This window comes from Sarcophilus harrisii, chromosome 1, assembly GCF_902635505.1.
Source record: "Sarcophilus harrisii chromosome 1, mSarHar1.11, whole genome shotgun sequence".
Taxonomy (NCBI): Eukaryota; Metazoa; Chordata; class Mammalia; order Dasyuromorphia; family Dasyuridae; genus Sarcophilus; species Sarcophilus harrisii.
The window spans coordinates 429838974-429911062 of NC_045426.1; the positions used below are offsets into that span (position 1 = coordinate 429838974).

The window sequence follows — 72089 nt, forward strand, 5'->3', positions numbered from 1 at the left end:
AAACTAGTAAACTAGATTGTAAACTTGAAGGTAAAAACACTATTAGCAAGAAGGTGTGGTTGCTTGCATCTAAGAAGGTAACAGTTTATAGTTATAGTCAAGTAGAAAGTGAGAATGTAGAGATAACATTTTGAGATATTGGAGGTGATAATTACCCTCTTTGAAGGTTTGTAGAAGGCATTTGGACCATTCACTTTTCTGTCTTTTAAAAAGGCTGGAAGAGACCATATAAATCTATCACAACTTACTCATTTTATCTAAGCAGAAATTGAAGTCCATGGAATAAAGTCATTGGTCCAAAGTTTAAGAGAGCACTTCTGTCAGAGCCAATGTTAGGTCTTAGGTACCTTTATGCTTGATCCTCTAGTCCTTCTACCAGTTGCTTTATGGACTTATACAATGATAATTAGAGTTGAGAAAATATAATGCAATGAATAAGTTGAGTGGGAAGATGTAGTGACAAATCAATCAACCAACCAACCAACAAGCATTTAAGTAATATCTGATATATATATATATATATATATATATATATATGTAACACATATATACTTTACATAGTGACATATATATGTATATATATCCATGGCTATATCCATCTATCCATCCATATATTTAAATATCTTTCTGTTCATTTCATCTATCTGTTTACCTGTCCATCTGTATATTTATCTACAGAGATTGATTTACCCTCATTGGATATTCTTATTTAGTGCCAATTTAATGGATGAGGGATGGTGGACTCTGAGCCCTTGCAACTGTGAGATTCTGTGGTTAAGATATGATGATGATAAGTATGTAACTATATGATCAAATTTATTAATAGACTACCCTGAAAGGAGGGTAAAAAGACAGAGGCAATAAAATGAGAAGATTCAAAAGATTCAAAAAACCCTTCTTTATTTTAGGAAGACTCTTAGACTTGAATAGCTCAGTTTTCATATGAAGAGACCAGTAAAGAAGATTGCCTCTAGAGTACAGGATATATTCTGACCTTCGATTTTACCTATTCATCTGTGTAAGACTCCAAAGGAACTCTGGGAAGTGTAACCTATTAGATTGAGACCAATTACCATAAGCCAAGGTGGAGTGTTTACTAAGGGAACTGGCTTTGAACCAGAAAGAATTATTCAACAGGAGAGACTAGATGGTTTCCCTCTTCTGCCTGGAGGTACTAAATCTCAAAACTCAGGCTCTGAGATAGTTAAAAAAAAAAAAAAAAAGATGGTTGCTAATGCTAGCCTAAGGGTCACTGACATAGTGAAAGAGGTCAGAAAGTTCCAGTTGAGAGATATTGTGAGGTGAATATAGTACCCCCACAGTTGACCCAGAGATGGATGTCAGTGAAGGACTACATCTTCCAATGGAAGAATGAGTCTAAAGAATAGAGCAGATCACCTTGTACAATTGAGATTCACTACCCTGAGAATACAATGGCAAATTTCCAAATGGCATATGTCCAGGAACAGGGTGTTTTGCCTCTCAGTCTGCTATTGCCTGCTCAATAATGGAGAGATCCATTGTATCTATATTTGTATAGACTATAATTGTATCAGTCCAATCACCTAGTGACTGGTCTCTTCCATCCCAGCAGGGGACTGACCCATCTGACTAAGACACTGTTTCCTGTCAAGAGTTATCTGAGTTATCCATCCTGTAGAGATATAGTCCTACCTTTCAAGGAGCCAACTCAGATAGGTAGAAGAGTGACACATCCATCATCACACCAAGTCCCTTAATGAATTTTGAGGAATTCCTCTATAGAAAGAAATACCACTGAGACTCTGAATTTCTGGAATTGTCAGTTGCTTTGGCCATGAGCATTTGCTATGTGAATACTTCTCTGTACCTATACTTCAAGTCTATGCTTGTGCTGTGCCTTCTCACTGACTCTGAAGGAATGTGTCTGTTTTTTTTTTTTTTTTTGAGGGAAATGCTTTACAACTATTGTTCTTGCTATACTATTTGGGTAAGTGCCATTGCCAAAGAAATAAGTGAGTCTGATGACTGACTCTTAAGGGGAAGCATATCAGTGGGGACTTTGGAGATTGATTTGGGGGGTAATCACCTAAAGGGTTAACCATTTTTCTGGAGACTACTAATCCCCAGTGCATTAGTTCTTTAGCAATAAGTCAAGAGAAAAGATGCTACACTAACTTTCATTCCAATTCAAACTGTTTAATAATTTTCAAATATGTTAAAAAAATTCAATCAAAATGACCATCTATTTTTATGGAAATTTATCTGGATACCAAAGTGTGTACATTTAATTCATCTGCATGTTCTATCTTATTTTTCCAGAGTTTGGAGTTGGTGGGTGTCTACTGTTATCAATTCAAAACCCTTCTATCTCAACTAGTATTGATGCAATATAACTCCTAGGGGAGACAGTATGATTTAGTCTTCTGATCTTAGGAGGCTTCTATTCTAACAATGTCAGTCATTCTAAATCTTTTGGATTTGGATTCTGATCCTAAAGCCCTTTGATCTAAGAATGCTATTGTTCTGTAAATAATTATAAAAGTCCTCTGGCCTAGGAATATAATAATATTTCTTCCCTTAGACTTTAGGGAAGATATATTAGTGATCCTGAGACTATTGTTCTAACAATCTGTCTGTCAATGATTTCATATCTTCTGGCCTTAGAATAACCCTATAAACAATACTGTCTGCTAGTCAGTGATAAGAAAATTCTTGAGACCACTCCTTGATTCTACCCCTAGACCACAAAATTAGGACATCTATAACATGAACAACTGGATAAAGGTGTCTCCTTTCACTAGGTTCCTTGCTAAATTCTCTTGGAATTTAGACCTCTTCAAATGCATCACAATTACAAAGGGTTAAAATTTATTGTAATTGTGGATAATTTGGACATGGATTCAATGTAAATTCTTTTGAGACTCTTGTGACACCCGTCTGTGACCCCCAACCTTTTGGGTTCCCTTCCCAACAGTATGGGTCTTAAAGGTTATCCACAAGGGTCACTTATGACTCCTGAGGCATCAATGCTGGACTGACTTCCAAAGCTCCTTTGGGACCCTGGGATGGTAGGAGTACTCTGAAGTACTCTCCTTACCTTTTTAAAAGTCACAAAGCTGGAGTCTCTTTACCTAAAACAGAAAAGAATCAACAATGAGACAAGGCCTCTTTTCATAGGGTCACATGTCAGCCTCTGGGGATAAGGCCCAAGTCCTTTCTCCACACATCTTGTATCTCAAAGTGCACCAATAGGGTCAAATCAGACTCTAGATGCTAAATTAAAAAATGATCAAGTTCATCTAAGGCACCTCTAGTTTTGATAATACATCTAGTCAAATGAATATTCTCCTTTGGTTAGCTGACCAGAATCATTTACAGAATATTTATTTATATTCTAAAAATCACCCTCTCCAAGACACTTCCATTCACTTTATCATGATTTTTCAGGAAATAGCCTCCATGTGAAGGAATAGCATTGGATATTTTGGGCATGGGTCAGACCCCATTCCAAGGACACTGATAATTGTGGCAGTTCCAGTTTCCACAGCAACTGACATTTACAAAAATTCATTTTCTTGTTTTTCTCGGATTTGTGTACAACAGCTGTGGCCTGCAAAATGTACTCTTAGAAGGCCAAAAATTCAATACGAGTCAGTACTATTATCTGGCATCCATGAAAGTTTAGGACTAGGGAGGTGTTTCCCTTTGCATTTTGCTTAGTTTGCTACTCCTGAAGTTTTATATTCAATTGTGGAAATCACATTTTATAAATGAGCTTGTTAGGGAGTATCAAAGGATGGGGATCATCATGGTATTACAAGGAAGAAAGGGGAAGGAAACAAACATTTATATAGTGTATATTATGTCTTAGGCACAGTGCTAAATTCTTTTTGAATTATTATTTCATTTAAAGCATCCAGCAGTCCTATGAGGTAGATGCTTTTATAGTTGATGAAACTGAAATGTGATTTGTCCAGAGGGTCACACAGATAGTAAGTGTCTAAGGATGAAATTGAACTTGTCTTTTTGATTATAGACCCAGCACCTTCTATCTACTATGTCACCTAAGTACCAATGATTTTCAGATCATTACATTGTATCTTCATACCTTTAGAATGTATGTGTGTATATGAGTGTATGTAGTATGAAAGAGAAAAGAGAGAGAAACATAGGCACACAGAGACAGAGAGAGAGAATGACAGAAAGACAGAGACACCCATACACAGAAACACAGAGAGAAAATGACCCAGAGAGAGACAAAGAAACACAGAAACACACAGAATGACAGAGAGAGAGACAGAGACATGGAGAGAGAATGACAGAGAGACAGACAGACAGAGACAGAGAAAGAGAGAGACACAGAGAGAAAAAAAAGACACAGGGAGAGAGAGAGACAGCCAAGGAGAAAGGGAGGAGGAGAGAGACAGAGGCATATAGACAGTTAGGCAGAGAGAGACAGAGACAGACAGACAGACACAGAGACACAAAGACAGAGAGGGAGAGAGGGGCCATAAGTGTAGAAACCAGCTTGTTTGTTAGGAGTACTCTTGTTGAATTGACTACAATCTTAAAGAATCTCTTATTGTGTTCCCCTGGTATGCAGATACTGTGACAAGTGATAGGGACAGATATAGAAACTTTCCTTTCTTTGGTGTCTTTCCTCTTCTCTACCACAACAACTTTTAAAAATTTTTTCCCTTTCACTTCCTCAATAAAAAATTCTATCAGAAGACTTTATATCTGCTGTTTATATTTGATTATGATTTTTCTGTCTCACTTTTTCTGGGATCATTCAAATTGTAAGCCCTCCTTTGCACTTTGGAATGAGCATCACTGTCTTCCTTTGGGATATTTTCCAACTCTTAGAAGGTGGGGGTAGGGTTGGACACTACTTGAAAGTGTCTGAAGACTGCCAACAAGGAACAGTGTGTCTGTTTGGATGAGAGAGAACATGTGGAAAGGGGAAACAGTTGTTTTGGAGTTAGGAAACCTGGGTTTGGAACAGTTCCGGTGTTTGCTGTCTGGATGATCTTTGACAAGCCACTACTTAATTTCCTCAACTGTAAAATGAGAGACTTGGATTAAATAGCTTCTGATAGTTCTAGCTTTAAATCTTATGATCTGCATTCTTTTCACCTGGGTTGTATTTGGAGATAGAAAAGGGTGGTGTCCTAAGTCTATATAAGGCTTTCTTCTGTCAGCTTTTTCTCCAAACCAGACAACTGCTGAACCAAGCGCTGTACCAAGCTCTGTTTCTTCCTTTGGGCTTATGGGAGATGAAACTAGGAGTCAACAAAGAAGCAGCTGAGCTGTCTTAATAAATGGGTATCAGGTTTCTAGGTGACTGGAGCCTACAGGTGTGGTTGTTTCAGCATTAGAAAATTCACCTAGTCTGGCTAGAGAAAGACTTGACAGATGTCTGGCTCCTTTTCATTCTGTGGGTGGGTGTGAATGACTGTCACTTGTTTTTTCAAGGAACAACTGGATAGTGGCAATTGTAATTTTAAGCTAATCTTTGCCACTGCCTGGTACATAGCAGGTTCTTAACATGTTTTTTCCTGATTCTGTAACCTAGGTGATGAGGAGAACCTACTTCTTAATGAGATTATTTTATCCAATGGATTTGTCAGCTCTAAAGATCTTTCTTTGAAGTGTATCAAAAGGTTCTCTGTGAAGACCTGGGCTCTTGGGCTCCAGTAAAAACTGAATGTCCTTCCATTCTCTGTTTCTAGCTTCTGTTGGTATAGGTTTTCCCTTCCTTCCTTTCTTTCTTCTTTACCCCAACACAGCCACATGCCTCCCTCCACCCACCTGAATCAGCTCTCAACTCAGAGATTTGCCGGGGGTGAGGGCGGTCTACAGCTTTTAAACCAAGCTTTTAAACTGCAACCACAAATTATGTTCTTTCCTTGAACTCACTCTCCTGTCTTTTAAAGAGATGTGCTCAGGATTACCCAAGCACCACATAAAACAGATGGCTCAGCTCAGATGAACAAGAAAACCTGAGGGGAGAAATGTTCAGCTAAATACCCTTCTCTCCCCTTGGATCAGAGACCACTTAGAAGAACCCAGTGAAACATACTAGGATTTGGAAGGAAAAACTACTTCCCCCCCCCCCCCCACCTAAAAGTAGAATTACTTTTTTTTTTTTTAAAAGGAGATCATTCTTTAAAATCTTAAAGGGCAAACTTGAGTCTGAGAAATTTTCCATTGAGACATTTGCCACTGAAAAGGGAAATGAATATTAGGTGCATCTCTGGAAATCAATCTTTGTCCTGCAAGTGTTTCTACAGGATGGGAAGCAATCCAGAGTTGCCTATCAAAAAGATTTCCTTATAAGTGCTGTACCTCTTCTCCAGGTGACTGAAGAGGCTGAATCACCAAGACACAAACAGAAAGCCTCCAAGGAGGAGGGGCAAAAAGACAAAGGATTTATATTTCCTCATGATGGATGCAATCCTAATCTCACTGGCCATACTCTAAACTTCACCTGGAAAAGCAAAAAGGTAAAAATGAAAAGAAAAAGAAAAAAAAAGATAACAGGAAAGAAAACCCACTATAATCCAGTATTTTGATATTATAGTTTTGTTATGCTGGCAAGAGCTGTTGTAAATGAAGGCAGTGAAAGGTTGTATTTTTATAGTATAGGAGTGCATGCTTTTTAATTAGTGGGAAATTGCTTTTAAGGTAGACTTTGGTGATTATTTTCGTGTATCTGAATCTTGTTGATTTCATGTGAATTTGAAGCCATGTAAAAAAAAAATTAGCCCTTACTTCTTGAGTAACTAGTGTAAAGTTCTGGATTTGGAGTCAGAAGACCAAAGTTTGGATCCTAGCTCTCCAACATACTTACCACCTGTGCTCCTTCAGGTAAGTCACTTCCTCTCTCTGGCTCATCTTCCCCAGCTGTAAAATGAGGGGATTGAACTAGATGGACTCTATATTCCTCTACATTGAAGAAAATATTATTTTTGGGGAAAAGTACAAACTGATAAGAATCAAAATCATTTAGTTGTAGAGATGAAAACCTTTCAATTTTACTCTGAGGTTTTTCCCAATGAGTGTGATATCATGAGATAAGGAGACATAGCTGATGGGGTGACATTATCTCCATCAATCTAGTTTTATAAGTGACTTGGTTTATGTCTTAGAGCAATTTCTTTAATTTCCCTGTGTGTCAGCTCCCCACTCTTTTGAAACAGGGAGAAATGTACTTGTCACTTCAGGAGGAAATTATAAAGATCTGCCTCTGATATGAAGAACATGTGGGGTTACAAACTGAAGCATCAAACAAATGCACATTTCAAAAGCTCTTATGATTGTGAGGAAATGAACCATTTTCAAAATTCCTAGTTTTTAAGGCAGGTAGAGTAAGGTTGAGTCTGACAGAAGGGTTGAGTTCAGAGAGAGAGAAAGGCATATTGTGTACTGAAAGGAAAAGGAGGTGGGAAATGGGCCAGTGACTGACTAGGGAGGAGTATCCCATGGTAGAAATTTATCTGAGAGGTACAGGGTCAAACAACCTGGGGGTTGTAAGGGATGTTAGTTGTCATCTAGAGAGTCAGCAGGGTTAGCGGAGAAGAGAGCTGAATTTGCAACTCGAAGCCCTAGTTTCAAACCCCACGGTGAAGGCTTACTAGCTGTGTGAGTGGGCCAATGATTCAACCTCTGTGGGCCTCGGCTTCCTCAGCTATAAAATAAGGAAAATAATACCTAGGATAGTATGTATAGTGTTGTTGGGAGGATCAAATAAGGTGATGCATTTAAATTATTGAATAAAAAGTCAGTAATTATTGTCTAGTAAATTCAGGGGTCCTCAAACTAGGGCCAGATGTGGCAGCTGAGGACGATTATCCCCCTCACCCAGGGCTATGAAGTTTCTTTATTTAAAGGCCCACCAAACAAAGTTTTTGTTTTTACTATAGTCCGGCCCTCCAACAGTCTGAGGGACAGTGAACTGGCCCCCTATTTAAAAGGTTTGAGGACCCCTGGCTCTAGTTCCTCATTTTATGGATGAAGAAACCAAGACCCTTTGAGAATGTCTTGTCCGTCATTACACAGTGATTGGCATATTTAATAATAATAACAATATCAATATGTTTTAAAGTTTGCAAAGCATTTTGCATCTATTACTTGTTATAAGGATTCAAACAAATAATGTGTGATAAGGATTATAGTTATTCCTGTTTAGAGGAAGAGAAACTGAGGCTAAGAAAAGTTGCTCAGAGCTATGCAGGAAGTGTTTGAGGTAGGATTCTCTTCAAGAACAGAGATGTTCCTGGTCCTGAGGATCTATTTCCCTTTTCAAGGAAAACTTCTTCCTTTGCATGCCATTTTATTTTTTGTGTCATATGAAGAACTTTTTTTTTTTTTTTAAATCTCAGAACTGCCTCTTTCTTCCTTGGTGCAACCCTTTCTCCCCTTCCTTTGTCTCCCAAATTCTGAATTGGACAGTTCTCATTTCCTAAGCCAGAACAACTCCCACTTTGGCATTTCTTTTCTTATTCACTTCAATTCCTTCCAGATTTATCTCTCTCTTTACGACACCCCCAGAAAAATAATCCTACCTCTAGAGTAGGCACATACCTTCCTCACACAAAGGAAACTTTCTTGGACTACTTTCTCTTTGGATCTACCTTTTTAGGGTTTTTGTTTGTTTTTGTTTTTTTAATTCCCAATTGTATAGTTTTATTGGAATCTTTCCTCTGACTGAATGTCTGTTCCTGAGATTGTTCCTTAATATTTTTTCATGTTTGTTATTTTTTTTCCTTTCTTAAATTGAGATATAATTGGAAGAAAATAAAAGATTTAAAACTCACCCCAAATAATAGCTGTAAAATTATGAGGTTTTGTTATTGCTGGTTGACAGAGAGAGTTTTTAGTGAAAGTCATTGAATTCATTGATATATGGAATTACGAAAGGAACTGTGGTCAATTTCTAGAAATATTGACAGAACTCTGGGTCATAAATAAAGGAGTAAAGATATGTAATCCAATTCTGATAAGCAAAAATCCAAATTGAAAAGTCACACCAGAAGTCTGGCTACAAATACAGGTTTTTTCCTACAGTGTATTTGTGTGTATATGTGTGTATGTCTGTGTGTGTGTGTGTGTGTGTGTAAGTAATATGAATTTATTGTGACTTATGCTAGATTAAATCTTCCTTGTCATTGAAATTTAAGTGAATAAAAGATCTATGACTTAGAACCTACAATTCAATTAAAATAATATAATATTCAAAAGCATCAAGATATTTGAAATGAAATAAAATTAAAATATTGCAAATTAAAGCTTTAGATTTTTTAAAAAAGTAGAGCATATTCTCTACTGTTTCCCTCTCTCTGCTATGTAATGGGCTGAGGCTTGAGTTGATGCACTGAGGTCCCAAGCACGTGAGGCTAAATAGTAATTGGACTATATTAATATACATGCTTGGATAAAGAATGGCCGCGCCCACTCTCTGTGCAAGTCCTGATGTGTTGTATAGGAAATGATGATTTTTGTGGGTGGAGGCAGAGAGACAGGAAGAAAGGCTGGGAGAGATTGGGCCTGGGTTCTATTCTGGTAGCTGCTGGTCGTGTGGCTGCTGGTCTAGCTAGCTTCTTGACTCAGCTGCACACATTGCTATGGCCCATTCTCTTCCACCTCTGATCTTTCTTCACTGAGAATAAAGATTGATGATTTTTCCTTAACCTGAATTCCTGACTCCAGCTGATTTTAAAATACACGGTCATCACACTGCTATGTATATGACTAAAATTAATTTTGTAATCTAATGATTAACTAATAATATATACTCTAGGGAAAAATAAATAGAATCATGGGGCCTATGCTTAATTTGTCATAGAGAGTAGAATTTAATTTGTCATGTCTCATTTGGGACATGATGAAATGGATTCAAATTTCTTATGTATCAGAAGCTCTCCCCAACAAATGGATCACAGAATATTGATAGAGAAAGGTTCCAATAAACAATTTTGTTGTAGTTGAGGTGTTTCTTCTCTAATTCTTCATAACCTCATTTTGATTTTTTTTTTTTTTTTTTTTTGGCAAAGATACTAGATGGATTTTATAACTTTACAAATGAGAAACTGAGGCAAACAGAGTTCAGGGATTTGCCCATGATCTCACAGAAAGTATCTAAGGCTAGATTTGAACTCAAAAAAAGGAATCTTCCTAACTTTAGGCCTAGCATTCTACCCACTTTGTCACCTAGCTGCCCCCAAGTTTGTGTTAAATTATATCAAAGTCTTAGTTATTCTCATAATTAGGATGAAGAGTTACTCTATTCCCTAAATAATTTGACACTGTTTGTTAGAAGATTATGGGCATCAACATCTCCAAAATTGCAGATTTTCCATTTAATTTTATTTACTTTTCAGATTGAGTTCTGAGGATATGGGATCCACACTTGGTCTACCTTTCAGATTCTCTGTTTTTGGTTTTTCATTGTTGGGCTTTCAGTTTACTGGAACTCTTAAGTTTTAGTGAGGAATAATGTGAGTGTCCTCATCAGTAAACAAACAAGTTATACCCCAGAGAATACTGCTTCTTGAGAACTGCTCATCTATGACACTGAAAAAGGGAAGTTTAACAATACTCGGGAGAATGGGTTACTAGGAGAATTCAAGAATGAGTCCGGACTGTATACCTGACAAATCTAAGACACTGGCAGACACAAAGAAACCCTATTTCTCTCTCCATACCTTCCTCTCCAAGGCCATACATATTGATGGATTGGTGGACCAACCCATTAGGACCAAATGGTGAATCAGTGTCTGTCTTCAATTATCTTGAGAAAAGGCAAATGATTAAATAAATTAAAATTATGTTTGAGTAATTATCCTTATAGATATTATACATTATCCTTAAATTTGCTACATTTCTAATATTATTTAATAGGACATGGGGTGATAGGATCTAGAGGAGACCTTAGAGATTCTCTTTTTCAGTGGAAGTGCTGAAGTCCTAAGATACATAGGTTAAATGAGAGTCAGGACTTGAACTTGGATCCTATTGATTTATTGCATGAAATTAGGGTTTGTTAACACTTTTATGAATTTAAAGTTAGGGCGGGCAAGTGGAGCTTTACAAAACAGGCCCTTCCTCTCTTGAGCTGTAGTTTTTTTTGGCTCTCTGCAATTCTCTGTGGAAGCCTCTTAACTTCCCTTGCATCTCCAGGGTGATTTGCTCTAGAGTGTTCACAGAAATGGTTCCTCTAAGACAAAAAAAAAAAAAAAATACACACACATATGTACATATACATATATACTTATATGTATACACCATGCATGTGTATATGTATTGTGCATGCATACATGCACATATGTACATAGCCCTGCATTGCATGTGTTGTTTATAGGCTCATGCACATGTGTGTATGCATGTGTATATGTATAAAATGTGCACATACAAACACAATGCATACATGTACACATGCATGTGGATATAGGTATATACATGTGAATGTATATGCACATGTAAATACACATTACAGTGCATATGTGTATATATACACACATACACATATATACATGTGCTCACATATTACATTGTGGATATGTACGTGCATGCATGTGTCTACTTTTGCATGCATGTGTGCATATATACCCAGGTTCTGTGTATTGCATGTATGTATAAATGTTTAGGCACATGTTTATTGCATGCATGTATGCATATATACATGCATACACAACATTATGGATTAATGTATACATATACATGTGCATGTAATATGTATACATGTACACCCATGTGTATGCATGTGTACACACATATGCATATATTCATGTGTGTGTGTTTACATACACATATAAACATCCAAAACATACTTCTATGAACTTGGTTAAATGACAACTTCCTGGGTCATAATTTTCTCACTTGTAAAATGAGGGAATTGGACTAGATGGTCTCCTAGGTTGCTTCCATTTCTAAATCTATGATTCTAGAATGTACATTGAAAGCATGAAACTATGAAGACAGAATATCCAGCATATTTACAGTCCTTATCAGTTTCTATCATTCTGTGAATGGCTTTTAATTAGTAGTTTTGAGGAGGGATTAAGTATGATGACAGGCTGTTTCCTCTCTTCTCCCACTCCAAATCCTTAAAGATAAGCCCAGGGTCAGATGGAGCATCCTTAGTAAATGACTGATAAAAGATGTGCCTTTGCCAAGGTTAGGTCCCAAGGGAGAGCACAACTTGTATAGTAGACAAGGGAGGCAGAGAGGGGAACTAAGGTCCCACAGTGAGATTGTAGCTCAATCCCTAAGAGAACAAAGAAATGATATGATTCAACTCTGGAGGGGGAAAATGGATTCAGAATAGGAAAATTATACTCCTTTAATTGGCTGGGAAGGAGAATTAGATTGAGTCCAAAAATTAAGCTACTCTGAGACCCCTTGGAAGACTTCCAAATCTATATGCCCTAAGGAATATTAGGAACTGGTCAGATTTCTAATCCCTTTGCAGTGCTCGGTGGAATGTTCTTGAGCTTGGGAAAAGTTGCTTTACTGCCTGAACTCTAACTTACCAGATGGCAGTTTTGGGATAACAAGTGTCCAGTTTTCACGGAACTGCAGAATCTCTGATTTGAACAATACTTAGATCTGTCAAAAATCAGATGAAGGCACAGTCATAGATGTTAAAACAGTGAAACAGAATCAGATTATTCTCAGAGCTGTTCTGATTCTTCATGGAACAGCTTTTTATTTTTATAGGTTTAAAGAGAGAATGGATTAAACAATTACTTGAAGCTGAAATTCACTTCTCTATAAAGGATTGCTCCCAGTTCCTCTCTCTTCTGGCCAAACAGAACATGACAAAATACTCTTTCACATTGCTTCTTAAGTAAGACAAGACTTTATCAAATCACTCCTAAATCTTCTCTGCCTCATTTTTCTTCAAATGAATCCATATGCTATGAGCACCCCATGATGTGTGATCACCCACATCTGGGCACACTATCGTTCCTAAAATGTGGTGCTTAGTCCTGAACAGGGTGATAGTATGAGGTTTGAGAAAGAGTTTAGGAACAGGAGAAGTCAGGGTCAAATCTCATCTCTTTTCTAACTGTGGTTCTGGCCAAATCACTTTAATTTTATGAGCTTTGTTCTTCTTATTTATTAATACTGTTAGTGTCTATCTTACAAGGTAGATGCAATGAAAAAAATGTATGTAAAATGCTTTGCAGACATTAATGTGCCATATAAATATCTATGAAAGATGAAACGAATACAGCAGGATTATCATTGCACTCACTTGGATTATCATCGTGTTACATTTGTGGTAGTCTAGACTCATATTAATATTCAGTATTTCTGTATCATTTTGTTGACTCATGGTACCCCTGCAGTCCACTAAAACTAACCAGATATTTTTCATAGAAACTATTATCTTGTCATACCTCACCCATTTCATATTTATGAAAAACTTTTAACCTAGTCGCTTTAGACTTAAAACTATTTAGTTTCATCTTATTGGGTTAAATCTCTCAGTTTAGCTTGCCAAAATCTCCTTGGCTCTTGTCTACTTCTATATTTCTTAACTCCCCCTTTTAGTATTTTATGTGTTTGTCATCATCCTTCATCCATGTTATTGAACATAGTCAAGGACTGATCTCTTAGAGGTTAGTTCTTTAGAAACTTGTTTCACCTGTATGTCAAGATATTAAAAGCTATTTTTTGGAGGAATCCTCTAGAATTTCCTCATTTCTCTTCAATTTAAGCTGGAGATCCCAAAATCAAAGGGACACAAGAAAGGTAAGCAGCAAGATAAAAACGCAAATAACCCCCCCCCCCCAATACGTTGCTAAAAAATTGAAGAGAATCCATTTGCTTTACAAATTATATTTAATTCTGAAGCTTACTACTTGTGTACACTTGGATGTCACTTAACTTCTTGGACCTCGATTTCCTTATCTGTAAGATGGAGGTGGACTTGAAGCCCTTGTAGATTCCTTCCATTCCAAAATATATGATCCTAGACCATATTGTGAAAGCATTACACTATAAAAAGTCTTAGGACCAATGACTGTATTCTGATATGTCCATGCAAAGAGTGAAATAAAAACTATCTCTCTGTGCTGCTTATGTTTACTTCAAACAGCTAACCTTGGATCTATCCTTATTATTGTAAACCTGACTTTCTAAGTAGGAAGGAGATTTATACCCAAGCATAGAGAAGCCAGATCATAGGGAAGCCCACATCTTATTGTTCTTCCAGGTTTTTAACAACAAGAAGGTGGAGTAGGCAAGAAGTATGCTAAGGAAAAGAACTGATTTTTTTAAAACGGATATAGGAATTTTGTAAGTTAATAAGATATGCATATGAAGATATCAAAGAAGGGTAGGAGAGAATATTCCCTTTCGTTTTATTATAGAGGATTGGAAGGAATGTTCTAAACTTGAGGGACAAAAAAAAAAGACAAGATCTAGGGAGAAAGGCTGAATGTGTTAAAAACTGCTGAGAGATCATTGGGGATGAGGACAGAAGTCTAGGTAGTCAAGAGATGATCAGTATCCTTGAATATACAGTTTTAGTTGAGGGACTGAATCAGAAGCCAAAATTACAAGAAAGTGAAAAGTGAGTGGCAAGAAAGTGGATGCAGGGCAATGGTTTCCTATGATAACAAGGTAAGGTGAAGGTTTAAAAAAAAACAAAAAACCCTGAGGCATATTTGTAAATAACAGGGAAAGAAATAGTAACAAAAAAAAAAATGTGTTTGAAGAGAAAGAAGTCAATGAAGTGGGGTAAAGATCTCCAGAAAGGAGAGAAAGATGAAAAGATTAAGGGAACAAGTAGATGAATTGCCCATTGAAAAGGGGAAGGGCCATCTTTTTTTCTGATATTTGCAGAAAGAAGGAGAAAATGCTCAAAGTAGAAGGGTTTTCAGGAAAAAAAAATGGGGGGAAAAAGAAGCTCATACAGTTGGCTTCCATTGTCTCATTAAAATAGAAGGTAAAGTCTACTGAGAAGAAATGAGTAAAGAATAAAATTGGAGGCTTGGAGAGATAAGAAATGGCTTGGAAAAGCCGCTGAATGATAGTCATTCAGATTTGTCAATAAGACTACCAAGTTCAGTTAATTCCATCTTTACAACTTTTTTTTTTTTCCCTATTCCTCTTTCCATTCATGTGACTAACACTTTTCTCAGGCTCTCATCACCTCTCCTCTGAACTATTCTATAGTTCATATGTTCTATAGCTAGTCTTCCTGATTCTAGTCTTCTCCCATAAACAATCTATTCTTTTCATAGGTGACTATTTTTAAAGAAAGTACATGTTAGTAACTCCATATCCTTCCAAAATTTTCTTTGGTTCCTTATTTCCTTGAGCCTAGCTTATCACTTATGGGTTCCACAATGTGATTTCAATCTATTTTTCTTGCTTTATGTTAATAATTCTTTTTATATATTCTAGGTTACAGCTAAATTGTATCATCTGGTGCTCCTCAAATTCAATCCATTATTCTCCTTTTCTCTGCATGCTGAAGTCTGCTTCCCAAGTATCCCATTGCCGTGGACTAAATGTTCTCTTTTTGGAGCTAGAGAGGCAGAACTTTTCCTGATCCCAAAGCAAGTCATGTATTAGCTATATTATGCTGTGTCTCTTAGAATTAATAGGGTAAGCCATAGTATTTTCCAATCTGACATATATCAAAGACTTAAAAAGAAAGGAAAAAATGATCATGATTTTTAAAAGAAATAGACAAGACCTTTTTAATGACTAGAATAATATATATGTTTGTATATTTGCATCTATTCATAATATTATATTGATTTATATATATATATATATTATACGTATATATAGAGGGACACAAAGGAAGAGAGAAGAAGGGAGAGAGAAAAAGATATGGGGAGAGACAAAAAGAGAGAGGGGGGAGACACACAAAGACAGAGACACATTGAGACATACACAGAGAAGACACACACACACAGAGGGACACAGATACACAGATACACAGAATGAGAATATGAATATGAACTGGAAAGATCCTTTAGCTCAATTAAAGATAGTGTGTCTGGGGTCAGTGACCCTTAGGTACAAAAGCAAACTGCCACTTAACTCTCTGTTTGAGTTTGGGCAAGTCACTTCCTTTATCTGGGCTTCAGTTTATTTATAAATAAGGGGATTGGCCAGATGGTCTCCAAGTCCCAGCTCTAAATCTCTGGTTCTAATCCTACACATAAAGAATACCAATCCAACTGGTTCAGTCAGCTAGTGAGACATACTTTAAAGGAAATCAACAAAAAAAGACATGCAAGATGATTTGATATGCCCATGAACTTGAGAAAGAAAGCATGCTGATGATCATAGCTTAGGATAACAAAGTTTTATCTATGTCCATTAAATTAGTTGATGATAAGATTAGTTGACTTTAGACTTCTGTGAAAGACTTGTCTTGCAAAAGTCAGCTGACAGTAAATATAAGATATCATGTGCAGAAAGAAGAAAGAGAAGCATTTCTTCCCCAAAGGGTTTTTATCAAGAAGAGAGTGGTATTCTCTTTACATTTCTAGTATCTTTTAGATACAGAGGGTTTTACAATTTAGAGAAGCTTGCATAAATTTTGTAATGATTAATATTTATTTAGTACTTTTGTAATTCATTTTTTTTCAATGAAAAATTCTTTATTTTCTCTCTACTTTCCCCATCCCACACACAAAAGAAAAAGAAAACCTTTGCAACAAATATGAATAATCAAGCAACATGGGTAAAATTATATGTCTCATTTTGTATATTTATTTATTTATGTTTCACAATTATCATGGATTTTCATTAAGCTTCTAATCTGAACATAAAATCTGATAACTTGATTACAAAGACATGGACCCCTGCTCGGTAAAAATACATGATGTGCTTATTTTACATAGTATAAATTGGACAAATATAGCACAGGATACACAAAACATTCAAATTCTTTTAAATTGTGTTACTTTGTTAGAGTTTCCTCCTTAAATTTTTTGTTATTTCACATTTAACTTGAGAGAACTGGCTTGAAAGTAGGAAAAAAGATGATAAAAGGCTAGGGCCTGATAGAATAAGGATGTTGATTCTTTCAGAATTTCTTAAGGGGGATAGTCTCTTAATGTAGATATTGGTGTCATTTTGTATATTTTGTCCATCAACCCTCTCTCAAGAGGTGGAAGCAGCATTCTTCATTTTGGACTCACTGAAATGATAGTTGATATTTGTGTTGATCAATTTTTAAGTGTTTCAAAACTGTTTGCTTTTATAGTTGTTACTGTATGAATTGTCCTCTTGATTCTAGTACTCTGAGATTTGAAAAGCATTTCTTCAAGTGAAATAATCTTTTTATCTTTACACTATTTCTATGAGATAAGAACTATTATTACCCTCAATTTATAGATATGGAAGCTGAGCCTAATAGAAATTAAACAGTCAGTTCTTCCCAGCTCCCAATCTAGCATTCTCTCTACTATGCCATCTAGTGAAAAAGAACCATTAGACAAGGGAATTAGGTTTTAGCCCTAATGCAATATTGATTAACTAGCCAATAAACATTTTATTTATGTTATGGAGTCATAGCAAAATCTCAGAATTCATTCTAGATCTTGAGAATAACCTATTATTAAAGTCCTTTCTGATGGCCCATTTTGGCATGGTGGCGACTAATTTCTCACAGACATTGACAATGAAGGTTGTGACAAATCCTACAGAATTAAAAAAAAAAGTCTTATGTGTAAGATGGATGGTCAGAAATATGATTTTGTCATTGGAGGATCAGTTTAGTTAATAAGTCCAGATGATCATAGGCTGATGACTTTAGAGGTGAAAAGGACCTTGGGGGTCATTTAGTTCAATCTCATCATTTTACAGAAAAGGACAGTGAGACTTAGGGAGGTGAAACAAGTTACTCAATGTCACATGGGTGGCAATAAGTAATAATCAATCAATCAACAAGCATTTCTCAAGTACCTACATTGTTCAAATGGCAAATACCATATTGGATACTGGGAATACAAACATAAAAAGATGATAATTCCTGTCCTTAAAGACTTTACATCTTTTGGGGAAGACGATATGTGTTTATATAAATATATATTGAGTCAATGCAAAACAAGTGCATAAAGTAGTTGGTGAGGGTTCCAGCAGTTGGAAAAAATCACAAAAGATCATGTGAAAAGTAGTTCCTGAATTATATTTTGAAGCAAGAGAGGTAATCTATGGTATAGAAGTGAGGAGAATAGAGAAGGGTCAGATTGAAATATGTTGCTGAACTAGAACTAGCATGATTTGACAACTGATTGTTGGCTATTTAGGATTCAAGAAAGTAAGTAGTCAAGGATAACACTAAGATTAAAAATCATGGAGACCAGAAAATGGTAACGCTTTCAAAGATAAGGGGAAAATTTGGTAGAGGGATAAATTTTTCTTAGGTGGGTAGGTAGATGAGTTAGAGTTCTGTTTTTAACATTGAATTGTGGTGTTTCCCAAACACTAATTTTGAAATGTCTACTAGAAGTTATGTGGAGCAGAAGCTCAGGAAACAGACTGGGGCTAGATATATTGATCTAGCAGTCATCTGTAAGGATGATTTAAACCAGGGAGTAGATAAGCTTACCAAGAAAGAGAGAAGAGAGCTTGGAAATTCATCCAAGTATGAATCTTGGATCATACTCTCAGTTATGGGGCATGATATTAAATGATGGTTCAGCAAAGGCGATTGAAAAGGAATGTTCGGACAGGTAGAAGGACAACTAGGAGAAGCTAATGTCCCCCAAAACCCAGAGGAAAGAATATCCAGAAGGAGAGGGTGGCCAATAATATTAGTTTAAAATATTCCAGAGAGATTACAAAGGATGTGAGTTACAAATACTGTCTCATTTCATTCTCACAACTAAGTAGATGTTATTATTATCTCTATTTTACAAATGAGGAAACTGAGGAAAGCAGAGTCAACTAGTTAAGAGTGTGAGGCTGGAATTAAACTTTGATTTTTCTGATTTCAGGTTCAGTGAGTTCTCCCTTGACCATGTATCTGTGAAAACAGTCTTTCACTCCAAAAATTTAGTCTTAGAAGAGGCAGACATGTACATATAAAAATTAATGCAAAATATAAGAATCATTAAACACACTGTCTTCTATGTCAAGAACAGGGATATGAATACAAAAATTAGATATGACTATTGGGGTAAGGAATTTTTGAAAACAAACATTTCTACTGGCATCATAGACTGTCATCTTCTCTGCAGTTTAGAACTTTAAACTTTGCCTGACTCACTTAGAGAGTGACTGGCTTCAGTCATAAAGCAGTTAGATTTGAATTCACATGTTCTTCAAGGTCATCTTACATTCACCTATTCCACATGGTGTCTCATCATAGACAAAATCAGTGCAATATCATTTTGTGGGTGAAGGCTTTGGTTGTAGGTAATAAAAGACTTCATGGAGAGAGTGATTCTTGCATTGGAAAATAGCCAAATTGTAAATATAACTAAACAAGATATCTGAAAAAGATAATTAACCATTCCTATCAGTACAATATTGTTCCACCAAATGATACCAAGAAAACTGTTAAAACAGTTTTTAAATTTAAAACAATTCAATTCTCAGAAAAGCCTAATGACTTACAATATATTAGCTTGTATTTATATATGTTTTAAGGTTCACAAAACACTTTTTTTCATGGCAGTCTTGTGATGTAGATAGTACAAATATTATTCTTCTTTCCACTTCATAAATGAAGAAACTGAAATAACTTGACAAGATCACACAGAAAGGTCACAAAGAAAAAAGGGAACACAAAATAGCAAGATGTCTCTAAAAAATTACTTCTATCCATGTACTTAGCTCATAGGTTAGCCTAAATGTTGATGTTAAGATTCAGTCAAGTATATTGACTCTTGGAGTCTAGCATTCTTTCTATTATATCACATGACCAAACAGTTGAATTTACTTTGCTGTCACATGCTTAGATTTAAAAAAATACTCTCACTTGATCTATTTTCTATTGTTCTTCTGCCAGTATTTACTCTTCCACTTCCTTTTAAATTTAATTATGTGAACTTTGATGCTATAAATAATTTGGGGATGATGAAAAAGCTTTCGTTCATATTTACCTAAAGTTCTTATGGGGAAAACATTGTCATCACCGGATACATTGAACCAGCCTTAGGAATGGTTAGGGAATTAGACATCACCTTTTTATGACTAATTGCCCTCTTCATCTAAATTCTCCACAGAAGTCTGATTTCTCTTCCATATAATAGCTTTTCAAATGTTTGAAAGCTGAATCATAAAATTATCAGGGATCATAGGCTATAATATCTAGAGCTGGAAGAGATCTAGTAGATAATTTAGTACCTAGTTTCTTAAACTGTAGACCCCATGTGGGGTCTCATAACTGAATGTGGAGATCATGAAAAGATGATTTATCAGTAAAATTTAATTTGTACACCTATCAAATATTGTATATTTGTATATAAAATATTTTATGCCAGGGTCAGATAAAAATTTCTTAGGTGTAAAGGAGTTATGAATGGAAAAAGTTTAAGAATCCCTGATCAAGAATAGAGGCTCTCAAACTTTTTGGTCTCAGGATTCCTGTAGACTCTTAAAAGTGATTAAGGATTAAAAAATCATTAAGGATGCAGCAAAGAGCTTGTGTTTATGGGGATTAGTGCTATCAATATTTATCATATCAGAAATTAAAACTGATAAAATTCTAAAATATTTGTTAATTTATTTAAAAATAACCACAAACACATTACATGTTACATAATATTTCAGTGAAAAAGTAGCTATATTTTCCAAAACAAAAAAGTTAGTAAGAAGAATGATATTATTATACATATTTTTGTAAATCTAATGTCTGGCTTAATTTAAGACAGGTGAATTTTCATATCTGCTACTGCATTTAACCTGTTGGGACAAATGCAAATAGTGGCCAGAATTGTGCTCTGTGGCAGCTTAGTAATAGCTCAATAATTAATAGTGAGCTTATTGATAGAGAATACCTATAAGTTAAAAAGGAAGAGTAGAAAATAGCATTTCCCTCTCTGAACTTTCTTTCTAAGATGATTATGTAAGAATTTTGAATGAACATTTCCTAAAGGCTTACTCTAGTGCTGGATCCTTCCAGTGGGGTTGAGGAGTTCCTAGATTATTCCTGGTCCTGAAAATTATGTCAGTAGAATGCATTTGCTGGCAGATTCTATCAAAGGAGGATTCAAGGATGGATTCCATGGCATATTGTCTATCTATTGTAAACCAGATTAAGTAATTTTAGAAAGACTCATCAGAAATATGGCTAACAAATAATTTTTGGGGAGGGGGCACATGAATTAAATATGTATTCAGTAATGGTGGGACCATATTTGTGGAGACCATACTAGTATAATGCAAGGGCTTGAAATTAAAACAAAGGAAAAAAAAAGAAACACACAAAAAAACAAGATGTCTCTTCGATTACCCCAAGCAGGTATCTATCCCACACACTAACCAATTTGGGTTTTTTTCTGTTCTTCCTATATGACACTCCCTCTTCTGGGCCAAATGACAGAGGTTGATATCTGGTCAATGTAATGGTTAATGACCATAAGAGTAATATCTCTCACTGAAGGAAGCTAATCCTCAACTATGATGATTGGACAGAGAAAAAAACATCAAACTTGTTAGGGAAAGAGAAATTAAACTTCCCTGCTGCTTGGGAGGTATAAAGCTCTTAGAACCAGGCTAAAAAAATTAGAGAAGTTTCTTCAATTTTCAAGCTAAGAGTCCTAGCCTTTGTACTTTGAAAGAATGTAGCTCTGCACTGTAAGAATAACTTCAGTTTAAGAGAGGAGAGGAGTAGAGGAATGACACATCCTAATAGTGGGATGGCACAGCTTTGCAGTGGAACCATTTAAATAACATAGATTTTAGGTTCATCACTGAACTATATAAGGACAGACCCCCAAGAAAGAAAAAAGACAATGAGATTTGTTTTTCAGGGTTCTAAGTTTTCATGGTCACATGTATTCTGTAAACATGTGCTTCATTAACATGATATTTTAAATTTATACCTACTATTTTTACAGATGTTGAGTATAGTAGGGAAAGAGTAACCTCCAAGTTTATGGATGGATATATTGTAAATATTATTCCTGTTTTGCCTTTTGAAAAATTTTTTTTACAAGTTAGTTGAGTCATTCATTTTGCTGATTAGTTGGTGGAAAGTTTATTGGTAGGGTCTCAGTAGCTAGAGTAGTTTAAGTTACCACTGATAGAGTGAACTCTAGAACTATGAGATTAATAGCAGCTCCCCTTTTGGTTCCAATATGTTAATGTAGTGAAAACTGAGAAAATGAATCATTGGTATGCTGGCAAATGTTTAACCATTTTCCTAGGGAAAAACATATGCATGACATAACTTTCAAATTTATTGTGCCTTATTAACATTTTCTTCATCATTTTATTAAGTCTAAGCAATCAACAAAAAATTTGTAGAGTCTATCAATTTCTGAGGTGTAAATGCTTACATTGAAAATTTGACATTTGATTCTGATGAGTTGGAAGGGGAAAAGGGAAAGAGGGAGAGAGGAAGAGAAGGGTGAGGGAGAAAGGAAAAGAGGGGGAGAAGGAAAGAGGCAGAGGGGGAAGGAGGGAAAAGAGAAAAGGAGAGGGAGACAGGGGGAAAGAAGGGGAAGGAGGAAAAAGAGAAGAAGAGGAGAAGGAAAGAGGGGGAGGGGAAAGGGAGAGAGGGAAAGAGAAGGAGAAAAGGGGGGAAGAAGGGAGCGAAGGGTGGGGAGTGAGGGAGAGAATGAGGAAGAGGGTACTCAATTACATAAGTTTTACTTTTGCCTTAAAATCTCCAGAACTTAGTACCAGACTTGCTATATAGTAGATGCTTAATAATTCCTTTTTTGTTTGGTTGATTGATAATAAAAAACGATATGGAATCATTTAGTCTCAGGACCCAAAGAAGCTAGGTCAATGGTGGGCTATTTCCCATTTTTAAAGAAAGGTTCAACACAAGACCCATAAACCTGGAATACTAAGCTTTTGATGAATGTTTAGATTACCAAATGATATCCTGAAGTTTGTTTTTTTTTTTTTTTTCCTTTTTCTTTTCTCAGACAACGGGGTTTAAAATGAACTCTCTCAGTACAGCTAATGTTGAATTTTGCTTGGATGTTTTTAAAGAACTAAGTAGCAACCATGTAGCAGATAATGTCTTCTTTTCCCCTTTGAGTTTGCTCTATGCCCTAAGTATGCTTTTCCTGGGTGCCCGAGGCAACAGTGCAGCACAAATGGGAAAGGTATGTATAATTTGTGGATGAATGTTTACTATAGGCCTTCAGAGAATCTTTCCTTGAATTAAGCTCTTCAAACCCAATATATTTCATGGACTGTTATACAATGAGTACTAAAAATACCCCAAACCCTAAAATTCTCCTAAAATAAGAGGAGGTAACTGTAAGGGGAATATAGCTTAATAAAAATGTACTGTAGGAAGGCTTTAGAGTGTCCCATTCTTTGATCTACTATCAAAATGGGCTGGGTTAGCTTTTGAATTGTAGATGTTTGCCTAACTTCAGTTTAAAGGCAATATCACATAATTGCAGAGTTCTTGAGATTCTCTGTTGGGATTTTTTAGTCATTTCTTATCACTGGAACTAACACTTCTTTATGTGACACTCAATCTGCATGTCTAGTATGGGATAGAGATGAGATTGGGATATAGGGAATAGTAAATTCCTGCTCATCAGTCAATGAATAATAATAATAAGGGGGGGGGAGTTACAATAAGATGGGGATTATTCCTGACTGGGCCACCTGTATTATGATAATGAATACAAAATATATCTATATCTATGTGTAAAAATATATTTTAACAGAAACATCACATTTTCTTCACTAAATTATTGCATTAATCAGCAGCACCAATAGAGAGAATCAATAAGTAAACACTGATTGGCTAATGTTATATGCTAGACATTGTGCTGAACTTTAGGAATATGAGACAAAAATAAAACAGTTAAATGAATATAGCTTTTGTAAAAATGGTCTCCCATCTATCTCCAATAACAGATGAGTAGCAGTTGGTTTCAATTTCACTATGATTACCCTTTTCTGTGATCTTTACTTATCCTAATGAACTAGATGCTGGACAGAAAATACATCTGATAGACTTCTAATACACTTTAAGGCTCTTAACCACTTTATGTATATTCTTTGTTCTTTATCCTTCCCCTCTCTTTAACTCTGTATGTTTTGATTATTTCTTACTTGAAAACCAGGTGCTATGATTAAAAAACACCATATAGCACCACATATAACTGTAGATAGGCTAGTATAATAGCTATTGCTGTCTAAAACATTAGCATAAGAACATGACAGAATTGCTTATAATGAATAACCTCTATGTATTCTTCCTTTATTTCCTCTGATCTCTCTCTTCTTAGGTGCTACACTTTAGTTATGGGGAAATATCATCAAATCCAGAGCTTGAGAAATCTTCTAAGGTATGAAATTATTGTTGTTTAGCTATTTCAGCCATGTCTGACTCTTTGTGACCCAGATTTTCTTGGCAAAAACACTAAAATGGTTTGCCATTTCCTTCTCCAGCTCATTTGACAGATAATCAAACAAGTTTAAGTGCTTTGCCTAGGATCACCCAGCTAGTAAATGTCTAAGGTTAGATTTGTACTCATGAAAATGAGTCTTCCTGATAAGCCCAGTGTTCCATCCACTGTGTCATCTAGCTGCTCTAAGATATGAAAACTATTTTCCAAAAGACAAGTCTATCCTACTATAACAGTATAAAGCAATATTAATCAAGCTAAATTAGGTTCAGCAATTTTATTTATTCTTTTTCTCAATTAGCTTAATGAAGACTATTGCAATAGTCTAGGTAGAGATGATAAAGGTCTGAACTAGAGCAGTGACCTTGTGAATAGAAAGAGGAGGACAGATGAGTAAGATATGGAGGTAAAGTCAACTTGGCAACTTATATATGGAGAAGGATGTGGAGAGAAGAATCAAAGGTCACCTTAAATCTACATTTATGGATGACTAGGAGCGTGGCAGTACTCTCAATAGAAATGGAAGTTTGAAAATTAGGTATTAATTAATTCTGTCTTGGGTGTGTTGAGTTTGGAATGTCAGTTGGACATCCAAATGAAAACATCTAACAGGGTTTGGAATTTAGTAATAATGCTAGGATTGAATATCCAGATTTGGGAGTCACTGACACAGAATGGAAACTGATGAAATAAATTATTAAAGGAGAGACACTATAGAGAGAGAAGAAAAGTTCTGGGACAGAACCTTGGTTTTATAGAACCCATACTAAAGGGAGGAAGATAGATGGTAATCCAGTAAATGAATGTGAGGAGAAGAACAGGAAAAAGCAGATTCATAAATGAGGAGAGGATATCCTGGAGAAGTTGTTACCAGTATCAAAAACTGTTTAGAGATCAAAAAAGGATGAAAACAGAAAAAAATGCAATTGTATTAAGTAGTTGAGAGCTTCTAATAACTAGTATTTACATGGTGTTTTAAGGTATATGAAGAACTCTTAATAAATTCTCATTTTGTGCTCACCTAAGTCTTTCAAGAAGGTACAATGATTTTTTTTCCCCTCCATTTTAGCTACAAAGAAACCAAGTATCACAGACTTAGTCATAATCACTTGGCTAATAAATGTTTGAGGCAGGATTCCACTTCAATCTACCTCTACAGATCCAACCAAGTTCTATGCTGCCTCCCTAGCTGCCGCTACTAATACCATGGGGAGAGCTATTTCTGTGATTAGAGGGTCAGAGACCAAATAGCAAAGGACTGGAAAAGACATTTAGTACAAATGGAGATTAGCTGCACAAAAAAGGAAGAATAGGTAATGAGAAAATAGCTTGAAGGAATGACAAGTTTGACTGGAAATTTTTTAAATATGGGAAAAGATTGAATATTCATTCTTATTCACTTATTAAAGCTTATGTGCTATATGTGAATGTTACAAATAGGAAAAAATCCTTGCTCTCAAAGAACTTATACTCATAAGCTGGGAAGACAACATGTATAGGAAGAGCCAGATGCAGGTTAGATGTGCCTGTGGTCCTAAGGATTCATCCTTGGGGCAGATGGCAAGGACCAGGAGTCCTTAGAATACTTGCTTGTGGGGATCTTCTTGGGACCCACCAACATCAGAAAAGGAAGATTGGATCTAAGAATCGGTATTCATATAAGAGGAGAAAAGGGAAAAGGGGGATTTTCAGTAAGCTATGATGTGACCTTCAGTTGGGAGGGAATTTACTTGGCATTAGCTCTGGCTGGAGACTTCCAGGTGTTCCTGATGGTGTCTGAGGCAAGATTCAGCCAAGGAGAAACTTAGACATATTTGTAGGCTGTCGACAGACAAAATATTGAAGATTAACTAGAAAATATGAATGATCAGTGAAGTAACTTTTTAGAGGCAATGAGAAGGGATGGGATCAAGGTTATAAAAGGGTATAAAGTATCACAGTTAGCTGTAAGAGTCTCATAAAGACTATAATATGGATATTTATCAAGAGTAACTTAGAAGGTAGGTATATTCTTAAAAACAAAAGTTTAGTTCAACTTGGAATTCATAATGTTTGACTAAACTGACACAAACCTAGTACTGGTTATCAAGGGAGCTGAGGAAAATGAGGAAATTATGTCAGGAAAGTAAAGTGTGAAATGCTTGACCAGGAGCAAAGACATAAAAATCTGAATTATAATTCTTGAATTCTCCAAGGTCCTCAGCTTGGACATGACTTTTGTTTTTAAATCTAGAATATCTTTTTAAAAAATATCTTTCAATATCTTGCGTATTTGAAATAAACTCTTGCGTGGTTATACCTTTGTTTCCATCTTGCTAAACACTTTCCAGTGACTAAAGGTCAAACAACTTAACATACTATTCTTTGTTTAATGATACTTCAGTGTGGCCTAACTGGAGGGATACATTCAGAGTTTCCAGTACTATTATCCAAGATCAGCCAGTCGAATAGTAATTACACACTCAGCATTGCCAACAAGCTCTATGGTACAAAGAACATTAAATTTCATCCGGTAAGTACATCAAGAATGGCTATATTCATGGCAAATGAATTGGAATCCTCTACCAAAATATCTGGAACCATTTGGCCATTTTTATCATCCTTGTTTTTCACTGGCTAAATTACAGAACAATGATGATTTCTCACAATTTAAAGTTGGTTCTGCATTTAAAAATTACCTGCAAAATTCACTTCTTGGAAGGACTATATTTGTTATTCCCATTAGATTGATCAATTGCAAAGTAGATTTGTATTGTGTGTACTAAGCTGACTATGGAGTCAGGAAGAACTGGATTCAGTTTCTGCATATGATATATATTGGCTATGTCACCCTAGGTGAGTCATTTATGCCCTTCCATGCCACAGGTGATTAAGACTATAAATTGTAAAACAGTTGCCTATCTGCATTTGCAAATGGGATTTTCTCACTGAGAGCCCCTAAATTGATGAAATCCAGACTCCTCCCAAAAAAACTGACTTATGAGTGAAGGAAGAACTAGAAAGCATAAAATTTGTCTGGCTCCCACAAATAAAATAGAAACCTTATGTGTTTTTCCCTGTTTCTACCTTCAAATATAGTTTCAATTAGAGCAGAGAACATTATAGGAAAGGGAAAGAGCACTGGACCAGGGACCAGGAGATCTCACTCTTGAATGAGTGACAATGCATGTGCTTGGGCATGTTTCTCCACTGGTTTACAACAAATGCCTTGTAGGAAGTAAGGGTCAAAGACAGAATTCAGAGTTGGAAGGGACCTCATCCAGAACAACTTTCTTCTTGTAGATAAAATAATAGTAACAACAATAGTAATAATAACAATAACTAGTATTTATGTTGCACTTCAAAACTTGCAAAGAATCTTACATATATGATATCCTTTGAGCCTGATAGTAACTTTGTGAAATGGGTGCTATTATTTACCCCATTTTATGATGAGTAAATTGAGGTTGAGAAATGTTAGGTAAGTGCTGTCAAATTTGAATTCAGCTCTTCCTGACTCCAGGACGTTGTTATTTAGTTTATCTGCTAAGCTTGTTTACCTAGTGGATTTTACTCTATATGAATTTAGAAATCATCGGCTTTAACCCTTTGCAAATTGTGGCCACAAGTAAACCATGCATATTCAGATAATTGACTCAGCCCCCTTTTCACCAATCCCCCTGAGCCAAAGTCCTCTATCTGCAAAATGTGGTTTATTATACTCATGGTACCTACTCCACAGGGACTCCTTATATAGGGGGGTCTCTGTACTGGTATACTGTTTTGTCTTTTGCCCAGGTGGGCTGTTTGTCCACATGGGTCTGTCTAAATGTGGCTCACAAAGAGATAAGGTTAGATTTGTATAGAGTCCCTTTTTTCCTAATCCCCTTATTTTTCTTCAAGGGAGACATACATATTATACTTAAAATGCTGGTTTAGTATGAGCTGTGCTAATTTTTAAGAGGCTTACTGTGCAGGTGACTATTCTCATTCTGTCTTTAATGATTTTTTCTAAATTTGTCTTTTAAATTACAGCAATATTTAAGTTGTTCAGAAGAACTATACCAATCTGAGCTACAGACTGTAGATTTTAAGCATGCTCCAGAGGAAGTCAGGCAAACAATTAATGCTTGGGTTGAAAGTAAGACAAACGGTAAGCTCAAGTCATGTTCCAACTGCTGTACCTGCCAAGTTTCTGTATATGTTCTATATATGTCAAGAATGTGGGCAAGTTTCCTTCCCTGAGGAGTTGCTGAAGATGCCTGCAGAGAGAGGTCAAGTCCCTTGTAATTCCTGACACTGAAAATGAAGGCCAAAGACAACTGTGTTGGATACTGAAGGGAAATTTTCAAATGACTACTACAAAGGACTGATTTATAGAACAAAGAGTTTCAGGATGTAGATCTCTCTATTTGACTTCTGTGATTTATCTAAAATGACAGCTTTTCTGAAGTTTTTAGAATGGCATAGTATAAAGACCACTGGATTAGGAGTCAAAAGATAGAATTCTTGTATTTCAAATTTTTGTAGGTCAATTAATCCTACCTAGAGTTGAACAAGAATCCATTTCACAAAATCCCTGAATTTGACAGGGATTCTAATCCTAACTCTGTGTAATCTTGAGCAACTCACTTACCCTGTATGGACCTCAGTTTCTCTACCTGTAAAATGAAGGGGTTAGGTAAAGTCATGTTAGTTCTAATGCACTATGTTCTTACATATATTGAAACTTTTTCTTTTTGACTGAGCACATATAGTTCTAAGACCTGAGTGTTATACAGGAGATACAATCAACTCATTCCAGGGGTTGATATATGATTATAAAAATATTTTTTTTGGAATTTGAAAGGTCCTGTAATATGCTCTGAAGGGCTTCAGTCTCTTCATTTGTAAATTGAAAGAGTTGTATTGAATGTTCTCAAAGTTCCATCTTAACTCTAAATCAACAAACCAATAATTTCACAAACTATCATTGTAGAGCTATATATAAAATTGCCTAAAATCATTGTAGTATGTAGTAGTCCCTCACTGTAGTATGATGAGTTAGATTATAACATTTAACTATGAGTATAGTAATTGTAACTGTTTACACAGAAAACTTACTGTTGATATCTGTTACAACAGATACAAGCAGGTCCTAAAGGAAAATGAGGTTTGTCCCCAAAGACCTTGGGAGTGGGAATAGTACCACCACCATCACCAAGATACTGCTCAGTGTTTTGCAATTTTATATATTACTCTGTATAAACTTAGGAAGCATCAGTGATTTTGTACATGTACTTACAGACTCTGGGGATGGGAACTCACTTCATTAATACAAAGCGGGGTTTCTTTATGACCTGATAGATAAAACCTAGGAAGCAGTTTAAAGGAACTGGATGGTTAAATGATTTGCCCAAATTTACAAATTGAGTAAGATGTCAGAGGCATGATTTGAATCCAGGTCGTCCTAATTCTATAATTAATATTCTGACCATTAGATCATATTACCTGTTAATTATTACCATAATACTTGTGTATATAAGTACATATATACCCTCAATATTTATTTAAATTATCTATATTTATTAACTCTTGCTTAGCATATATGATAAATTATACAAATAGAGACACACATATACACGTCTGTAAAGTCTTAAATTCTATAATGTTTTGATATGATACAAATGACCAAAATTACAATATAGATTTGTTTTTTGATAATAACAATATGCTTGGTAATTAACCAAAGAATACTGTGATTAAAACCTTACTGTACCTTACTCCTTCTTCCCCAGTCTCAAGGAGGTATTTTCTATATACTCTTACTAGATGCAAAAGAGGGGTCCCTCTTTATATTCTTCACCTCCTGTTGTTTCTCCTTTAATAAATACTAGGTTGTTTTTTCCTGACCTTATAATTTCTTTACCATTGCCCTTCCTCCTTTTGGAGGATTGGACTGAATATTTGATTTTTAACTAGATATGACATTGCACATGAATTTATATAATTTTATAAAATTTAAAGACAAATGGGCTAAACTTTTATTCTGCTCTAAACCTTAAAGGACAAAATGTTGCCCATTTTTTTACTTTGTATGGGTCAGCATGGGAGGCCATGAACTCTAATTATCAATTGACTAGACTCATTCTCTGTAAATCAATGTGATGGTGTTGGGATAGGTGGAAAGCCTTACTTGGAATCAGATTATTTTGGTTTGAGTAGAGATCTTGCAAATTTTTGTCTATTATTTCCTCATCTTTAGGATATATCTTTAAAGTCCCTTCTAACTCTAAATGTATGAGGCTAGGAACTTGTGCCTGGTTGTCTTGGGTTTGTTCTTGTACCTCAGAACATACCTACTTATTGTTTTCTAAAGCAAACTTTAGAAAACAAAGATCTTTGTCTGAAGACTTACATGAATATTTTCTGTGCCCACAGTGAGGCCTCTCTTCCTGAGTATTGCATGTAATCCAATGGTAGCTCTCCATAACAGAATTAAATTTCCCTTTCATGTGTCTGGAATTCTAGGTAATATGAATGGGAAAAAGCGGGTGTGTTTGTGAATACATCAAATGGCCTCCAATACCCCTTCCAGTTGTAATATTTATGACATTGTGATTAAAGGAAATAAGAGAAAGTGCATATAATAGCTCCTGAGATTTAATTTTTGATCTTGTATTTCATATTTGCTTTCACCCTATGATTTTATTTCATAACCATTTTCTATATTCTGTGTAACATAAGACTCTTTGTCTCTGATTGAAGAAGCTCATGAACCCAAAAGTTTAGCTTTTTGCTAAATTTTGCATTCTAAAACCTTATGGGCAGGTGGCACAGTAGACTGAGTGCTGATCTGGAATAAGGAAGACTCCCGAGTTCAAATGTAGCCTTAGACATTTACTAGCTTTGTAACCCAGGACAAATCAGTTGACCTCTACTTAAGTTACCTCAACTGTAAATAAAGATCATAACAGCATCTATATCTCAAGGTTATTATGAAGATGAAATGAAATGATATTTGTAAAGTATTTAGCACAGTATATAATCTACTAGTATATAATAGGCTTTTAATAAACAACTGTTTCCTTTCTCCCCATGTCCTGCTATGGTGAGAATCAAGCTAATTAAATCTAAAAGCTAAAAACAGTGTGGTTGAACATAAAAATATAAATTAAAAAAAACTTAAATGTTTACTATGCGCTTAGCAAAACAGTTATTGTTCCTTGGGATTCATATTCTAATAGGGTAAGAGAATATATATGGGATGGTTCAGCAGCAGGGCAGATTGAAAAGTCTCATGATCTTTAAGATTTAGTGACAAAGTAAATGCTAATACACCTTCATTAATGTCATTTCTATCAACAAAAACATCTTGATTTATGATGTTGAACCATTTTGACAATGCCAAAGCAAATTTCTGTGTTTGAGTTTTCAAGAACTGTGGCTACTATGGAAGTAGGAACTGTATTATATATAGAGGCAGGTTGCTAGATCACATATCTACAAGGGTCATTTCTCTGGATGTTGGGATGTTTCCCATAAAACTTTCTTCCCTATGTAAATAAAGTCAAATATACATTTAGATAGAAATGCTGTAACACATACCTATAGCGTAAAGTAATTTCATAGAGGTGCATACTATGTTCTGTCCTTGTTTGTGTCTTCAAATAACACCTAGAATATTGATAGGTATATATCAGATACAAAATAAGTTTGTATTGATTTTTTGATTGATTTAAAAAATGTTCACTTAGTGGGGGGAAAGAGATTATTATTATTATTAAACAGCTGACAAATAAAACTTTTCAAAGCATTATATATATATATATATATATATATATATATATGTATATATAAAATCTCATTTGGCCTTCACAACATATACATGCTTTTATTATTCTTATTTTGTAGATGAAGAAAGTAAGTTTGAGAGGCAAGATGACTTGCCTATCATCACATAATGAGTGATTCTCTGAGATATGATTTGAACTAGAGTCTTTTTGATTCTAGATCCAGTGCTTTCTCTATTATACCTAATTATGAGATCATTGATTTCATTAAATCAAATTCTTCCTATTTACCCCTTATTATGGATTTAGGATCTTAGGAAGCTTCTCACTGGAACTTAGGTTACCATTTAGTACAAAAATTGCTTTGCTAAATATAGTTGTCTTATTTTACATAGCAATTGTTTTCTAAGCAGAATTTTTGTAAATTGACCCATTTTAAATGTGTAAAAAAGTACTTCCTATTCTAGTGAATCTTCTTATGAAAGTTGTTTGCCATGTATAAAACTACTTTTTGGTTAATGTTTTTCTTTTAATTTTGATTTTCCATATTGTCTGCTTAAATGTGGACACAATCCATATTTGTGATGCTAGTATTAACCAAGCTGTGAAAAATAGAATTTCAAACTAATAATATGAAAATGATACACAAAGAGCAAATTAAAACATTTTCAAACAAGTACTATTATTATATGAGAAGTCTTTGCCATTAAATAATCATAACAATTATTTTACTGGAGCAGAGAGATATCAGCACCTCCCAGAAGCTCTTATGTTCTGACTAGATAGAATGAGTCTCTTTTTAGTTTTGGAATGGATTCTGATTTGATGGAAAAACCAAGATGAAGTAAAAGATCAATGTATTATATAAGGAAAAAAGGAAAAAAAAACCTTTGGCAGTTCAAACTGATTATCAATGTGAGGAAAAAAAAATCAAGTCAACCAACAGATCCAATTCTTTTGTGAATGGTCCACTATCCCAAGCCTCTTTGTATAATCATCAAAAGCAAACAATATCCTTTTCTTCATTTTGTTTTTTATTTTACAAGGAAAAATCAAGAACCTGTTTAGTAAAGGAACGATTGACACTTCTTCTGTCATGGTCTTGGTGAATGCCATCTACTTTAAAGGACAGTGGCAGAATAAATTTCAGGAAGAAGAGACAATTAAAATGCCCTTTAAGCTAAGAGAGGTATGTAATTCATTTTCATATTCATCAACGTTTGTTTGGCAAATACAATTATCCTGTGGGTACAATCTAGCAAAAAGTCCATGCAAAAGTTGGTCTATGTTCATATAGATTCCTTAACATGCTTTAAGTTATTTCAGAGCATTGTGAAAGTTTCCCTCTCCCCCAAGTGTATTGATTTTTTCCCTACTGCCTATAAATGTACCAATGTCTCCACCATAAAAAAAAAAATCCTCATTTCCATCCATCCATCTCTACTAGTTGTCATAATATATCTCTCTTCTCTCTTGATGATGAGATATAAATGATGAGGTTAGAGGTAATGAAGAGGTGCGAGAATTGGAGTGAGGAATCCCCTCTAGTCGGTGCAGGTCCAATGCGAAAGAATTTGCAAAGAGAGAGGGACTCTCCTTCTCCCCCTCCTTTCCCTTCCCCTCCTCCTCCCCCTTTCTTTCTCCCTCTCTCCCTCCCCCTTCCTTTCTCTCTCCCTCCCCATCCCCCTCCCCCTTCCCTCCCCTTCTCCTTTCTTCTCCTTCCTTCTCCTTCCTTTCCTTTTTCTCTCCCTCCTTCCCTTTCTCCCCCCTCTTTCTCTTAACCTATCCAACTGTTCCTTCTGTTATTTTTGCTGACTCTATCCAGGTTATGCTCATTAACCATAAGTGTTCCCTAAGACTTCCTTATGTGGCCTCTTTTCTTCTCCCACTGTACTATTTCAGTTAGTTATCTCATTAGTTATAATGTATTCAGTAATCATTTTTATGATGAATATTCTCTAATTATCCAGTCCTAACTTCTCTGCTAACTTCTAGTTTTGCATCTCCAAAAGTCTACTGGATATCTTAAATTGGATGGCCCATCTTAAACTCAATATGCCTTGAACTGAATTCATTATTTAAACCTTCCTACATTTCAAACTTCCTTATTTAGACTTTTTAGTTTTGACTCCTTCCTCTTCTCATTTTTATTACCTCCATAAAAATGGAGAGAAATAAGAATACTTGTTCTATTTTCCCAATATTTTAAACGGAGATAAGGGGTGATTTTAAAACAATGAGACCCACTTTATGAGACACTTTAATCATCTTTTTGTCTTCCCTTTTCTATTTTCTTCCTTTCCTCTCTGTCTCTGTTTCCCTCTCTCTTTGGGTAAACACACACATATACACACATTCAGAGTCTCAAAGTCTTAGTTAAGATTTAAACTTTAATAGCTTTTAATCTATTGACATATAAAAGGAAATTCATGTACACATATATATCCACATACATATTATGTATTTTATATATACACATATTTATAATGGTATCTCAAAACCCAAAGTAACTTTAAGCTTTGATAGCTAAAATAGCTTAAAACTACTCTAAGACTTTTAGGACATGGGATGTGTGTGTGTGTATATGCATGCATGTGTACAGCACATCTATTTGCTGTACTTATATTTCAATGAATCCATGATTTTATTGATGCAGGAGTTCCCAGGAGAAGTTCAGATTGTAACACATTTTCAGCCTTTTAATCCTGTATGATTTTTTTGTTTATGTCTTCTTTCTCCCCAATACCTTCTGGAGAAAATCTGTCCAAAGCACTAAATATTTTCCTTTAGATCTTTCAACATTAAATGGGTACAATATAGCACTTGTGCCACCAATATGTTATCCCTTATTATATGTTTTATGTGTATGTTATATATTATATATTACCTCCTATAAGTGGCCAGACTAACTTTTTTATGATCAAACACTTTCTGGATGATGTCTTTGAAAGTACATCATTTTTTTTGCATGTCATCACTGAAAATATACTGCCAATTAAGTCAACCCAACAAGCATTTACTTATTACCTACTATGTGCCAGGCCCTGTGCCAAGCAGTTGACTACAATCTCTTTGTGCTTGCTGTGCAATCTTCCATTTTTCTTTAGATCACCTACAATTTTCATTCATAGTTATGTAGCATCACTAAAAGAATATAGATGTTTTTGTGTCATGAAACAGCTTGAAACTGTTACAAGCACTGAATAATTTCCTAAGTGTATTTTGATTCTCTAGTTGTCATGTTCAATTTTGAACCCAGCTCTCGGTTCAGCTGCAATATTTTCCATCTAAGATATGGGATGTGAATTGATGGACTAACTAGCTACATGCTGTACAAACATGAAGATATACATACATATGCAAATGTGTATGTATATTATTCACACATATACATATCATATATACATTTGTGTTTTGCACACCACAGAATGTTCAATGTTTTTCTTTTTCCTGCTCCCAACAGGGTAAGAGTGTACCTGTGCAGATGATGCAACAAAGTGGAACATTTAAAGTGGCTCTCATAAAGGAACCTCACATGCAAGTCCTAGAGCTTCCATATGCTAGTGGAAATCTAAGCATGTTTGTACTTCTTCCAAAAGACACAGAGCAGATAGAAAAGGTAAAAAACAGCTATTGCAAAATTATTCATAAACATGTACTGTGTGTATGCCACATATGGTTCATTCATGTATTATTCATTTATCAATAATTTGTTGGGCATTTTTACATATATAGCCCTGGGTTCTGTGGAGAAGTCAAAGGTATTAGAAGCTATAATCTGTCCTTGAAGAGAGTCTACTTGGGAATCTACTTAAGTACAAAGAATACTTAAATGAAACAGCTGAAGAATAATCAAAAGGTACCATGTAGGCAAGTAAAGGTCCATGTTGCAGTATAGTGAACAAAAAACTGAGAGATCAGGATCAAGCTCTGCTCCTAAGTAGTTCTGTGATACTGGGCAAATTATTGAACCTCTGGACCTTAGTTTCCTTCTTCAATTCAGTACATTTACATTCCTAGTATTTAGAAGAGAAGTTTAGGAGATATATAACTGGACAAAATGCAAGCTTTTCTTTTAAAACGTTTACAATCAATGGAAGTGAGAAGACATGTGACAAAGACATAGATAATCATGACACAAAATAAGTGAGTTAAGTACCATAGAGAGGTCCTGGGAAAATGCTTGAAAAATTCCTGTCCTCTGGTGGAGGGTGGATTGTGTCAGGAGAGGCTTTGTGAAAGAACTTAAAACTGAGTTGATCCCTGAGAGTACAAAAACAATGCAACTGTGGGAAGGAGGGAAAGAAAGGGAATGTGGAAAAAATACAGTTGGACTAAATGATCTTTAGTGTAACCGCTCATGGGCCTGATTCAACCACGAATCAGCACAGAAACTTTGACTTGTTTTGTTTTCCTGATGTCTGCCAGATTACCCTACCTTTGTCAGCAAAGCAGTAAGAAAGGGATGGAGGAGGGGTAAGGAACTGAAGGTGATAAGTTATAAACTATGAAGTTGAAAAGATGAATTATAAAATGCAAGCAAGAAGCATCATTTTAATAGCAATGGAGGGGGGCATGTTCAATTGAAGACTTTTTAAAATGCAGTGAAACTTGACCACTATGTGAAGGCAAAAAAAAAAAAAAAAAAAAAAAGGCGGGAGGGGAAGGCAGTGTATATAGCCAGTCTCAGACAGAGAAACATAAAAATAAATCTAATTTTTAATGTAGAATCCTACATTAGTTTTTATTTTGTGTTCTATCTTTTAGATTGAGAAGCAACTCAACTTGAAGACATTCAAACAATGGACCAGTTCTTTGATGATAGAGAAAGAAGTTGATGTTTACCTTCCCCGATTCAAACTTGGAATTAAATATGAGTTAAATTCTTTATTAAAAACATTAGGAATAAGAGATATTTTTAACCCTTTAAAAGCTGACCTTTCTGGACTATCTCCAAGTAGAGACTTGTATTTATCAAAAGTTATCCATAAATCCTTTATAGATGTTAATGAAGAGGGTACAGAGGCATCTGCAGCAACTGGGGATGTTGTTGTTGTAAAGAGACTTCCCATTCGGGTCAGGTTCTTGGCTGATCACCCCTTTCTTTTCTTTTTAAAGCACATTAAAACCAATACAATTATTTTCTGTGGAAGATTCTCCTCTCCATAAACAAGGAGGTGATGGTAGTATCAGTCAGGGTTAGATGTATCTGCAAAGGTATAAGGATAATTTTCATGCTTCTATCACATGGGAAGAGAATCACAAGATTACAAAACATTTGTATATCACCTTTTTTTTCCCCATTCTTCCCTTCTCGTAGTTCTTACTTGACTATCTTCAGTAGTGACATTGTCAAAGAAATAAGGTCAATTTAAAACATGTATTTTTTTTTCAGCTGGACATCTTGATGAGATTTGAATAAATCTAAATAACTAAAAACCACAAGCCTAGAGAGAATCACAAAAACTTAACTCTGTTCCAGAAAAAAAAAATTCATTAAGTATCTACTATGTTATGGTTATTGGGACCACAAATGTGAAATAGCTTACGTTTTTCTTTCAAAGCAAGCTAGCAGGAAGATTGAGGTCTGAAAATCTCCTTTTGAAATTGACATTCATGTGTAAAGATGATATTGTTTTGGCTCAAAAATGTCATGCTGATAATTAATAAAAGAATGAACTAAATATTAATTCCTGTGATAACTTTTAATTCCTGGAAGAATTAAATATAAAAGGAACTTTGAAAATGTTACTTTGTGTATTATTTTTTTTTTTTATTTAATAGCCTTTTATTTACAGGATATATGCATGGGTAACTTTACAGCATTAACAATTGCCAAACCTCTTGTTCCAATTTTTCACCTCTTACCCCCCACCCTTCCCTAGATGGCAGGATGACCAGTAGATGTTAAATATATTAAAATATAAATTAGATACACAATAAGTATACATGAGCCAAAACGTTATTTTGCTGTACAAAAGAATCAGACTCTGAAATATTGTACAATTAGCTTGTGAAGGAAATCAAAAATGCAGGTGTGCATAAATATAGGGATTGGGAATTCAATGTAATGGCTTTTAGTCATCTCCCAGAGTTCTTTTTCTGGGCATAGCTGGTTCAGTTCATTACTGCTCCATTGGAAATGATTTGGTTGATCTCGTTGCTGAGGATGGCCTGGTCCATCAGAACTGGTCATCATATAGTATTGTTGTTGAAGTATATAATGATCTCCTGGTCCTGCTCATTTCACTCAGCATCAGTTCATGTAAGTCTCTCCAGGCCTTTCTGAAATCATCCTGTTGGTCATTTCTTACAGAACAATAATATTCCATAATATTCATATACCACAATTTATTCAGCCATTCTCCAACTGATGGACATCCATTCAGTTTCCAGTTTTTAGCCACTACAAAAAGGGCTGCCACAAACATTCGTGCACATACAGGTCCCTTTTCCTTCTTTATAATCTTTGGGATATAATCCCAGTAGTAACACTGCTGGATCAAAGGGTATGCACAGTTTGATAACTTTTGAGCATAGTTCCAAACTACTCTCCAAAATGGTTTGGATTCTGCTCACAACTCCACCAATAATGCATCAATGTCCCAGTTTTCCCGCATCCCCTCCAACAATCATCATTATTTTTTCCTGTCATCTTAGCCAATCTGACAGGTGTGTAGTGGTATCTTAGAGTTGTCTTAATTTGCATTTCTCTGATTAATAATGACTTGGAGCATCTTTTCATATGACTAGAAATAGTTTCAATTTCTTCATCTGAGAATTGTCTGTTCATATCCTTTTGACCATTTTTCAATTGGGAATGGCTTGATTTTTTATAAATTAGAGTTAATTCTCTATATATTTTGGAAATGAGGCCTTTATCAGAACCTTTGACTGTAAAAATATTTTCCCAGTTTATTGCTTCCCTTCTAATCTTGTCTGCATTAGTTTTGTTTGTACAAAAACTTTTCAGTTTGGTATAATCGAAATTTTCTATTTTGTGATCAGTAATGATCTCTAGTTCTGCTTTGGTCATAAAGACCTTCCCCTTCCACTTTGTGTATTTTCTTGTGATAAGTTTAAAAAATAGCAATAGTTGAGGGAAAATCATTGCTTAGAGAAGAAGCTAAGTAGTTTCATTATATTTCTCCCATCTGGAAAAAGTAAAGAAAACAGAGCAAGTTTTGATTTCTCAGTACCTAAAGGAATAACAATTGTTACTTTAGAAATAATAGAGATGCAATAGCTCTCCAGAAGCTTCTAAAAGATGCCAGAGACAGTTTATTTTTCTATTTTCTTTGCTTTGCCAATATGGAAACATGAAAAAGAGAGAAATCCCAAGAACAGAAAAAAATGTCAAAAAGAATCACAAACAAGGTACATTTGAAAGTTACATGTAGGATTTATTTTATATGTAGGATTATATTATATATAAAAATATATATTTTTTATAATTTAAAATTAAAGTAAGCATTACTTGAGATCACATAATTGTTTTTCTATTCTACTGCATTCATGGAAATGTCTTCTCTGCTTTTATTTCTAAGCTTAGAATTAAAAATAAAAGGAAATGGGGAGGGAGGAAGAAAACAAAAGCTATCAGAGCCCAGTCGAATTAAGAGAAACTGTCTCCTTCCCTCAACTTAGTCTAAGCAGAGAGAATGTAGGAACAATTCACTTTCTTCTTCCATCTCAATTCTTGTCTGTTACCAAGGTAAAAAATATAAAAAATACTATTGGTTTAAGATTATGCCAAAATGTACTAGAAAGCTGGGCTAATTCAGACTACCAGATACTTTCATTTATAATTATCATATGTACCTCTTTGGGCTTACTGGATTCCTAGTCACAGGCAGAATGTATCCACAGAGGGTTGCTGCTACTATTTTCAAGGATCTGAGGGTAATTCTGTGGGTGATTAGTCTCAACACTAAATAAGTTCCCACCAGTGTTTTTTCTCTTTGCTGAGCAGCTAGCCCTGTTTTTGTTGATGTTGTTTTAGAAAAGGGAATTTATTCAAAGGGCTTAATGAGAGTAGAACTAGCTTTTACATAATAGTGCCAGGCACTGTACTAAGCACTACAATCTGGAAGATGTCTTATTTTTATCCTCATTTTACAATTGAAGAAATTGAGGCACAGTCAAGTTATTTGCTCAAGCTCACACAACTAATAAATGTATGAAGCTGGATTTGAATTTGGGTCTTCTTTACTCCAGGCTTAATGTTCTATCTGCTGTGCTAGTTAGCTATATTTCCCCTATTATAGTGCTAGTGAGGTACATATGTAGGCAATATATAACTAAGTCAGCTCATAATGCTTTAATTGCAGGAGAATTTCTTCAGAAAGTATTCCTGATGTTCACTGTATGGTACTGGTAATGGATGAGTCATTTCACTATTCATCTGGACTTGATACTCAAAAGGATTTAGTGTGTTGATTAGTATCTGATTATATAGCACAATCTGCTGTGACTTATGCCAAGTGAGTTTTTTTTTAGCTGTCCTGGCTCTTCTGCAGGGTTAATTGCTCCTGGATACTGCATTGCAGGTCCTTCTATTACTGCAGGACAGTAATGGATAGGGCACTTTGCTATTGGGCAACTATTACCAGATAGTTGCTGGTTGGCCATGTTGCCTTGGTCAGTCACTATCTTTCTGCACCAACCAGTCCAATCTTCCACTGGACAGTGACAGGAAGGTATAACTATAGTTATGGTCTCACCAGCTATCATATGCTAATAAGTGATTTAAATCTTCCTAGACTGGAAAATGTTCATGTTTCTGAAGGTCTTTTCTTTACTTTCTTGATCCTTGAGCTCCTCTAGCCATTCAGTTTTTGCCAAAGTCTCAAGATAGTATCCTGTCTTACAGAGATTTTTTTTGGGGGGGATGTCAGGCATTTAGAACCAAGAATAGAGAAAGTAGATTGAGATGTTTGATGACAAAATGCACAAATTGGGTTAAAAAGAATTTTAATGATTTCTTTTTATTATTTAAAAGATTTTTAATTGCAGAAGATATTATTCTTTACAGTATGTAGACATTTGTTTTGTGGTAAGTATAGCCTCCTGAATCCTCAAAGTCTTCAATAGGATTATACCTACCTTTTTCAAAAATAAAATTTTATTTTTTTTCTTTATTTCAATTTTAAATCTTGCCTAGGACTCAGAATTTATCCAGGCACCTTTTTTTTTTTTTTTAGCTTTAACTATCTTAAATAGTTGTCTCCAAATTTTTTATTTTTGAGCATATACTTCCAACAAACTCATTATTGCTTGTTTAAAAATCAAATACATGTAATACTCTGATAGTACTACATTATTAATTATGTAATAATGTACATTATAAAACACACAAATTAAAAGAATGAGATAAAGATGAAATATTATTTTGAAAACATTGTTTCTTTGTGATTAAAAATCTTTTTTTCCTCTAAGTTATCAGTAATGATATTTTTAGTGAGCAATGTGCCTGATACACTTCCTGCTTTTGGAAAATTTTGATTTAAAACTTGGTGATATAGTGAATCAAAGATTTAATTTTAAATTTTGTTTATTTTGATACCTGATTCAATGATACCAGAACTCAAAAAGTGCATCTTTGATTGAACTTGCTGAATTATCCACTAATTATGCAAATTTAAAAAACCCAAGGAATAAATTCCATCTTCCCTGATAACATTCAGTTTACTTTTGTAAACTAATCATAAGGTGATGCATTTTTTAACATTTTTAGTAAATAGGTTCAAAACCCATCCAAACTCTTTATTGGGAAGACTTTTAAATGGGTTAGAAACTTCAGGACCCCTGTTTTTAAAATATATAAAATAACTTTTTCTACAGTGGAAACACATTGTTCACAGCAAGTTTGAAAGGAGTCAGTATTCAGTGAAGAGAGTGTTTAACAGTACTGAATACTGCAGAGAAGTCAAGAAGGATTTGAATTGAAAAAAGGTCAACAAATTTTGCAAGAAGAGATCACCAGTAGCTTCTGAGAGGAGAGATTGGTTTCACACGGTGAAGAATCAAGGATAATTAGAAAATGAAGAATCTGAGGGACTGGAATGGTATTGGTGCCTGGATGAAGTTAGGTTACCATCACCCTGACAGACTGATTTCCCTCATCCAGAAGTGATAGCAGATATATTGGGGAACTGGTGAACTATAATGGGTGAAGAGAATGGTATTGTTGAACTGGAAATCAATTCATGATGATTTATCCTATCTTGTGGACAGTAGGATGTGACCTATCTTGTCACCCTCAATTGAATAATCATATATGACTTGGATTTAAGCCTTAGCTTCCCAGGGGATTGTGGCCACAACTTGGGAAACCACTGATACAGAAAAGTACCTGGATTCACCACTATATTTTGTGAGTCTAGATTTGTCTCAAGAATGTTAGGTTATATATCATGTTAATAAACAAAAAAGAAACACACTTAGCCTATAACATTGCTTTTTAAAATACCCTCAACTTCCCAAAAGTCCCACATAATGCTTTTTTTAATAGGACTACTATTGGTATTGGGCTAATTTGCTATTGGGCAACTATTACCAGATAGTTGCTGGTTGGCATAATCATAATTTTCCTGGCAACATTCACACCTTTCATGAAAAGGAGGCTTGGAATCCATGAGTCAACAGTGAATGACAGCATTACTTGGAATCATGACTCCCAGATGCCATGTTAACTATCCATTGAAACTTCATTGTTCTTCAGGGAGGAGGCTTCACATGAGGGATGATTGTTTAAGATGAGATTCCTTGAATCCAGTTCGTTGGAAATTTCGATGACATTTTATCTTTGATAATAAGGTTACACATTTTTTTTTAGGATATGTTCCACTGAAGAATCTGAGTCACAACAAATGAGGTTTTCTTCTCCCCTTAATTCCCCAAATAAGGGTTTCTAGGTTTATATCATTTATCATGGGAGGAATAGGATGGCAGTGTTTTAGTTAAAGGCTTTATAGAGACCAAGTATCAGGAGCATTAAAGCTCAAAATAGCTGAGACTGGACTTATGTACTACAAAATGGTGGCTTTAAAAACATTAATAGGGGAAAATAGGAAGAACAAAGATGGGATGTCACCATTGTTTAAAGTAAGTAGGATGAGATGATTACAACAGACAATATAGAGAAAGAAGTATTCAACTCTTAATTTGCTTTCAGTCTTCCCTGCCAAAGAGAATTATCTTCCAAATAGTTTTTAAAGGATGGAACAAAATTAGGGAATAGAGAATTTAAACCCAAGGTAAATAAGACATTAATAAAAGATTCCTTAGCTATGTTCAATGAATTCTAAACAGCAGGTCCTAGAGACCTCAACTAGAGCCATGGATAGCAAGGTGTGAATGAATATCCAGAATACCAAATTGAGGGAGGAGGTACTTCTTCCTTGTGGTTGTACTGCTTCCATTGGATAGTATGTTTATTCCTCCTGTGAACCTGATTTTTCATTAGCCCTAATTTCTGTGTAGTACAATCATATCTGACAAGGTACATCTCCTACCCTAGAGACCTCTGTGACACTCCTGTGATAGAACCCACCTTCTTCCCTAATCTCTGAATTCTGACTGAGAGCCATACTGCCCCTTTTCCCAATCCTACCGCTCCCAAGATTGGGCAGTCTTTTATGTAGCCCAGATCTCTAAAAATGTGTTAATCCTAGGTGAAAATATTCCTGGTTAATAATACACAAGGGGCATGGAAGAAATGGAAGATGTGATTGCTGAGTCATTAATTCTGGGGAATAAAAATTGTTCATCCAGACCGGAGAAGGATAAATGCCATTCCTCTTTTCAAAAAGGGAAGAAAGTAGACCAAGCAGGTTATATCAGTGAGCTTGTTTCAATTCCTGGGAAAATTCTAAAATATATTATAAAGGGATGATTAATGAACAACATCTTGAAAGGGAGTGCTGATCACCAAGTGACATTATAGTTTCATCAAGAACAAGTCATACTAGGCAAAACACATTTCTTCTCTGGATAGGGTATCTAGATTAGTAGACTGGGGAATTCTGTGCACTTATTTAGATATCTGGAAATTCTTTGGCAAAGCTTTTCTTGCTATTCTTATAGACGGGAGAAATGGATTAGTCAATAAATGTATTCATGATAAGTATAATGATTGGATACAAAAAAGCAGTCATTTATGGATCAATGCCAACTTAGAGATTTCTAGTGAAATTCCCAGGAATTTCTCTTTGGCTCTCCCTTTTTTAAACAGTTTTAATCAGTGATTTGAGTAAAGGCATAGATACCATCCTTATCACTTTTTTAAATGACACATGGCTGGGAGGAATATTCTTTATATTAGTTGACAGAGTCAAGATCCCAAAACACCATAGTATTAAAAAACATTGAGTAAGTCTAATAAGATGGAATTTAATGAGAATCATTTCATTTTAGTATCAACTTGACAAGTATTAGTTAGATGGGGGTGTTTTACTTATGCAAAAATATGTGGGAGTCCTATTGAATTGTAAACTTAGTTTGAATCACTTGTATGATAAAGCAGCTAAAACAGTGGATGTAACCTTAGATTATATAATAAAGAGGTATAGTGTCCAAATGAGATGATAGTCTTAATGTGATCTGTACTAATCAGACTACATCTAAAAAACTGACTTTAGTTCTAGTGTCACATTTTAAGAAAAATCAAAGCAAATCAGAAAAACAGTGATGAGCTGGAGAGTTTCTAGTGGAGAGAATGACTAGAAAAATGAAGGCTTTTAACATATTAATCAAGACAAGGCAACAAGAATTTTTTAATACTTACTGCCCCAATGCACTGTGTATTGGCAATATGCATACAAACAAAAATAAAAATTCTCTGACCTCAAGAAGATTAGAAATAACAACAAAAGGGAACTTAAAAAAGGCTGGAGGAAGGTAAAAGTGAAGGGTCTTGGTGGCTTTTGAGAATCAGAGCAGAAACAGGAGGTCAATGAAGCCTGAAAAAGAGGCAGTTACTTATTCTGTCTCATTCTTTTTAAAGTTCAGTGTACTTTTCCCTCTGTCCCTTTTTCTCTCTAAGTCTATCTTTCTTAAGAAAATGTGGAGCCACTAATTCAGTAGACATTGGCCACTAAGTTTTAACACTTTCCTTCAGGGCTCTATACTGTCATTTTTTTTTTTTAAATCTAGAAGAAAGTCACACTCAGAACATCATGATTCTAAATTCACATATGTTCCTGTCTTCATTTTTTAAACTTGCAATTTCCAAAATTTAGGTTGGGAGCAGTCTAGGGAGGTAATTAGTAGAAGGAACAAGTGGATGCATTTTTAAAAAAAGTGGAATGCCTTTACTGGATAGAAGGCTACCCATATGACTGGAATGAAAAATTTTTTCTGTATTCCAGAGGTATCAAGCACATGACTTCAACACTCCAAAGCCTAGTCAAATCAGATAAAAATATGAGAACCAGGAAATAATTAACAAATGAATAAAAATACAAGACCATTTACATAATGTTAATAAATAGTTTTCTATGTCAATATGTGGCCAACAGATCATCAGTAATGATCTAAGACAATTTCTAAGGACTTATGATAAAAAATTCTATTTGCCTCCAGAGAAAGAAATGATGACATCTAAATACAGACCAAAGCAATGGTATTTTTAACTTTCTTTCTTTCTTTTTTTAGTTTGAGTTTTCAACCACAAAATCACAACATATGGAAGCATTTTCATGATTGCACATGTATAACCTATATTAGATTGTTTACTGTCTTGGGGAAGAGGGAAGTGAGAGAGGTAATGATATAACTCAAAAACTTAAAAAAAATGTTTAAAATTGTTTTTACATATAGTTGGGGAAAAACATGAAAAAATATTAAAAATATGTGGCCAAAAGGAATCCTTATGTATGGTTCAATGACCCCTTTGGTAACCATTATTATATGTATGATTTCATCGTGGTCCCAAGGACTTGGTCATTCATTATTTATTTGGGCATTGTCAGAATTCTTATTCCCCGTTTGCTCATAAGGAAACTGAAGTTTAACCAGGTTTTATTTTGTTTTTTAATTGTCGAAAGGCACAATTTATCAATTAGCAAAACTGAATAAAGAATGTTGGTCACCAGTCTCTTTCCACTAGGCCATATTAGCTCTTTAGGGAAACAGCATAATCCAATGTCAAAGATACATGAGACCAAAGTCATAAAAAGAGTAAAAGCTTCATGTTCCCTAAAATCCTTTTATACAAATTTGATGTCTATAGCTAACTGATTTAAAAGCAAATGCTTTTCAAAAATTAGATGATCAGAAATTACAGGCTAAATAATAACCAATAACTAAAAAGCTAAATAATCAAAATTTTCTACTGTGGTGTGGAAAGACACTAACATATACAAGACTGGCTCTGGGTGTGTGTAGAGTAGTTAATTCCTAAAAGGGGTCTAAGGGGCTAAAACAGGGGTGTGTGGGAGTCAGAACAAATCTGTTTGAGAACCTACTGTCAAATTTTTAATGTGAGCACTTACACCCCGAAAAGGCAAATTCTATAAATCAGGGTCGATTATTGTTTTGTTGATTGTTTAAGACTAAGAAAGAGGAGAAAATGCTAATGGTGCAGATTAGATTTAAACTGTACCTTGAAGATAATTTTTTTTTTAAACGAAGAATTGGTTGTTAATTATTTACCGGCTTGCTCCTGGTCCCCCGTTTCTCTCTTATTAGCCTGCTCTTATGCCTGAAATTGTCACCCTTACAGTCTCTTTTTTGGAACTATATGGTATGTCTCATATATGCCTTTGTTAAAATAGAATTAAACTATTTGTGAGGTTTAAAAAATTAAGCCAGCTAATACCATTAAACACATTCCTATGAGTTAGTCCACAGAGCTAGCTGCTGCCTGGCAATTATAGGTGTTGAGGAAATATCATAGCATGGAAATTTTTTGATGTGAATGAAGAGGAAAAATCTGAGACAAAATTTTTTTAGGCAAGAGAAGAGGAACAAAGAGGATGGGGAATTTGGACTGGCACCAGAATGGTGGACCTTGCATTAGAAAAGGCAACACAAGTTGCTAAGAACTTAGGAGTGGGATGTAGGAAAGAAAGGAAGGGAAGAAGTTGAGGACAAACTATCTTCTCAGAAGTTTGTTAGAGGCAGACCTTGAGGAATTCATTTTAATTTAGAACATCCTAAAAGACTAATGGTCCTAATAGTTTCCTACCAGATAAATAAAGACATGAAACTTTGAATATTGGGAAGTGTATCATTTTTAAAAGCTGTTTCTGCCAAAGGAAAAGTTATTTCCAAGTTAGCCTAAGACAATCTTAAGGGACATTCTTCATGTATATGTATACTTTAAAAGCAGAGACAAGAATTTCTGTCTAATTTATTTTGGCCACATATAGATTTTATCTCCACCCAAAAGACAACTTGAGAACTATAGTAAGAGGCACCACTGAGGCATTTAAATTTATGACAGTGATGTTGTTGTGAGTCATAGACATACTTTTCAACCATGTGACTGCTGAGATATTTCATTTAACCTGATATTTATCATCTTTGTCATAAATGTTTGGACATTTATCTTGGAAACTCTCTTGTCAATCAGGCAGCAGGACTATAGGACTGATCAAAGTGGCATCTGCACAATTTATTATTTTAAGGGCACAGGAAGATCCCTTCAAGTTCTAAGTAATAATTATCTTAAGTTACTTACAGCTTGGCTGGGGAGATAAGTCCTACTCTTTCCATTTTCCTGGCTCAAATGTCTTTTTACCAGGTAAAATTTCTTCCTTTAAATGTCACTTCCTTCATGAAGCCTTCTCTGATCTCCCCTAGATCATTCCATCTCCTGACTCCAAGAATTTTTACTGTTTCCCCATACTTGAAATCCTCTTCCTTTCTCATCTCCACCTTCTATTCTCCTGGCCCCCATAAAGACCAGATAAAATCCCATCTTCTAGCGGAAGCCTTTCTTAGATTATTTCCAATTTATTTTGTGTGGGGAGCCAGCACTAATCTACAGGTGATAAGGCCATATTCCTAAGACTACTCTATTGAATAGGCAGACATCTAGGTGCCTTCTAATAACATCCTGGAGCTTCCTACTTCACCAAAGACCCCTGGTCAATTCGTCCTTTGGTGGGAAACTAATCCTTTTGTCTAGAGCCCCTCTGTACTGAGTTTGTGCGACCCTTACTTCCTTTCCTCTTGTTATAAATGCTTGGACTTTTGCCCACAATAAATGAGACTTGGTCAGAAAGCCTGTCTTGTTTCCATTCTTCGTGTCTCTTGTCCCTTGCCCCTTCTCTTTTCTTTCAGGTTCCACATTCTTGTCTTGCAGGTCGAGACAATTTTGTGTATGACTTGACAGTACTGACCATCCTTTACATTTTTTTGGAATACCCAGTGCAGTGCCTGGGGACATAATAAGTAATTAAAAAATTTTATTGACTAGCAGACCAGATGAAAGTGATTCCTTCTTTGAAATCTTTTTAAATACCTTTGCTTAGATTTTTTTTGTGTTTATTATTATCAACCTTTTATCTGTAGGTCTTCTTCTCCCATTTCCCCTTTACCCCCCTCTCACATTGGATTCTAAATACCAGAGCAGGGACTGAATATAATCTCATCTTTGTATCCCTAGTTTTGATGTGATGCCTTGCTTACATTAGGTATTTAGTAAATATTGATAGTATTTCATTTGGGATAACAATGAGAAGTGCATTGTGTTGAGATTAAATTTTTGTTCTGTCATGTAAAATCATAGGACCACTGGATGATAATAAGAACTGAAAGGAAACTTGGATAATGTTTAGTCTATTTTTCTTTTCATTTTACAGATGAGAAAGATTAGATTCATAAAGACTAAGTGACTTGGTCAGAGACAGTGTTAGAATTTGAACCTAAGTTTTCTTAATTTCAAGTTAAACACATGCAGTCGAACAAAAGCTGGAGAGAATCCCTGAAAACTGCTGACTGGGTCCACTAAAAACTTACACCTGAACTGGCTGTCAGTACCGCAAAGCAATGTATTTATGTCGTTCAGTAATTTTTAAATTGTGTCCAACTCTTTATGACCCCATTTTTTTTTTTTTTTTGGCAAAGATGGTGGAGTGGTTTGTTATTTCCTTCTTCACATAATTTTGCATAACTGAGGCAAACAGGATGAAGTGACTTGCCCAGTGTCACACAGATAGTAAATGTCTATGGCTGGCTTTGAATTCAAGAAAATAAGTCTTCCTGACTCTAGCACTCTATCTACTTTGCAATCTAGCTCTCCTTAATTAATTTATACTTCTTTAATTAATTACTTTTCCAAACTTTTTATATCTTTTCAAATTCCCCAGACTCTTTCTCACTTCAACCTCTCCACTGACAATCTTGCTTCATATGTTATTAAAAAATTGATGGCATTTAACAAGAATCTCTTTCTCCCCCCATCTACATGGAGGGGAGATTCACATGATTCAGATTCCTTCTGGCACTATGTCCTCTGCCCACTTCCCATGATGAGGGGGTCTTTCTCCTTGCCAATGTTAATATTTTTATATGCACAAATGATCCCATTCTGGCTTCTCTTACTCAAAAATTTCCTTATCATCATTATTCTCTCACTGTTCTTCAATCTCTCCCTATTTATTGTTTTTCCATGTCTCTTACAAATATGCCAATATTTCTCCAAACCTCAAGAAAAAAATAAAACCCAAATAAAATACCTCACTTGATCCATCCATTCCCTCTAGGTATCTTAACCTTTCCTTCATCCCTTTTGTGATTATACTCCTTGAGAAGGTCAACTACAATTGATACTTCCACTTCTTTTTCTCTCACTCTCTTAATTCTCTAGAGTCTGGCTTCTGACCCCATCATTCAATTGAAAAAAACTATCTACAAAGTTACCAGTGATTCTTTAATTGCACTTTCTAAGTCTTCTTTGCTCTGTCTTCATATGGGTCATGTCCTAGAACTGAGGGTATTTTTGAGGCTCTTTTTTCTTATTCTTCTATAGGATTACATTTGGTAATTTCATCAGCTGTCATTGATTCAATTATCATCTCTATGTAGATGATTCTTTAATCTATTTAGCCATCCCTAATCTCTCTGCTGACTTCTTCTCTCACAAGTCCAATTAAGCACTGGGCACCAAGAACTGGTTGTCCTATAGACATCCTAATCTCAACATGTCCAAAACTAAACTCATTTCCCCGCCACATCTTCCCCTCCTCCAAATTTCCTTTTTATCCCATAGGGTACCACTACCTTTTCTTTATTTAGACTTGAAAGATAAATGTCATCTTTTGCTCCTCACACACTCTCCCCCCTCCTTACCATATCCAATCTGTTGCCAAGGCCCCCTAATTTTACCTTCATAATACAGTCTTTATATATTCACTTCTTTCACCTTACAATGCCACTATCCTGGTGTAGGCCCTCAACATCTCATGTTTCAGATACTATAATAGTCTACTGTTTTATATTCCTGCCACAAAATATTCTTTACTCAGTCAATCTTTTATTTAGATATCAAAGTGATATTTAATAGCACTATCCTAAATATCAATATCCTAAAGCATACATCTAACTATGTCACCCTCCTATTTAACATATATAATGGTTCTCTATCACTTTGAGAATCACAAACAAAATCCTCTGTGTGGCATCCAAAATCCTTTATAACCTGGCTTCTTTATGTTTTTCTAATTTTTCTTCTCCTTTCATTCTTCTATTCCCCTAATATTCTATGATGTGATAACAGTATTCCAGAACAAGACTCTCCATCTTTGGATTCAGTATTTTTGCCAGTTATTTTACATCCCTGAATGCTCTTCTCCTTACCTCCTGCCTTCCATGACTTTCTTCAAGTTTTAGTTAAAATCTCATCTTCTACAAGAAAGCTGTTCCTGATTCCCCTCCTTCTTTTGATTATTTCCAATTTATAAAGCTTGTTTATATATTGTCTCCCCCATTAGATTATGAATTCCTTGAGAACAGTGACCACTTTTTGTCTTTCTTTGTACCCATAGTGTTTAGTATAGTAACCATAAGAAGTTTTAATAAATGTGTATTGCTTATTTGATTGATAATATCCACTCTTTTGTCCAAACACCCCTGAGACCTTGAGCAAACCACTCAACTTATCTCAGCTTTAGTTTTGTCATTTGTAAAATGATGGAAATGGAATGAATTACTTTTAAGGTCCTTTAAAGCTTCATAACCTTATATAGATGAATAATTATGTAAGGCAGAATATAAGTGCCAAGTAAGTATCTCAAATAGTAAATGTTTTAGGAATTCAGAGGAAGAAGACACCACTGTGATTCTGAATTTCTAGAAAAGGAAGCAATGATCCCAATGAGCTAAGATGGCTTTGGCATTATAGATCATTGTGAATTAACTTTATTTCCTGTTCTGACAGTTATGAGGCAAGCAAATCAAATAAATGCTAAACATAATAGATTTCCTAAATTTTAATGCAATTTGTATTTCAGGGCCTCCTACTCTGTTTACATTGACTGAGTTCAATCATGGGGTCTCCTCTAAAATATTATCACTTGGGCTTATTTTGTTCCCACCTGGAATTTCCTTTGGAAACTTCACAAGGTAATTTAGTAGCAGACCATCTCAAGCCTAAATTTTGAGCATTTCTCATCTTGGAAAAACAAAACACAAAACATCAAAGTTTGATCTATTGTTTTATGATTTTTTATTGTTAAGAAAGAAATGAAGAAAATGGTAATTCATATTAAATTTTAAAATGTGTTGCATGTACATTTTACTTTTCCTGGTGAGCAGAATGTTAAATGTTTACCACTGTATCATTGGTTGTGTTGTTCATACTCAAAGGGGATTAAAATGACATCACTACATCAGAATCAAGGTACAATATGTTTGATTATGGCTGATTAGACCAATACTAATTCAGAAGTCTCTACTACAGGTTGGGTAAAAGCAATTTGTATGAACATCTAGAATGGAAATGTCTCTAAATTTGTGTCTCTAAATGTCTAAAAATGTCTCTAAATAAATTTGCCTCTCCCACTATTTTGAGCTACTGCAATTCTGCTTTACTCATAAAGCACAGTGCTCTTTGATGTGGGCTTACTATTCTGATTGATCCTGTGTCTCCCATGCCTCATAATTGATTCCAGAGTTATTCAGAAAGATAATGAGTGTCCTTGTGTCATTTCTTCTGTCCTCAATGTGAGTGCTTGCCTTGTGGGAGCTCTTCATAAAATTGTCTTTTAGGCAAACAATTGTGGCATTTGAACAACATGGACAGTCCATTGGAGGTTTGCTCAGTGTGTACTACCTTATCCTGCAAGGTAATCTTCAGAATCTTCCTAAAAATGGAAGTGATTTAATTTCCTGGCATGGTACTAATACATACTGTCCAGGTTTTACAGGAATACCACAATGAGGTCAACATAATGACTCTGTAGACCTTCATTATGACAGGCACTCTAGGACCTTCTTGCCCACACTTTCCTGTGGAGCTTTCCAAACACTGATATGTGTCAATCTTAATCATCTTTGTGAACATCCCTAAAAAGTATCCTGCTTAGATAAGTGAATTTACCTATAGTATTCAACATTTCTTCATTTGCTGTAACCAGTGGCTCCAAGTATGGAAATACTGTTTCTTGGTGTTACTTGTCAGCCTATAATTAGTAAAAGATGCATAGAAAATCAATCCATACTCTGTTAATCTCAGCTTTATAGGCTACAGTGAGTGTATAATTATCTGTGAACAAAAAGTTGTGCCCAACTTTTATGTACCAAACTTTCCTCCACTTTGGTCTTGGTAAGAATCTCAGTTTCAATGTAAATATACATCTCATCACATAACTATGGACAGCTTTTTATTTCATTGCAAAAAATGTAAAACAATACAAAAAGATTATAAAGTCTGAATATGTCATTTAGTTCTTAGTCAACTCTCATGTAATAGTGGGTTCAATTTTGTAGTTTTGTATTCTGGGAACCTAGTCTGGGACTCCATTTTTTTTTTTTCCTGAGGCAATTGGGGTTAAGTGACTTGCCCAGAGTCACACAGCTAGGAAGTGTTAAGTGTCTGAGGTCAGATTTAAACTCAGGTCCTCCTGACTTCAGGGCTGGTGCTCTATCCACTGCACCAATTAGCTGCCCCTACCCTAAGAATTTGGAATCTTGAATGGAGTTCTTTCTGAAGTTGCTAGAGAAGAGACTTACTTTTCACCCCAGCCTAAATATGTCTTTAGCCTTAGAGTACTATTCGTAGGCAAATTGAATTTTTCCAAGAATGGAAACAAACCTGAAATTACTTGAAGGGGAACTTTCCACCCCCATTGCTAGGACAAGGTCAAATTGTTCCCCTGCATTGTGGCACAGTCCATGGTGGCTCTGAGGCCACATGCTTGATTATGAGTCCAGCAAATCTCGATAGTTCTTCAGAAAGCCAGAATTCAGGAATATCTACCACTCTTCTAAAAGTCTGGCCCACCACATGATTCCCCTGTTTGTGGGAATGATCTCTACAGTTGAAAAGTTCTTGTTACTGCCTTTTAAAGTTGGGCAGTAGTTGGGACCAATTACCTAAATCCAAGGAACTCTCTTTATTCCAACATTATCTTCTGCTCTTACTGTCTTTTGGGCTAAGAAGCTCTGCCCTTGTTTCTCCATAGCCATTTTTATCCCTGGCATTGAAGAAAGAAGTAGGCTACTTCCAGAGACTGGTGTGATTTATAGGTTCCCCTTGGAACCTAAGTCCATTCTCACCTTCATGGTCTGCATGAGCTCTTTTTGTGAAATTCTTTGTAATTTCTACCTATTGCAGAGGGGCAGTGGCAAGAGTATTAGATTGAAAGTCAGAGAATCTGGGTTAGAAATAATCACCATATTTTTTCTTGTGTGGCATGATAAATGTGAAAATATGTTTAGAAGAACTGCATATGTGTAATCTATATTAGATTGCTTGATGTCTAGGGGAGGGGTGTGTGGGAAGGAAGAAAAAATTTGGAACATAAGGTTTTGAATGGGTGAATGTTAAAAACTATCTTTGCATATATTTTGAAAGCTAAAAAGCTATTATTATTTTTTTAAAATAACTACATTGATTCCCTATGTAATCAAAAGGGAGTGGCTTAACACTGATTGATTCTTGATTTCTTCATCTGCAAAATAAGGGGATTAGACTAGGTGATGTTTTAGATTCTCAGTTCCATTTGTATGGTCCTAGGCTAATTTCTGGAAAGCAGTTCCCTTTGTTCTCACTAGATGGCAGAATGGTAAGTTATTGTTCAGTCATGTGCAACTTTTTGTTGGACATTTCTTGGCAAAAATATTATACTGGTTTAGTCATTTCTTTCTCAGTTCATTTCACAGATGAAGAAACTGAAGCAAATAGGGATAAATAATGTGCCCAAAGTCACACAGCTAGTCGTTTATTTATTTATTTTATCAAAGCTTTTTACTTTTCAAGATATATGAATGGATAATTCTTTGATATTAACCTTGTGTTGCAATTCCCTCTTTCCCACCTCCTCCCTTAAATGGCAAGTAGTCCAATATTTCACGTACTCTTAAAAAAAACAAACTAAGGGTGAGCAAGTGAGGAAGTAGTATGAAATAATGAGGTAGATTCCTAGTGAACATGAACAATTTAACTTCTTACACTGAGCTTTTTATTCAGAGAAGAAAAGGGAGAAAGCATTTGTTAAGTGCTTATTATGTGCCTGGCACTGTGCTAAGCATTTTGTGTAAATATCTCATTTGGTCCTCACAACTACTCTGGGAAATAGTTGCTGTTATGATCCCCATTTTACAGTTGAAAAAACTGAGGCAGAGATTAAGTGACTTGTCCAGGGACAAGTTTGAGTTTAGATTTAAACTTAGATTTTCCTGACTCCAAGCTCAGTGCTTTATCTCTCAGCTACTTAAACTGTGGTTTGTGATCCTATATTGGGTCTCATAATGTGGAGGTAATGTGGAGGTAATGAAATCATGATTTATTATCAGTAACTGTTGATTTGTATACCTGTTTTATATACTTACTTACCTGGCCTCATGTAAAAGTTTCTCAAGAAAAAAGGGATTGCAAGTAGAAAAAGTTTAAGAAGACCTTCATTTAATATGCTACCTATCTCAACAAGCCCTTATTTACTCCCCAGCATTTGGCACATAGACTGTGCTGAAGATTACAAAGACAGAAATTAGCTAGTTTTTGCTCTTAAGAAGATTAGATTCTATTGGGGAGGATCAGGGAGATATGTCTAAACAGATAAATAAAATACAAACTATATGCAAAGATATAGAATAATATTAAGGATATTCATAATTAGGAGCTCCAGGGTGGTCAATTAGGATACTATTGGACAGTCAAAGCAAGAAACTATGAGGGACCAAGGTAAAGAAAGTTATGGACTCATCGGACAATTCAAGACAACTGATTGAATAGAAAGGCCAAGGGAAAAGGAAGAGGCAAGTATAACACAGGTTGTCTATCTGGATAACTGGAAGGATGGCAGCACCTGCAACAGAAACAGGAATGTTGGGAAGAGGAATGAGTCTGCCCAGCTCAGGCTACAACTGGATTACTGTGGTCAGTTCTCAGCTATGTCTTTTAGGAAGGATAATTGTCAAGCACAAAAAAAAAAAAAAAAAAAAAAATTGAATTTCTGGAAATCAGTATACAGGATGGTGAAAGATCTCAAAATTATACAATATGAAGATTATATGCATATTTTACCTGGAGAAGAAAAGATTTAGAGGAGAGAGGGTATAATTACTAATTTCAAGTTACTGAAGAATTGACACGTAGATGATAATTCCATGAATAGCCTTCAAACAATCCTTGTATGGGATGTTTTCAAGGCCTTCCATATCCTGATAACTTTTCCCCAGATATCCTTCAGGATGATTGAATGAATGAGGAGTGACTGAATCTTGGAAGTGGAAAGAACATTTTTATCTTTTAGTTGTATTTCATTTGTATCTGACTCATCACAATTCCATTTTGGTTTGTTTCTTTGTTTTTAGCAAAGATACTGGAATGGTTTTCCCTTTCCTTCTCCAGCTCATTTATAAATGAGGAAACTGAGGCAAATACAGTTAACTTGCTCAGGCTTACACAGTAAGTATCTGAGGCCAGATTCCAAGTCAGGAAAATGAGCCTTTGTGACTTCAGGCTTTGCACTCTTTCCATTATGCTACCTATATGCCTCAAAGGAACACCAGAAATCAGTTATTCTTAGCCATATTCTTGAAGACAAATGGAACCTGGGAGATGATTTAGACCAGAACTTCTTAAACTCTTTTCCCTCGTGACCCCCTTTTGTCCAAGAAATTTATATATGATTCCATCTTGAACTTGAGCCCAAGTGTTTTTGCCAGGTTTTGTGCATGCACAGAGCAAAGTACATATATTGTGTGTTTAGAACCAAGGCAGCAGTGAAGTTGTATGATCTAGGAGAAGAATTTCTATTGCATAATGCTGCCTGTAATCCAGTCTCTTTATTTTCCAGATCAACCAATGTATCAAATAAAGAGGAAGCCAAGGGCAAAAAAAAAAAAGTCATATGGTTTCTCTAAAGTAGAATAACTATTTAGTGGTTAGAAGCAGAACTAGAAATCAGGTCTTAAAAAAATAAGTATAAACATCTAGTATAAAAACCTTATCTGACACTGTAACTAATATTCTGTACCAAGTTTTTCTTAAGAGAGAAGAAGCAAATTTTCTCATCTCCAGAATCCTTTTATTTTTCCATTTCTCAGAGCATTTCTTTCTTTTGTATTTTTAATGTGGTTTTGTTGGTTTTGCTTAATTTACTATTCATCAGTTCTTATACATCTTCCTTAATGACTGAATCATAAAATTCTATTACAATTATATACTTACTCTGTTTCTAGTTTTTTGTTAGACAAGTACATATACTTTTGTATTATAAAATTTATATTATACATTTATATATTATAAATTGTATTATACATATAAATACACACATATATATGTTATCTTATACATATATGTATGTAAATGCCCAGTAATGAAATCTGGAATGGTTGGCTTACTTTACTACTACTACTACTACTGCTGCTGCTGCTGCTGCTGCTGCTGCTGCTGCTGCTGCTGCTGCTGCTACTGTTATTATTAGAGCTACTATTACTAGTAACAGTGCTACTTCTGCTTTGCTCTTACTGCTACTGTTACTACTAGAGTGCTACTTCTGCTATGCTACTGTTGCTACCACTGCTGCTGCTTTTTCTGCTATCACTGCTACTATTACCATCACCACCACTGTTGTTATTATTACTGCTACTACTGCTGCTGCACCTAGTAACTCTCCTACTACTGCTGTTACTACTGTTACAATGACAACTACGACTACTACTACCACTATTGCTGTTGCTATATCTATAACTATTATTATGACTACTACTGTTACTACTTCTGCTGCTACTATCATTACTGCTGCTCCTGCTGTTGTTACTACTAGACCTACTACTAGTAGTAACAGTGCTACTTCTGTTATACTCTTACTGCTACTGCTATTGCTGCTGCTGCTACTGTTACTACTAGAGCTAACTGAATTAATTGTCTCCTGTGGCTGAGTCTTGAAAAAGTAAACATATTAGTGCGACAAAGGAATGAATGCATGATTGGCAGCTTTAGTAATCTATGGGAGAGGCTACGTTTCCCCTGGGGCCTTTATTGGTAAAAGGTAAGTTAACAGCTAAGTTAAACCAAGTAAAGTAATAGATAAGTTAAACTAAAAAATGCATTTAAGTCTTCAAAATTCAGTTTCAGATATTTACAGCAGGTAAGGAAAAAAATGCAAGCTGATAGACACTAGAACAAGTTCCATCAGTATTTCTTAAAAGATCCCAAACAGGCTATGTGAAGTTATGTACTTGTGCTCAATGATTCAATCAATGACCCATTCTCTATTGTGAGTTCTGAAGGGTACAGTGGAGGTGAGTGACTAGTATATTTTGCCGTCTATTTATTCCTATAGCTCCTTAATTTCTTTAAGAATTTGGATGCCATACCATTTGGTGCATTTTGTTTAACATTGCTATTGATTCATTGTCTATGGTACCTTTTCAGCAAGATGCAGTTCCTTTCCTTATCTTTTAATTACTTCAATGTCTGCTTTCACTTTATCTGAGATCAGGATTGCTACCCCTGCTTTTTTTTTTTTTAACTTTAGCTTTAGCATAATAGATTTTGCTCCATCCCCTTACTTTTACTATGCATGTGTATCTCTGCTTTAGTGTGTTTCTTGTAAATAGCATATTGTAGGATTCTTGTTTTTGATCTATCTTGCTATCTGCTTCCATATTGTGGGACAATTCATTTCATTCACATTTACAGTTATGATTAGTAGCTATGCATTTCTACCCATCCTATTTTTCCTCCTGTTTGTCTTCTCTCCCTTCATCCTTTCCCTTTTCACCAATGTTTTGCTTCTGTCTACCATTTTCTCCGATCTGTCCTCTCTTCTGTTAGTCCCCACCCATCTCCCCCATTACTTAATCTCTTCCCTTCCTACTTCTATTTTGGGAAAGATATATTTCTGTATTCAGCTGATTGTGTTTATTATTTTATCTTTGAGCCAATATTGAGGAGAGTACAATTCAAGTTATGCTCATCACTCATCCTCCCACCTTCCTTCCCACTTTAATAGATCTCTCCTGCCTCTTCATGTGAAATAATTTACTCCATTTTACCTCTCCTGTTCCCAGTATGCTTGTCTTTTTCATCCCTTAATATTTTTAATATTTTTTATTAATCCCTCAAATTTACCTTATACTGATACTCTCTCTCTCTCTATATATATATATATATTTTTTTTTTTCTTTTAGCTGCAGTATTAGTGATAAAATTTTTAAGAAGTAAAAGTTATCATCTTCCTATGTAGAGATATAAATGTTTTAGTTCTACTGAATCCCTTATTCTTTATTTCCCCTTTTTACCTGTTTATGTTTCTCTTGGGTCTTGATATTGCAGATAATCTTTTTTATTTAGTTCCAGTTGTATCCTTAGGAAAGATTGAAGTTCTAGTTCACTGAATGACCATTTCACCCTTGATGTATTATGGACTTTGCCATAGCAATTGATTCTTGGTTGTAGTCCTAACTTTATTGCCTTCTGGAATACTATATTCCATGACCTCTTATGGTTTTTATGTTGTCTTGTGTAATCCTGACTGTGACTCCCCAATATTTAATTTTTTTTCTGGCCACTAATAGCATTTTTTCCTCTTTGGAGCTTTTATTTTGCACTTCCTTTCCTGAGGTGATAAGTAGATGCTTTCAAGGCCTATTTTGCCTTCTGGTTCTATGACATCAGAGCAGTTTTTCTGGATAATTTTTTGAAAGAAGTTCTCCCTTTGATTATGGCTTTGATTCTGATATTATCTTTCTTGGACCTATTTTCCAGCTTGATTGTTTTGCCCATGAGGTATTTTACATTTTTTATTTTTCTGAATTTGTTTGATTGATTTGTGATGTCTCAGACTCATTAGCTTCCACTTTTTCAATTCTAACTTTTATGGTGTTAATTTCCTCAATTAGTTTTTGCATTTTCTTTTCTATTTGGAAAAGTGTTCTCTCTCTCTCTCTCTCTCTCTCTCTCTCTCTCTCTCTCTCTCTCTCTCTCTCTTTCTCTCTCTCTGAGTGAGGCAATTGGGGTTAAATGACTTACTCAGGGTCACACAGTTAGTAAGTATTAAGCATCTGAGGCCAAATTTGAAATCAGCTCCTCCTGACTTCAGGGATGGTACTCTATCCACTTTGCCATATAGCTGCACCAAGAATTTCATTCTTTCTTTCAGAGAGAGAATTCTGGGAGGATGGAGAAATAGATCAGAAAATTCCAAGCTCTCCAGATTTCCCCTACAAACAAAACAAAATTGTGCCTTAGGACCAACAAAGACTAGTAAACAAAGAAATAAGACTTGGGGGCAGAACAGGAGACAACCTGAGAAGACACTAAGAAAGACCCCCAGGACCAGGGTTTAACTAGTATGAAGTATAAACAATTCCAGGTATAAAAGAGAGTCATTTTTTTAGTAGATTTTTGTATCTCCTTTAGAATTTGGCCAATTCTACTTTTTAAGCAGTTTTCCGAGCTAATGACTATTTTTCATAATTCTCTTGTATCTCTCTCATTTCTTTTCCCATTTTTTTCTTCTACCTGTCTTACATGATTTTAAACTCCTTTTTGAGCTCTTTCATGAATTCTTTCTGGTCTTAAGGTCATTTCTTGTTTTTCTTTGGAGCTTTGCCCATAGATGTTTTGATATTGTTGTCCTCTTCTGAGTTTGGTCTTTCTTGTCACCATAATAACTTTCTATGGTAAAATTCTTTGTTTTGTTGTTTTTTGTTCATCTTTTTGGGGGCCTTTTCCCTTTTAAATTAGCTCTTCTCCTACAGTGAAAGTAGTATCTCAGGTTTCTTGTGTCAATGGCTATAGGCCCTGAATGTTTACCTGGTATTGCACTGATGTTGTCCTGAAACCCATAGGGGACTCTCATGATCTGTTTGAGGGTCCTATTTTATGGTACTTTGGAGGGGAATATGGAATAGTTATAGTGATTTATTGCTTACTTTACCATCTTGGTTTCTGGAAAAGACACCTAATAATTAGAATTTAAATAGGAAAAATTACTAAGCTATTCATATCCTTTGACCCAGGTATTTTCTTTTTGGAAATCTACCCCAGAAAAGTCAAAGAAAGAAAGAAAGAAAGGTCCCATATATACTAAAATATTCAGAACATGACTTGCAGTAGCAAAGAGGTATAATCAAAGTGTGTGACCATGATTAGGAAATAGTGAAGGAAATTTAGTATAAAATGCATATATTGCTGTAGCATAGGAAGTAATAAATGTGAAGAATTTGGAAAAACATAGGAAAACGCATGCACTGATACAAAACCAGTATAACAATACACATATGACTATGATAAGGTAAATGAAAAGAACAATAAAATGAAGCCAAGTATTGTTATCATAAATATCAATCTGACCTTAGAATATAAACCAAGAAATGTACTTTGTGTCTTCTTTACAATGGAGAAATGGGGAATTGTGGCATTTGGAACATTACAAAGGCCGTTAATAGGTTTGCTTGACTGCATTTTTCTTTGTTATAGTGATAAGCTTATAAATGAGGTGGAAAGAGATGCAGGAGGCGAGGAATATATGGGAATAATTATTATTTAAAAACAAAAGGTATTAACATTTCTTTTAAAACCTAACATACATGTATGTGTATATGTGTATGTATTTATATCTATTTCATAAGTTTATTATATCAAATTATACTTATATCTATTTATATTTATATCTATGATGCCTATCTGCTTGCTTATGTAGGATGTCTTTCCAGCAAAACATAAATGTCTTAAAAATAAGAACTTTTTTTATTTTGTTTTTGAATACCTAGTTCTTGTCACTTAATAATTGTTGGATTATATTATTTTCACCTTAAAATTCAGGTATTTGAATAGTAAAAGAACAAATGTAATAGGGAAAGAAAGAATAATAGCTTGGTTAGATATTAAAAGTGATAAACATTGTGAATCTTTGCTAAGAGATACTAGTAAAAAATAGTATCAGCTCATTGTTGTATCATCACTATTATTAAGGCAAGAAACTGTGTAGATCCAAGAGAAATCACCTGTTTCCTCAGTCTTGGAAAGAACTTCAGGAGTGAATGATAGCTTCAACATGTTCATGACACATAGAACAAAAGCAAGGAAAAAAAAAATTGGACAATTAGATTAAGGAAAAACATGCTGCCAAAAAATTAGCATGGATCCAGGTGGTATGACAAAGAGACAGAAAAAGAAAAACAAAAAGAACAAGGACACTCTTAAGAACTGCTGAAACTGTTAGACAAAGTTGACATGATCCAATCCTGGAAATCGGGAGATGCTCTTTACTTGTGGAACATCAATGCAACAATTTTCTTTTTTTTTTTTTTTTTTCTTTTTCTTTTTTTTTTTTTATTTAATAGCCTTTTATTTACAGGATTTATACATGGGTAACTTTACAGCATTAACAATTGCCAAACCTCTTGTTCCAATTTTTCACCTCTTACCCCCCCCCCCCACTCCCTCCCCTAGATGGCAGGATGACCAGTAGATGTTAAATATATTAAAATATAACTTAGATACACAATAAGTATACATGACCAAAACATTATTTTAATGTAACAATTTTCTAAATGAAACCTTGGAGTAGCTTAGCGCTATAAGCATCTTTACTCACCTTCTCTGCCTACTGGATACTTTCCTTCCTTTGTGACTAAAATGCCACTTCTAGCAAATTTTGGTGGGGTAGAAAGTCACTGTATTATAGTCACCAGATGTAGGTTTGAAGCCAATATATAAACCTAACACAGTGCCTGGCAATAGTCAATGATTAATAAATTCTGGTTACTGACTAGGTGTAATCCTGTAATCAATTCACTTCTATCAAAGATTTATTAATTTTATTTTGAAGTTGTATTAGCTTTGTTAGGCCTAATCTGTGTTAAACTCAGGGAATACAAAGATGAAATGAAAACCTTTTACTGCTTTAAGGACATTTTAGAGAAATTCAATACACCTAATCAGAAGCAAATACATGATAAACTAATGGAGAAAGTACTAAGGAATTGAAAAAGAGCAAATATAAAGAAGGCAACTAGGCTTCACACAGTAAAAGTCCTGGGCCTGAACTCAAAAAGGCCCAAATTAAAATCCAAATGCAAACTCTTCAGTAACTTTGCCTAGAAAACCCAAACAGGGTCATGGAGAGTTGTACACTTATTTAATTAAGTAAGAGTGTATACAGAAAAGCTTTGTGTTTTAAGTGGTACATGAATTGAGCTTTGAAAGAAATTAAGGATTTTAAGAAGTGAAAGTGAGAAGATTTCTACTTTTGGCATAGGGGAACAACCAAGATAAAGGCATTATAGTGAAAGGATGGAATGCTGATATCAAGCTTGACTTGAATGTGGAGTGTGTGGAATGTTAGGGGGAGGAATGAGAAAAAAGTCAAGAAAGAAGGACTATAAAATTCTTTGATTTTCTCACTCATACAGTAGGGGTAAAAGTATATATTCAGCCACTAGGGGTTGCTACTGGAAATATGGTCTCTGATCCTTTTCAATTATAGGGACTAAACAGGGCCAATTACTAGTGGTTAAATGCCCCACCTAACCCCAGGGGATGTGCGTGAAAACTTATGGTAGAAGTAAACAGGTTTGTGCTTCTTATACCTTGGAAACTCCAAGTTTACAAAAGTTTTTTTTTTTCTCTCTGACAAATAATTACTTGCTTTGAGAGATCAAATTACCAACGCCTTGAACTCATAAAATTTTTATATTTTGTAAGCAGAATAAAAGTACAGGTAATTTAATTGAAATGTCTTTTTATTATAAGACAATTTGTGATTTGTCATTGCAATCTACATAACATGCTGTTCCAGTTGGTGAATCATTTCAGTTTTTAGTGTTTCTTATACTCAGATCAAGTACATAAGCCATGTAAAACAATGGAGAAAGAATCATCATATTGTGTTGCATCCATAGATGCTGTCTGCTTAATATGTAGCAATCCCCGCTTCCTGACCAGCAAATATGCTTTATGTACACCTGACAGTCCCTAATTACCCTCAGTAACATGTTTTCTGCAGAAAAGCAGAATCAAGGACAAGAATAGAAGGAGAGAATAGAGGCAGAGGGAGAAGAGAAGAGAAAAAAAGAGGGAGAGAATAAGAGACAGACAAATGGAGACTGAGACAGAGAGAATTCCCTTTGAAGTATACATGTCCTTCTCCATTCTCTTCAAATGTGAGTTTTTAATTATTTACTTTTATATCTTACATGGTATAATATATGGATCTGATAATGTCATTAGAGAATATGCTGAAGTTAAGAGAAGTAATGAACTGAATTGAGAAAGCACTTAATTGGTGAGGGAAGATGCGAGTTCAAAGCCCAGCTAACTATATGTGACCAAGGGCAACTTCAGCTCTTTCATATAAAATGAGGATATGCTTATTCTATCTACTTATACTGCCTACTTAGATTATGGTTACATGTAAATTAACTTATAACAGAGTACTATATGAAATTTATTATGTAACTTATTTCCACAATATTTCTGGGAAAGTATTAAAAAAAATACCCCTACTATTCCCATTCAAAACTATTTAGATAACTTAGAGTATTTAGTGTTTCTGATTCAGACTAGAATGGTTGTAAAAATAATGATGCTAGACTTGAGAAAGTCTGCCATTAATTTACTATATGTTGTTCCTAAGCCCCCAGTCAATCTCTGAATTTTAGAGGGCTGAGAGGTCATGAAGAAATAAAATCTCTGCTCGACAACATATAGTTTCTCTGCCATTTCCTTCAAGCAACAACAGTATATTCCTTCTTGAGCAATTTTATTTTGAGGGAGAAATCTTTAATATTTTTATATTAGACACGTGTGTGTGTATGTGTAGGAAATTATGTCCTTGGGTTGGAAATGTTTCCTTACAACTCTCCTTGTAATACTATCTCAGTAAATACCTTCTTCTAAAAGCTAATAAATTATTGGTTGATTGATATCAGAGAGTATACTGGATACAGAGGGGGCTTGGGAGAGAGTCTTAGAAGCCATTCAGGGTTATCCATAGAACTTTTAGAGAAATCTCCCCTTGCCAATGCAGTGAGAGTTAAGCAAGTAGCCCAGAGAGAAATGCTATGTATCCTTGCCCATTTTTTCCCCTGCACAGTTCATACAGTTAAAAAAAATGCACATAACTTTCCCACGGGCTTATAATGTTCTCACATTTCCATAAACATTTTTTCTATATCTGGCATAGCATCGCTATGCTACCCAACCTCCCTAGCTACTGTTTCCTATCTTAATCTATACATCAAACAACAGCAGCACAAATTAATTTGTTCTTTAAGAAACAGAATAATTCCACATACTTAAATAATTAGCCCAGGAGTTTCCAGTAGTGTCCAGAATATGCCCAGAGCCTGATATTCCACATATATGTAGACACACATGTGTATATGTATATATGTATGTGTACATGCATATATGTACATGCATATATGTACCCTTATGGATATCAGGTTGTTGAAAGCCAACATATATTACCTACTTTTCCAATAAAATCAAAGTCAAAATGGTATGCAAAGCATAATAAATGGATTGGAACCATTAATAGGCATCTTAAGGATTTTTTCTATAGCATGAAGAGATTGTCCAGAAGCTAATTCCAAATTAGAATTAGAATTAGAAAAATTATTACCTAGGTAAGTCTCCTTTTTCCATCATCAGCAACTTGTAATGAAGTAGTTCTAGTGGAGAATCACTTTAAGAGTCAAGTTATTGTCTTCCCTTCTTATAGTATGAGAATTTAGGGAGTAGAAAAGAAATGAGAGGCCTGGGAATAGAGTGGGAAGAAATGGATTTTTTAAAAATTGAGTTTGAATCCCAGTTCTGCTAATTACTTTCTACCTGTGTGACTATGGGCACAGAACTTTACCTTTATGAGCCTCAGTTTTCTCCTCTATAAAATAAAAGGACCAGACTCCCCAAATCCCTCCCACTTTTGAATTTTATTTGAATTACTCTTCCTGATTATTTATTTTACTTAATTTGAACCTCAAAAGATTCATGAGGCATCTACTCCCTTCTGATTTATCTTTATATATCAATCAATGCCTAGAACACAGTAGTTCCCATTTTACATGCATATTGCAGTTTTACTGATAAATTCTTCCAATTATCAAAGGCAGAATCAGAAAATTGCATACTTTTCTCAGCCACAAATATCTGATCATAGATATTTGACCTGAATTTGGCTTGTGAAAGTAGCCATTTATTAGGTATATTATAGAGGGGATTCCTTTCATTTATGTCTTGGGCTAAATGATCTTTGTCTTTCCCCTCTTTTGTGGCAAAATTCATTGAGAAAGTCATCTACAATCAGTTCCTTCAGTTTCCCTCTACCTTTTCTCTCCTAAACCCTCTACAATCTAGCTTTTGACCTCACCATTCAATCAAAAGTGATCTCTCCAAAATTAGCAATGGTCTTTCCTTAATCTTCATCCTTTTGGACATTTCTACTTTTACTCTTTTGATAATCCCTTTCTTCTGGATACCTTTTTCTCTCTAGACTTTTATGACATTGCTCTTTCCTGGATCTCCTCTTACCTTCTGATTAATTATTCTCAGTGTCCAGTTCTGGATCTTCATCCAAGTCATGCCTACTAACTTGACATCTTCTAAGAATTGGTCATTGTTTCCCTTCTTTTTTTCTTCTATGTTATCTTTCTTGGGGAGCTCATGAATTCCTATAGATTCAATTATCACCTCTATGCAGATTATTCTTATATCTATTTATCCAATCTCCCTTCTGACTTCCATTCTTGCATTTTCTGTTGCCAATTGAATATCTTGAATGTGATGTACCAAAAACATCTCAGAATGCCCAACTCTTGTCTGGAGATTAGTGCCTAGTTATTTACTGATTAATTTACTTAACATGTCCAAAACAGGACTTATTTTTTAACTTGTGAACTTTACTACTGAACTATTGCAACAATCCACTGGTTGGTCTCCCTGCCTCAAATCTTTCTCCATTTCACCACAATCTTTATTTAGCTGCCACCATGATCTTTTCAAAGTATATGTCTGATAATGCCATACTCAACAATCTCCATTTGCTTTCTTACATCCAGAATTAAATCTTCTGTTTATCTTTTAAAGTCTTCATGATTTGGTGCCTATTTACCTTTCCAGTTTCTTCCACTTTTACATTCCTATGCATTAAGATACACTAGAACATAATACCCTATCTCTTGACTCCAGGCATTTTCACTGACTTGTCCCCTATTCCTGAAAAGCTCCCTTTCCTCATCTGTATTTTCTGGCTTCCCTGGCTTCCTTCAAGGTGACTCAAATCTTACTGTCTGTAAGAAGTTTTTCCTATCTCCCTCCCCTCAAAGAAAAGGGATGTCTGACACATAATATGTGCTGAATAAACATTGTTGATTTTGTTGATAATGACAGTTACAAGTCTCTTCCAGCTCTTAAATTTTGTAGTTCTGTAATTTGTTTCAGCAACATTGTATAGGATGCCAATAATATTAATAGCTAGCACTATATGGTTCTTACTCTATGCCAGGTACTATGCTAAATGTTTATTATCTCTTTTGATCTTCATAGCTCTGGAGGTAGAGGTTAACATTATCCCCTTTTTACAGATGAGGAAACTGAAGCAAACAAAGGTTAAGTGACTTGCTTAGGATTACACATCTTTGAAGCTGGAATTGAATTTGTCTTTCAGTGCTCTATCCATTAACAACTAGATGCTTATATACCAAGACACTTTTGGAACTGGTTATCAGATTTCCATGTGGAGTAGGATTGTGACATTATTATTATTATTCAATAAGTACATCACAATTTTTTTCCCTGTATTGTAATACTATACCTGTCTGACATACTCCATTATGACTAAGGTTAAATTGTACATATTAATCTGGATAGTAGGTGCCAAGAGACAGAATCTTTTTAGATATGCTTGTGGGCTAAGAGGAAGTGTGAAAGGATTTTATTTTGATTGTAGATTCATAAGTCTAGCTTCAGGCATTTTCTAAATATTTTCTTTGTGTCAAGGAGCCAATCTGCATGGTTTTCTCTGGCACTGACTTAAATTGTGTCATGAGTCTGCTTGTCAGTTCAAGTACTATAGATTATACTATTGTTAATAATTAGATTTGAGTTTCGGCTGAATAAACCAACAGAAAGGAAGCATTCCATCAATGATAATATTTCACTCTGAATATTTTATTTAAATGGATAAAAGTATTTGTATAGGAAAATAGAAAATTTTTTTTTACATCAAGCTAAAAGTGGGCTAAATTTAATGGCACGTTCTAGCTATCTCAGCCTATGCATATATATTCATGATTTCAGCATTTGCTTTTGATAAGGTCTAATTAATATTCCCGTACTTAACTTTTATGATGTTCTCCAAATAAATGTTACTTTGTTTTGTGAGTTTTACTGAATATTAAATTTGCATAGAAGGATACTTGGGGATGTCCATGAATTTATTTTGATGACAGACATATTTCACCACCATAGGCAATACCTTGTAGATTCTTCTTTATTTCTCAATCTCAATTTATTTGGTCATAAAACACGAGTTACAACAGGAAAAATATTAAATAGTTCATTTAATTACATTGATACTTAGGGATTACATTGATAATTGTGGATTAAAAGGACAAATGATGTTAGTTAGTCACGATAAGCCATGTTGTGACATATCCCTATTGTTCAGATGTAAGAACCAGGAAAAATGACCTCCAACCACTGGATGATATGGGCTAAATGTTGCAATGCAATATCTTTGGGTATCTTTTTTCTGGGTAGTAATGGGACAAAGAATCTCTTTACTATAATAGTTTCTGCTACAACATACATAGAATGATTATGCAACTTAAAAAATGTATAGAAGGTGCAAAAAGCCTCCCTTTGTTGAATCTGAAAATTACCCATTTTCCTTGACTTCCTTTTAACCTCTCTGAACAAGTATAAACTTGTTCTCCATCTGTCCATTCCACCTGTCTACAGATGCTTTTCTACACCTTCAGTTATATTAGTAGACTCATAATGGCCTAGCTTGTTCCTCGAGGGATCATTTTAATTTGAACTGCCTGATTCTTATAAATAAATGCAATGCAAATAAATAAATAAATGCAAAAGCTGAGATGTTCATATGGATACAACATAAAACAGTTTGGCTAGGCTAGAAATTCCTCATATCTCCAGCATTACAAAATAGTCTTCTTTTTATTGGTTTATGATTCTTTTCTCCCTACAATTGCTTTGTATCTATTTATTTTAAAATTAAAATGTTTTCACTAAAGTATCAAAACCAGTGGTGAGAACACTGAACTTAAAACTCAAGTAGCTGATATGCTATATAGCCTTACTTACAGATCTATTTTTATTATCATTTCCATCTTTAACTTGGTCTAGACAAGGTTTGTTAAGGGCCAAGCTTGGTGCATTGTACTGTTTAAAACTCATGGAGAGATGGTTCCTCCCTTCCCCAATTATACTGCTAATAGATTGTATTTAGCAATAATACTTTGAAATAGTTTAAAATATATGTTCCATATAGATTTTTATACTTTTGGAAATTATATCTATATATGTTTGTGTATATTAAGTCAGGTAGTATTAATAGATCTTTATATCATCTAATTTGTAACATAGAAAAGTGATTTAATTTAGAATTCTTCCTTTTATGCATTATTACTTGAATATTTTTAAACTTTATTAAAAGACTGACTATTTGAAATAAGATGTCAGCACATCTGTCACTGAGATTGAACAGGAAGCAAACATGTAGTTCATAAGCATTTACTAAATGATTATGGTATTCCAGGCACTGTACTAAACACTAGAAATACAAAGAAGGTCAAAGGCAGTTCCTGCTTTCAATGAGAAAATGATATAATGGGTGGGAGAAATGACAACATGATAACAACTATATATAAATAAGCTATATACAGAGTAAATTTGCAATAACAGAAGAAAAGTACTTTTTTTCTTTTTTCTTTTGCTGAGGCAATTGGGGTTAAGTGACTTGGCAGGGTCACACAGCTAGGAAGTATTAACTGTCTGAGGTCAAATTTGAACTCAGGTCCTACTGACTTCAGAGCTGGTGCTCTACACACTAAACTACCTAGCTGCCCCAGAAAGGCACTATTATTAAAGGGGATTAGGATTTTATTTGGGACTTGAAGAAATCCAGAAGATAGAGATGAGAAAGAAGAGAATTCAACCTGTGTAATTCCAGAGAGCACACATTCCAGCATGCCCTGGACTTTTCCACTTCACACCTGGTCTAATCATTTGACTTCCATGTGAGTAGAGACCAGGAAATATTCAGCTGATTTTTGATAAGTATTCTTGTATAGGGAAATGTAGGGAGATGATTTTTGTAGATTGGGCATTTCTGCCTCTTAAGAATCTGATAATGACCTGTTCACTCCCAGTTAGGGATCGTATGAACCAGCAGATGTGTCCTATCCATTGCTGATTATCTTCACTATTATGCTAACATTGAACCTGGACTTCAGTCATAGTATGTTGAACCTATAAAACAACAATATGGTTACAGTAGAGGACTCACCTATGATTCTTTGGAGTGTGAGGTTCCTGTATCTAGACCACTCAGAAATTTAGACATTGGTGAATCATATAGAATTATCTTATCATTTCAATTGTAGGGCCCTGTTCTTCATTGTTTGCCATCAGGGAATGTTAGTTTGAGGGGAGTGATATATTAATGGATCATCAAAGAAGTCAATGGTCATGGAAGAAGTTTGGTTTACTGACTCTTTGGATATCAATTATTTTAAAAGCTTATCTACCATAAGTAAGAACTCAAGCTAAAATCTCCCTAAGAATGTTATGTACTTTCAGAAGAATATTTAGTTCTGTCAAATCCCTAAAAATCCAGGTTAAAAATTACTGTTATACAGGATTTTATCAAATATCTGCAGGTATAATAGGAGTGAAATATTTAAAGAAGTAATTGGTATAATATCCTTCTGGAATTATCAATTCTTTTGTGTCTTTTCAATATCATTTCTGGGTAGAATGATCATGTTGAATTATATGACATGGTTCAGATATTTAATTAACATAAAATTTTAATTAATAGCAAAAGTTATAGTTGACATAATTCTGGTATCTTTTCTGACACCAATATTTTATACATAAGCTGTTTTGTAGTACATTTAACTAATTAATCTTTCTCACTCAGCTGCTTTATAATTTAGTCTCTTGTAAACTCCTCAAGGATGGTTTCTCTCTCTCTCTCTCTTTCTCTCTCCCTCTCTCTCTCCGTCTCCCTCTCCCTCTCCCATTTTGAAATAACCATTTTATCTTCTCCTCACCTAGCATAGTGCCCAGAACATAGTAGTCACTAAATAAATGCTTCTTGAATGGATTTGAACTGAATTATTCCCCAGGGTATCTGGGAGTAAAGTATTTAGGATCTTAAAGCATCACCAAATGTGTGGATTACTATTCTTTATATTGAAATAGATTAATGCACCACAAAACCAAATGGAAGAATATTGACCTGGCAGCATCAGTTTGACCAGACTTTTTTCATTGCATACATACACAAAAATACATATTCTCATATCATATGTACACATATACATAGATGTATATAGAGAGAGAAAGAGAAAAAGATAGGAGGGAGAGAAGAAGGGATGGAAAGAGGGAGGCAGAGAGGGAAGAGGGAGGAGAGAGAGAGAGAGAGGAAGAGGAAGGAGGAATGGGGAAGAGGGAGACAGGAAAAGAAAGAGAATAAAGATTGTATATGTGTGTTTTTCTTGGTATAGGTAACTCAGGTAATGATTCCCTCTACCAATGGAAGTCTGCTTTTATGATCTTAGAGAATTTCTTATGTCCTTGAGAAGTTAAGTGACTCACATAAGCACATTCACATAAGTAGTACGTGTCAGAGATGAGACTTGAAGCCAGTTCTCTATCTGTTGCTTTATGCTTCTATATCCATAACACATATGTACATACATACAATATGTTTTCATCCATTTTTAAATTTTTATGTATGATTTGTGTTTTGAAAACAAATCCATTTTGTCTTAATTGTTTTATGTTAAAATATATTGATCAGAAGTCATTGTCAACAAACATCTTCATCTGGAAAAGTGTAGTGATTCATTCAAATGAGCTAATATGCATGAGTGCTTTTGTAAACCTTAAAAATCCTCTGTAAATATGTTATCATAAGAACATTTTTGTTGGCATAATTGG

General features: G+C 34.9%; 1 protein-coding gene across 2 annotated transcripts; it reads left to right on the forward strand.

Moving 5' to 3' along the window:
• Positions 1-6128: 6128 nt before the first annotated feature.
• LOC100935190 (serpin B11) lies at positions 6129-38004 on the forward strand. 2 transcript variants are annotated; one of them, XM_012541228.3, is made up of 8 exons: positions 6129-6488; positions 23067-23249; positions 24396-24455; positions 26899-27027; positions 28530-28647; positions 33313-33455; positions 35730-35885; positions 37034-38004. In XM_012541228.3, exons 2-8 carry the CDS (start codon positions 23082-23084, stop codon positions 37433-37435), a joined length of 1176 nt encoding a protein of 391 aa, XP_012396682.1. In that variant the 5' UTR covers positions 6129-6488; positions 23067-23081; the 3' UTR covers positions 37436-38004. The 2 variants fall into 2 exon arrangements, with proteins under 2 accessions (XP_012396682.1, XP_031802042.1); XM_031946182.1 differs by lacking the exon at positions 6129-6488 and adding an exon at positions 6495-6852.
• The last annotated feature ends 34085 nt before the right edge of the window (positions 38005-72089 follow it).

What these genes read in the sequence shown, in the direction of transcription:
- LOC100935190 (XM_012541228.3), top strand. Translation starts at nt 23,082, where the DNA reads ATGAACTCTCTCAGTACAGCTAATGTTGAATTTTGCTTGGATGTTTTT. An exon ending in AGAACATTAAATTTCATCCG is followed by an intron (nt 27,028 to 28,529) that starts GTAAGTACATCA and finishes TTTAAATTACAG; the next exon opens with CAATATTTAAGTTGTTCAGA. An exon ending in TGCCCTTTAAGCTAAGAGAG is followed by an intron (nt 33,456 to 35,729) that starts GTATGTAATTCA and finishes TGCTCCCAACAG; the next exon opens with GGTAAGAGTGTACCTGTGCA.